Source organism: Lathyrus oleraceus, chromosome 7 (assembly GCF_024323335.1).
Source record: "Lathyrus oleraceus cultivar Zhongwan6 chromosome 7, CAAS_Psat_ZW6_1.0, whole genome shotgun sequence".
NCBI lineage: Eukaryota > Viridiplantae > Streptophyta > Magnoliopsida > Fabales > Fabaceae > Lathyrus > Lathyrus oleraceus.
Genome location: NC_066585.1, coordinates 207,016,793 through 207,088,881, shown reverse-complemented (window position 1 = coordinate 207,088,881; position 72,089 = coordinate 207,016,793). Strand labels below are relative to the sequence as shown.

Genomic DNA, 72,089 nt, shown 5'->3' with positions numbered 1-72,089 from the left:
CTAACCCTAGAACTTCTAGACAGCTGTCCAGAAGAAAATCAAAGGGCAAACGCTTAAGATCTCCTCGAGCAGTGTGCATACTGTTGGGATTAGACTTTCATTAATGAGCCTTAATCATTTCTCCCCCAAGCGTGCTAACTTGATTTATGTGCTAACGCTGAATTGTGTGTCGTTTTGCATGCGTTTTTGTTTAGGGTATTTAAACACTCCTCTCACATTTCACACACTTATCACTCTCACTCACTCTCAAACTTCTCTGAAGCAATTCTGCAAACAGTTCATCTTCAACTCATCTTCATCAACTATGGATGCTCAACAACAACAAGTTTTCAACTTTTCACAACAAATGGAATCCAGCACTACTGCCCAAAGTTCAAGCATTCCCACTCCAACAGTTACAGGCGTATCCATTACTCCAGTGTACAAGGAACCCCATGTTCTTGATCGTGAGCCTCATATCAACCTGGCAACTCCCTTTGAGGGACTGGAAGTTTTATGTGAATCACTGGTAGACTTCAACAACATGAAGAGAAATGAAGTTGATCTTACTGAAGAACTCCGTCAACAAGGTTGGGAAAACTACTTCCAAAGGCTCTATGGCCCTGTTTACCCAAATCTCATCAAGGAATTCTGGAGATTTGCTAACACTGATGATCACTTCATCGTCTCCTACGTATTGGGGGTCAAGATAGTGTTCACTGAAAAATCAATTGCTTCATTACTGAATATGGAGAAAACTGGAGGAAGAAGGATCTATGATGTCATACCCCAAAAATTACCCATCATTTTTCCTAAAAAAAAAAAAAAAAAAAAAAAAAAAAAACGAAAAAAAAAGAGAATTTTTTTTTTTTAATTAATTAATTAATTAATTAATTAATTAATTAATTAATTAAATAATTAAAATAAATAAATAAATAAAATATAACAAATTATTTTGGACTTGGGTCTCCCTCAGTCCAAGCCCATTACCCACGAAATTAGTCTATAAATACTGAAGTTTCAGTAGGGGGAGTTACACTTGGAGTTACACTGGGAGATTCACTGGAGAAAGAAGGAAGAGAAGCAAAACACTCTGAGGTTTCCTTGGAACAAAACCTTGAGGAAAAAGAAAGAGAGAGAACAGAGAAGGACGAATAGAAACTTTGGCATAGGAACCCTGCCTACCCGGAGAATTCAGAGTAAAGAAACCCTGAAGGCAGCCCATCTGCACCGAAGCCATCGCCGTCCAATTCCCGCTGCCTAACTTATTCCGATACTACAAGTGGTCAATCCCTTCAACCTTGAATTGGCAAACAGGTTTGCGTATCTCTATTGTTTATACTTTCAATTGGCCATATCTACATATATAATGTATCATGATTAAATGTTGATATATAATTTGCTTTCGTATGGGAATCTAAATACGCCTGAATACCCTGAATGTTTGACCATGTTATTCCTGTGATAAAATGCCATAAAATTCAAAGTTCCTAACATGGGGCTGTTTTCAAATTCAAAATCCGTGGTCTTCGCTAGGCGAGGCAGAGGCGGACGAGACAGTACCTGATTCTTCTAGTCTGTTTTTTTTATGTTTTTATCATAGCCATGCATTATTCATCCTATCCTATTTATTGTTGTGATATTTCTCCGGTGTAATCTTCGATTGCACCCTGATTTGGTGTTCTGACATGTTTCTTTTTTGAGTTTCGTAAAGGTTCACATATTATTGGCTAGGTATTCCACTTTATTTGTGGGATACCCTTGTGGAGTTTCACCCTAAATTAACTTTTAATGTATTAATTTCTAATGTATTAATTTTTTAATATATTATTTTTAATAATTTTAATGTGGAGTTTCATCCTAATTATATAATTAATTGTAAAACTTTGCCTTTGAATAAGTGATCTTGGACCTCTCTTTGTTGCCTTACGATTACGATATTACGGTCATGTCCCACGAACGTGGGGATACCCTTAGCAAAGACCCTTCGGTTAAATCATCATAAAATAAATTATAGTCCCTCGGATGTTGCCTTCGAATATACAACTTTGTCCCTCGATGACCCTCCGATGTTGCCTACGGTTAAAAGATGATAGTCCCTTCGAATGCTAAGGTATCCTCGTAACTGTTGCCTTCAATGACCAATCGATGACCCTACGATGACCCTTTTACATCCAAAGGATAAAACTACTTATTTCTCAATAATAAGGACAGTTTTACCCTCATAAGGATAGGAAATACTCATAAAGACCTTGGGTCGGTATAACTCTTAATTGCTGGCTCACAACCTAAAACATTTTTTCACACCTCACACCTTTCAAAATACCTTCAGAAAATCACCACTTGGTATACATTCATACTAGAATCATTACCGAGTTATATTTTTCTAAACAATTTTCAAAACTAAACGAGATAATCACTTTGTATACATTCATACAAGAATCATTACAAAGTTAAATTCTCTTTTCAAAACAATTTTTCTAAACAATTCACAAACACTTTTTTTTAGACAAAAATAATATAAGTGATCGAGCAATTAAGAGCCCATGGATAACCATGGATACAAAGGGTGCTAACACCTTCCCTTTGTATAATGTACCTCCCGAACCCAAAATCTAAATTAAGGTTTTTCCTGTTCTTTTCCACCTTTCCTTATTGGATAAAAGAAAAGTCGGTGACGACTCTTGCTAACCGCGACATTGCGATTAAAACCACAAAAAAGTCCAGTTCACCGTATGACAGAACTGGCGACTCTGCTGGGGAGCCTAAATATTTAAAAAGAGAGGTTACCTTAAAAACAAGATCACTTATTCAATTTGTCTGATTTAATTTTAAGGGATTGCTTGGGTATGTTATGCTTGAGTGAAAGATCCTACACCCGGATCTAGTGTACCTTAGGTAAGTAGCAAGAGATCATCGCGACTGTCCGGCGTATACTGGAATGGTCAAAATGATAGCTACGGTTAATGTGGCACTTTGGATGTCCTGATGTTCCTCGTGTTAGTTGAGGAAATATTTGGCATTCGCGTGGTGTCATAAAAGCATTAACCAGACCTTTAGAACCCTAATTGACTCATCCTGGCCATTAGAAAGTAGTGAGATAACTGGCTTCGGTTCCGACTGGAGTTGGTTGAGACTCGATACTACACTCTTTGAGATTGGACTTTAGGGAAGCTTCGGTCAACCACTTGGTGTTGCACTGAAGTGGACTTAAGGAAAGGTCAATGATTTGAGATCCTTCTAGAACCCGGTTACTATTCTAAGACAGGTTGAACCAACCAAACTTCAGTGGGGAGGGTATTTACCTATGGAACTCACGCAAGCCTTAAAACCTAGGAATGATTGTTGTGTGACTTGCTTGTGCTTGTTATTTATCTAACAACATGACATCATAACAACATAACATCATAACATCATGGCATTGTACTAACCATTTCAAGGATTTAGGGATTTAACTCTGCTAAAAAAAAAAAAAAACAAAAACAAAAGCAAAAACAAAAGAGAAAAGAAAAAAAAAAGCTCTTTTTGTTAGTTTATGCAAAGTTAAATCCCGAAAGTCCTTGAAAACATTTCATACATTGCATTGCATCGCATAACAGGTATTCTAAAGGATCAGTGTTCTCACGATTTTCCTATCAAACAGATTCCAGCAGATTCAAACAGATTGAACAATGGCTCTCGAACAAACTGTCAAAGATCTCCAGGCCCAGAATGCTCAATTCCAGGAAATGATGCTGAGCTTATCTAAGGGGCAGGAAGAACTGAAAGCTCTTTTGATGGAGAAGAAGAAGGACCAGAAACCTGTGGGTTACATCAACCCGGGGAGAAGGCTTAAGGGACAGGTTACAGGAGTCAAGATTAGAATTCCGAAGGATTCAGAAGAAGAGACCGAGAATGATTCGGAAGATGAGAATCCTAATCTCGTCAATTCTGAGGACGACGATGAAGATTATGAACATGAACAGTACTCTCCGAAGGATGATAAGTACAAGTTGCTGGAAGAACGTATGCTAGCTATGGAGGGGCAGAAAGTGCCCGGTCTGGATTTCGAAAACTTGGGTCTGGTCTCTGATGTGGTCATTCCCCGCAAATTCAAGGTTCCCATTTTCACTAAGTATGATGGTGCCTCTTGTCCTCAGATGCATCTAAGGGCTTATGTGAGAAAGATTCAGCCGCACACTACTGATAAGAAACTGTGGATCCATTTCTTCCAAGAGAGTCTGTCTGGCACACAGTTAGAGTGGTATTATCAGCTTGAGAGCTCTAACATCCGCACATGGACTGATTTAGCAACAGCTTTCTACAAGCACTACCAGTATAATTCTGAGTTAGCGCCTACTCGGCTACAGCTACAAAATATGACTATGGGCTCTAAAGAAAGTTTCAAAGAATATGCTCAAAAGTGGAGAGATTTGGCTGGCAAAGTCAAACCCCCTATGACTGATCGAGAGTTAGTGGACATGTTCATGGGTACACTGACTGGCCCATTCTACAGCCATCTACTGGGAAGTTCCTCGTCAGGTTTCACTGAACTTATCTTGACAGGTGAACGGGTTGAAAGCGGCATTCGAAGTGGAAAGATACAGGCAGCTACTTCTGCAAGCACCAAAAAGTCCTATCAGGGAAAGAGTGAATCAAATGCTGTGTACAGTGAGAGGAAGCATAACAAGAAGAATCGTGACCATACTGTTGGGGCAGTTACAATTGCCGCACCGCCATCTCAGAACTTCCAACACAGACAAGACAGGTCGAGAAGACAGTTTACCAAGATCAATATGACTTTAACCCAAGCACTGCAGAGTATGTTAAAGGCCAATTTGATTACCCTCAGAGGCCCTCCTGCAAATCCCAACACTACTTCTCCTCGTTATAATCCCAACGCCAGGTGTGCCTATCACTCCGATAGCCCCGGGCATGATACGAATGATTGCTGGTTGTTGAAGAACAAGATTCAGGATATGATCGACGCTGGAGAAATTGAATTTGATCCTCCGGCGACCCCCAATGTCATCACAGCACCTATGCCTAATCATGACCAGAATGTTAATGTTGTGGACGACAATTCTCACGTTACTGACGTTGCTGATTTAGCATCTCCTCTCCTGATCGTTAAGAAGAATTTATTGCAAGCTGGTTTATTTCCAGGTTGTGCTGAAGATTGCGATCTCTGTGTACTCCGACCCAATGATTGTTTGAAGTTGAAGAACGGCATTCAACGGCTGATGGATGATCGTACAATTCTATTTGAAAGGGTTCCTAAGGTGGACAACTCTATTGAAGAGGTATCTGTGATTGCTAGGTCCAAAGCTCCAGTGAAGATTACCGCTACTAGAGTGCCTGTGAAGATTACCGCTGAGCCCAAAGTGGCTCCCCTGATTATTACCGCACCTGGCCCCGTGCCATATTCCTCCAGCAAAGCTATTCCGTGGAACTATGGAGGCGACGTTTACATCCATGGCATAAAGCAGGTTGGTAGTTCTGCTAATCCTAATGATATTGTGGGGACTAGTAAAGTTACTCGAAGTGGAAGGATCTACTCCCCAGAAATCTCACCTCCCGCTCCCGAAATTCGAGGAAAAAGACCAGTCAATCCTCCTCAGTCAGAGACATCGGTCGAAGTTACTTCTGAAGATGTTGCCAAACAGGAAATGGAAGAGATGCTGAAAATCATCCGTAAGAGCGATTTTGATGTAGTGGAACAATTGGGGCATACTCCGTCTAAAATCTCAATGTTGTCCTTGTTATTATCCTCTGAATCCCATGCCAATGCATTGATGAAATTCTTGAAGACCGCTCATGTGCCTTAAGAAACATCCGTCGATCAATTCGAACATTATGTTGCTAATTTGACTGTTGACAATGGCCTAGGCTTTTCCGATGCTGACCTGACGCCAGCAGGAAAGAATCACAATAAAGCTCTGCATATCTCCATCGAGTGTGAGGGGATCACCCTGGCTCACGTGTTGATCGACAACGGCTCTTCCTTGAATGTGCTCCCGAAAGCTGTACTCGATAAATTTGACTACAAAGGCATTGAACTGAAACCTAGTGATGTTGTGGTGCGTGCTTACGATGGTGCGAAGAGTGTTGTCTATGGTGAAGTGGTTCTCCCTATCAAGATAGGACCTCAAGTCTTCAACACTACCTTTCACGTGATGGACATTCGTCCCGCCTACTCCTGCTTGTTGGGGCGCCCTTGGATCCATGGGGCAGGTGCGGTAGCTTCGTCGCTTCATCAAAAGCTGAAGTATCCAATAGCAGGCATGGTTGTCACTGTATGTGGAGAAGAAGAGTATATTGTCAGTAGTGTGCAAGCCTTCAAATACGTCGAGATGGATGGTGAATTCTTTGAGACTCCTTCTCAGTCATTTGAAGTGGTTCCTCCACCCAGTCCTGTCCTTAAGCCAACTCCCCTTGTGCCCAAGGTTGTTCGTGCTCCCCCTGTCATGATCTCTCTGAAAGATGCTCAAGCCGCGATTGAAAATGGTGATCGTGCTGGTTGGGGTCAACTGATCAATGTACCGTACAAGTCTGATAAAGCTGGCCTGGGGTTTAACTCTGGAAAGATAGTCAAAAATCAGATTAATGCTATGGAAGATGCTGATAGTGATTGCGACTTAGATAGCTGGATTTTCCCAACAATTGGTGACGGACTCAACAATTGGAAGACTGAAGACATTATCCCGATTTCCTTTAGTCAGGAGTAATTGTTATTGTTTATTCTAGAATTGCAAATTTTAATTTTCTTTTACAATCAAACTTCTTAAAGCATTGTGTCTATGCCCGAGGCACAATGGCTAATTTGTTAGGGGTTTGTCATTTTCATAAGCATATTCATATTCAATAGATCAATGGACTTTTTGCGTTCAAATATTGCGCTCTTTATCTTTCCTGTCATTTTTCAAACAAGCTATGTTTCTTGCACACACTCACGTAACAATTTGCCGATCCATATCCACTCTGGATCCTGTTGGTAATGACTCTGCTACTGTTCATTATGACTTTGAAAATCCGATCTACCAGGCCGAGGATGGAAGCGAGGAAGATTGTGAAGTCCCTGGAGAACTTGCCCGACTACTGCGAGAAGAAAAGACTATACAGCCGCATGAGGAATCAATTGAAATTGTAAATCTGGGTACTGAAATAAACAAGAAAGAAGTCAGAGGTTTCTTGGGGCACTCGAATTACATTGCCCGATTCATTCCACACTTGACTGCTACCTGCAAACCCATCTTCAAATTACTGAGACAAAATCAAGAGATGGTATGGAATGATGAATGCCAAGAAGCTTATGACAAAATCAGGAAATATCGCCAAGAACCTCCAGTTCCGATGCCACCAGTTGAAGGAAGACCTTTAATTACGTATTTGACCGTGTTAGAAAATTCAATGAGATGTGTTGGGGCAACATGACGAGTCTGGTCGAAAAGAGCATGCCATATACTGCCTTAGCAAAAGGTACCGACTGTGAAACAAGATACCCACAGCCCGAGAAAGCTTGCTGTGCTTTGGCCTGGGCTGCTCGCCGACTAAGACAGTATATGTTGAATCATACCACCTTATTGACTTCTAAGATGGATTCTATCAAATACCTATTTGAGAAACCTGTTGTCTCCTGAAAGAGTTATCACTGACAATGGTACTAATTTGAACAACAAGATGATTACTGAACTCTGCACGCAGTTCAAAATAAAACACCATAACTCTTCTCCGTACCGGCCAAAGATGAACGGCGCCGTGGGGACTGCTAACAATATCAAGAAGGTCATGCAAGAAATGACAGTAACATACAAAGACTGGCATGAGATGTTACCCTTTACTCTTTACGGTTATCGCACTTCAGTGCGCACTACGACAGGGGCAACTCCGTTCTCTTTAGTCTATGGAATGGAAGCCATCTTACTAGTGGAAGTTCAGATTCCCTCTCTAAGAATCATGAAAGAGGCGGGCTTAGATGAAGATGAATGGATTCAGACTCGACTCGATCAGATAAATCTGATTGATGAGAAGAGACTTGCGGTTGTTTGTCATGGGCAGATATATCAGAAATGCATGACCCAGGCATTTAACAAAAGAGTTAAGAGACAGGTGTACCAACTTGGCGACTTGGTGATCAAGCGTATCATTCTACCACAAGGTGATCCCAGAGGCAAATGGACTCCCACATACGAAGGGCCATTTGTGGTTAAGAAGGTATTCTCTGGTGAAGCCATGATACTCGCTACTATGGATGGTGAAGACTTCCCACATCCCGTGAACGCGGACATAGTTAAAAAATACTACGCATAAAAGAGACCCGCTAGATCGACGTATCTAGGCAAAAGTAAGGGCATCCCGGCGAACCAAAAGGGTTCGGGCAAAAATTAGGGATATATAAAAAAAAATGTACACCCGGCAAGTCGAAAACCTGAAAAGGCGGCTTGGGCAAAAAGGGGTATCCTGGTGGACTGAAAACCTGAAAAGGCGGTCCAGGCAAAAATTAGGGATTAAAGCGTATGACTATGTCCCGTTCTCAGTCAACTTTCATCCAAGTTCGAGGGACTGACCAAGCCAATCACTTCTATCCGACAGCAAGGGATGAGATGCTCGAAGACATAATGACAGTAGTAGGCTTAAAATCAATAGGACTTCTTCCACATAGCTTTCTCTTTGTTTTCGACAATTTCCTCTTACTAGGATTTCTGTCTCCTTGTACACAAATTGCCTGTTTATAGGCCTCCTTTCAAAATCAATACAACCCTCTTTCAAAAAAAAGATGCTTTTGTTTTTACTTTTCTGTTTTGGTTGCGTAAATGTCCATTGATTTAATTTGAATTAATATATGCATTTGAATATGACCAATGTTTACCAAAATACATGCATAGAATAGCAATAGCAATTACTACAAGACTTCAGGATCGAGGATAAGGTCTAACCATGCTTCCAATGAATCCGCTACCAATTCTCTTCCCCAGCAAGCCTATTTTTCCCAGAAGAAATTGGCAGTATTCCCCGGCACAGCCAGCTATTCCCCAACAGAGGTCGGCATCGCCAGACAGGCTGATCATCTCATCCATCTCCAGCCCGACTCTGCTGAATATTTCCACCATCAGACAGAAATCAAGCATCCCCAGCCGAGAAAGGGTCATCGACACAAATGTCTCAAATCAGTAGATGGGGATTTATTTTCCCCAGTAGAGTCCCCAAGCAGAACTTCTCATACGCATAACTCATTCATTACATCCTTTCACAGCATACGCATGCATACAACATTCACATTTATTTTAGCATAACACGAAACATCTCATGCATCATGACATAGCATGAAGCTAACTTTTTCTTTGCAGGTTAATTATCCTCCTGATATAGTCAAAGTAGAAGGTTCATTCAGACAGACACCTTTATCAATCACATTCAAGATTCAGATACATATTTCAAATACAGTTCATGGGAACATTCATTCTGACAACACTTCGATATCCTCCTAACGATGGCATCTCTAAGCCCATCCCAGACATTTATTGCAAGTACAACATATACAGGTTATCAGATACAGCCTAACGTACGGTTCATTCTGATTCAGCCCAACATATGACTTCTTCAGCAACTCCAATGCGGTCTAACGTACGACCCATTTGGACCTTCAAATCCTCGGATACTGCCTAGCGTACGGTACGTTCAGGGGTGTAGTCTAGCGTACGACTACTTTCTTCTTCGGATACAGCCTAACGTACGGCTCATTCTGCAACTCAGATACGATCTAGCGTACGATCCATTCTGAACTCCAACAACCCCAACGCGGTCTAACGTACGACCCGTTTGGATCTTACAACCCTCAGATGCTACCTAACGTACGGTACATTTCTGAAGTGTAGTCTGGCGTACGACTACCGCTTTCATCATCAGATGCGGCCTAACAGACGACTCATTCTGCGACGGTCTAACGTACGACCCGTTCGGATGTCCATCCCCACAGATGCTACCTAACATACGGTACATTTCTGAAGTGTAGTCTAACGTACGACTACCCCTTTCGTCATCAGATTCAGCCTAACGTACGGCTCATTCTGCAACTCAGATACGATCTAGCGTATGGTCCATTCTGATCCTTTATCCCCAACAGCATATGACACACTCCGACTCCCCAGCGAAGTCGGCAGCCTAATGGATGACTCATTATACGGTCTAACGTACGACCCAGTGTGGCACCCATGTCTTCAAATTGGCCTAATATACGGCGCGATCTGAAGCTTTCGTCATCAAACCTCCCGGATGGCATCTTTAAGCCCATCTCCATCAAGACCAACTGTCGATTCTCAAGTGCAAATTTTTGGGGCATTCTAGTGTTCAATAATCTTCCACCTCCAGACCACGAATGGCATACACGCCATCCTAACTCTCTCGGTTCAAGAATATTGAACAGGGGCAGCTGTCATACCCCAAAAATTACCCATCATTTTTCCTAAAAAAAAAAAAAAAAAAAAAAAAAAAAAAAGAGAATTTTTTTTTTAATTAATTAATTAATTAATTAATTAATTAATTAATTAATTAATTAATTAATTAATTAAATAATTAAAATAAATAAATAAATAAAATATAACAAATTATTTTGGACTTGGGTCTCCCTCAGTCCAAGCCCATTACCCACGAAATTAGTCTATAAATACTGAAGTTTCAGTAGGGGGAGTTACACTTGGAGTTACACTGGGAGATTCACTGGAGAAAGAAGGAAGAGAAGCAAAACACTCTGAGGTTTCCTTGGAACAAAACCTTGAGGAAAAAGAAAGAGAGAGAACAGAGAAGGACGGATAGAAACTTTGGCATAGGAACCCTGCCTACCCGGAGAATTCAGAGTAAAGAAACCCTGAAGGCAGCCCATCTGCACCGAAGCCATCGCCGTCCAATTCCCGCTGCCTAACTTATTCCGATACTACAAGTGGTCAATCCCTTCAACCTTGAATTGGCAAACAGGTTTGCGTATCTCTATTGTTTATACTTTCAATTGGCCATATCTACATATATAATGTATCATGATTAAATGTTGATATATAATTTGCTTTCGTATGGGAATCTAAATACGCCTGAATACCCTGAATGTTTGACCATGTTATTCCTGTGATAAAATACCATAAAATTCAAAGTTCCTAACATGGGGCTGTTTTCAAATTCAAAATCCGTGGCCTTCGCTAGGCGAGGCAGAGGCGGACGAGACAGTACCTGATTCTTCTAGTCTGTTTTTTTTATGTTTTTATCATAGCCATGCATTATTCATCCTATCCTATTTATTGTTGTGATATTTCTCCGGTGTAATCTTCGATTGCACCCTGATTTGGTGTTCTGACATGTTTCTTTTTTGAGTTTCGTAAAGGTTCACATATTATTGGCTAGGTATTCCACTTTATTTGTGGGATACCCTTGTGGAGTTTCACCCTAAATTAACTTTTAATGTATTAATTTCTAATGTATTAATTTTTTAATATATTATTTTTAATAATTTTAATGTGGAGTTTCATCCTAATTATATAATTAATTGTAAAACTTTGCCTTTGAATAAGTGATCTTGGACCTCTCTTTGTTGCCTTACGATTACGATATTACGGTCATGTCCCGCGAACGTGGGGATACCCTTAGCAAAGACCCTTCGGTTAAATCATCATAAAATAAATTATAGTCCCTCGGATGTTGCCTTCGAATATACAACTTTGTCCCTCGAGACCCTCCGATGTTGCCTACGGTTAAAAGATGATAGTCCCTTCGAATGCTAAGGTATCCTCGTAACTGTTGCCTTCAATGACCAATCGATGGCCCTACGATGACCCTTTTACATCCAAAGGATAAAACTACTTATTTCTCAATAATAAGGACAGTTTTACCCTCATAAGGATAGGAAATACTCATAAAGACCTTGGGTCGGTATAACTCTTAATTGCTGGCTCACAACCTAAAACATTTTTTCACACCTCACACCTTTCAAAATACCTTCAGAAAATCACCACTTGGTATACATTCATACTAGAATCATTACCGAGTTATATTTTTCTAAACAATTTTCAAAACTAAACGAGATAATCACTTTGTATACATTCATACAAGAATCATTACAAAGTTAAATTCTCTTTTCAAAACAATTTTTCTAAACAATTCACAAACACTTTTTTTTTAGACAAAAATAATATAAGTGATCGAGCAATTAAGAGCCCATGGATAACCATGGATACAAAGGGTGCTAACACCTTCCCTTTGTATAATGTACCTCCCGAACCCAAAATCTAAATTAAGGTTTTTCCTGTTCTTTTCCACCTTTCCTTATTGGATAAAAGAAAAGTCGGTGGCGACTCTTGCTAACCGCGACATTGCGATTAAAACCACAAAAAGTCCAGTTCACCGTATGACATATGACATCAACCCTAGATCAAGGTACATTGCCCAGGTAATTAATCCCACCATATTCAAACTCAACACTGAAGGCAATCCATCAAAGAACAAAGAACTTCATCAAAACCTCAGAGTATGGCTCAAGATCATTCTGGGAACCATTCATCACCGCCCAGCATCGAACTCCTCTGACTACATCAATACAGATCAGAAGTGTATTCTGTATTGCATTCACAAGGGTTTAAAGCTCTGTCTCCCAGCACTACTCTTCAGATATCTCAGAGACTCTGTACGGGAGACCAGAAACAACATGAAACCCAGAACCTACATCCCTCTGGGAAGGCTTCTGTTTGATGTTTTCATCGAAAATGGGCTTGTAGATCATCTGGAGAAGAACAAGCTTATGGAAGATCTGGCGATAGATACTGGAAGGCCTCTGAACTCCAGAAACCTGAAGAGTATGGGGATTCTGAAGAAGATTCAATTCAAACCCACGCTGGACACCTCCTGGGACGCCTTGAAAGATCAGAGGAAGCTGCCACATGGTCTTGCAAGGTTCTACAAGAATGAACCCAGAAAAGCAATCCTTCACTATATGCAGCGTCTGAAGGATGAAGGAGTTGACATATCTGACTTCAGATTGGACGATTGTCTAGATTCAGAAGAAGACTTCGTCAGGTTCAAAAGAGGTCCCTCTGAGAAGAAGTCTTCAAAGGCAAAGAAAGCAAGGCTAGGAGAAACTTCTGAAATAAGATCTCCAGCGCTTCTGCAAGTAACTACTGGTAAGTCTACTCCCTCTATTCCCTCTGGACCTCCTATGGCTTCCTCTAATCCTCTCCCAGCACCCATATACACCACCTCTGAAACCCCACCTTCTACAACCAGAACCTCACAACCTCTACCTAAATTTAATCTTGCCCATACATCACTACCTCTATCCGAAGTTGAAGAACTCAATCAAACCACCTCTTCATCTTCAAACCCAGATTCACCCCCTTACCTTATCCTCTCCTCTGACCCAGAACCCTCTGACCCCGCTTCTCCCACTTTAGCTCACCTTTACTCTCTAAACCAAAACTCACAACAACCACAACAACCTCCACCTGAACCTGAAGTCACTTCACCACCCCCAGAACAAACAACCAACGACCCTTCTGAAGCTCAACCCTCTGACATCACTCCCCAAAACACTTCCGCTGAACCTGAACCTCTAACATTAAACTTAAACCCTCCAAACTCCCCACCCCAAACATCTGAACCTGAACCTGAACATTCCATGCCTACCCTTGAGGAAGCCATAATGCTGTTCGCAGGGGCTTCAGTACAAAAGGTCAAGTCTCTGACCATTAACTCTGGCATCAGTGATGATCCTGACTCTGTAAGGACACACTGGAACAGAGTCATTGGCTGGATGACTTCTGAAGCCTTCAAACTGAAGCACATCTCTGAGCAAGTCAGAAACGACTTCATTAGAGATGCTGAGGCAAGACTACAGGAAAAACTTGCCAGAGAAGCTGAAGAAGAAGCAAGAAGACAAGAAGAAGAAAAAGCTCGACAAGCAGAAATCCAAAGGGCAAAGGAAGCTGAAGCCAGGGCTCTGGCCGATGCTGCTGCTGCCGCTGAAGCTGAAGCACAAGCTGCTGCTGAAGCTGAAGCGAAGGCCGCTGCTGAAGCACAGAGTACTCTGACTCAGGGGGAGTCCTCCACTGTTGTCCCTATGGTTCTCCAGACACTTGAAGAACTTAAGAAAGACCAGAAGGAACTCCGTGCCAGAATGGATAAACAGGATACCGTCAACGACAACATTCAGAACATGCTGGCTCAACTGCTTCAGAGGATGCCTCCCCCTCATAACCCTTAGGCACTTAGGATTCTGTTTGTTTGTTGCCTTGTTTTCATTGTTCTGATCTTTGCTTGTTTGCTTCTTGCCATTATCTCTGTTGCTCTTTTATCTGAATATAACATCCTTTTGATTTATTTGTTTAAGATTTTTTTGATTTTGACAAAAAGGGGGAGAAATCGAATATAGCTCTGATGAAATATATTGTCTAATACCTTAAGCACTCTGCAACATACTATTTCTTGAAAATAAATTCATCTAACATTGGACTTAAGAAATTGCAGATAGTAGATCAAAACTTCATTGCTTGGAAGCTCTGGTAAGAACTTCTGAACTCCCTAGCTCATCTCAGGGGGAGCATCTGGTCTGATATTTGTTATGTTTCATCTGCTATTTAAGTTTGTTTTGTCATCATCAAAAAGGGGGAGATTGTAAGAACAAAAATTGTTCTACAACAGATTCCATGATTTTGATGATAGCAAAGGATGAAACCAAAAATGGCACCCTAACGAAAAGTTTCTAAGTGTGCAGGGTTCTAAGGAAAGAAGGAAGAAATCTAATGATGTCATCAGATACAGAATCATATCAGATACAAAACAGCAGAACATCAGAAGCATCTGAAGTAGAAACACGCTCAAGAAGTTCTAACTCTGAGCAAAACAGCAGAACATCAGAAGCATCTGAAGTAGAAACACGCTCAAGAAGTTCCTACTCTGAGCAAAACAGCAGAACATTAGAAGCATCTGAAGAAGAAGCGCACTCTAGAAGTTCTGACTCTGAACAACGGTATATCATTCCAGAAGTTCTCAGTGTCATCTGAAGACATCATCAGAAGCCCCGAATCAACACAGGAAGATTCCAAGATTCCCAGAGTCACGCATACTTTGGTAATGGATTTCCTAATACAGAAAGAGTAACGTTAACTTCAAATTCAATGTGGTAATGGATTTCCTAATACAGAAAGAGTAACGTTAACTTCAAATTCAATGTGGTAATGGATTTCCTAATACAGAAAGAGTAACGTTAACTTCAAATTCAAATGGAAAGGAACTATATTTGGAAAGAAGTTTTTCGAGGAGAAAAAGTTGTTTTGGCAAGAAACAACAAATGTTATGGCATTAATTCCTATTCAACACAAATTATTTGCCATCAATTTCAACGGTCCTTTCACTCCTATATAAAGAACAGCAATCACATTAAGAAATGTGGATGAACAAGAGCAAGCATACACTGAAACATCATCTCTCTCTCAATATTTCACAAAGCTTTTGCTTAGAACGTGAAACACTTTTATTCTTACTGTTGTAATATTTGCTTATCCTAGAAGCACTCTAGATTACATAGTTCTTTATCTATTGTTTTTATTTCCTCAAGTGACTCTGCGCAGTCTGTATACTTGAGAGGACTAAGAGATCCTTCTCTTAGACGTTGGTTGTAAACAATCTTTCAAGATTAGTGGATTAAGTCCTTGTTGAAGGCGAAATCACCTTGGCCGGGTGGACTGGAGTAGCTTTGTGTTATAAGCGAACCAGTATAAATTCCTTGTGTGGTTTTTATTTTGAAAAAGCGCTTATTTTCCAAAACAATTCAAACCCCCCCTTTCTTGTTTTTCTCACCTTCATTACTTTCATGCTAATTGAAATGTTTTATGTATTAAAAATTATTTCGATTCTTAAACTTATGGGGGCTTGCAAACCTAACTCTGAAGTCTTAAGTTGAGAAATATTTTTAATAGTAGAAAATTCAGGGGGAGCTTACAAACGGGAGCTTGCAAAACTAACTCTGAATTTTTAAGTTGAGAAATATTTTTAATAGTATAAAACTCAAGGGGAGCTTACAAACCTCACTTTGATGTTTTTATGTGATTAAACCAAGTAAAAGTTGTTCATCAAAATATATGGTTTTGTCATCATAAAAAAGGGAGATTGTAACAACAATATTTAGTTTTGCATCTGACCTTATGTTTTGATGATAACAGTACATAGATTCATATAGAACAATTTTGTACCCTAATGGTTTTGTTTAATTTGCATATACTATATATAAGTTTTGACTCTGAAGAAATGATGTGTGACATCAGCAAACTCTTAACCTAGTGCACTCTGACTCAGAGATGTGTGTTCTACAAGATAATCAACACTTCTGAAAATTTCTCATCCAAAAATTTATAACTTTGAAGCCTCTGATGTTGTCAAGCTCTGAAGTCTTACGCTTAAACAACTCTGATGGACTGTGTCACTAGGCTTTGAAGACTAGGTTCTGATGAACTGGATCAAGACTCTGAAGACCATATTTCTGAAGACCAGGTTCTGATGAACTGTGTCACCAGACTCTAAATACCAGGTTCTGATGAATTGGATCAAGACTCTATGAGAAAATAGTACACAGTACATAATCAAATATTCTTTCCACTACATTGATTTTATGGAGAAATGATTGTACTATTGTACCATTGTGTCTCCCATTTTTACATACCGTTATGCAATTATATGACGACATTTGTGTATTCCAATTCTACCCTCAAATGGATCTTTTCATTGCCTATATAAAGAAGTCTTGGAAGAATGGAATAGTGTCAAACCCTAAGAGAATATCATTTACGTGAACATTGCATACAGTGAAATATTTGAGAGAAAAGAAATATACACACAATGAACTTTTATTCATACTCTTCATAGAAAATATTTTGGGTAAAATACTTTGTAATTCATTTGTGTATTATGCTTTCTTAGAAGAATTTTGTAACACACTTTGTATCTCAATCTTTGTGATTGTATTTCCTTGGGTGACTGAGGTTTAGTCATAATTACTCAAGAAGACATTGACGATTAGTCTTTGTGGTTGTAATCAAGTTTAGTTATAGTGGATTAAGTCCTTGTGATAAGGTGAAATCACCTTGGCGAATGGACTGGAGGTAGCTTAGTTAACAACAAACCAGGATAAAAATAATTGTGTTCATTATTTTTGTTCTATGTTTTCTCATTGTCATTTTGGGTTGCAAAAGTTCTCATTCTTGAAACCCAATTCACCCCCCTCCCTTTATTGTGTTTCCATTACCGTCATATACATATGAAATATTGGCAATCACATGTAATAACAACCCAAGCCCATAGAGAACACAGATCGGGCGAGCATTCTTCGCCAACGGGGAATGATCTTCCTCATCGGTCCTCTGTATGGAACGATCCCACATTTGACCCCATAAAATTCACCGGTGCCTGCCTCCCATTTATTGAAGATTTCTCGAAAGACTGTAAGGCCATTTGCAACAACGCGCCTCAGAATTTGTCTAACTTAAAGAATAATCACTTGCTAAGGGTCTCGTTGATGGAACGAGTTGAACGTGAGACACACCAAGATTGTGAATGAGCTGAAGTCTAAGTTATCCACTTCCTAAGGAAATCTCGCCAAAGGGTGGACAATAGTGAATACCTTAATCAAAGAGAATGAGGACCTGAAGACCAAACTTGAAGTTGTGGAGTCAAAGGCCTAGGACCTCGTCATTTTAGAGAGGAACCTAAAAGAATCCATAGAGGGCGCCCTTTTCTCTAATAAGAAAAAGAAGGAGGATTTATCTACACTTAAAGATGAACTAGTGGACACTTCTTATTTGTATTTTGAGCGGGTGAATGAGCTGGTAGAATTCCTTTACCCTAAGCTAGACATAAGTCAAATTGACATATTTAAAATGGTCGATGACATCCAATTGTTGGGAAAAAAAGATGTCCCTCCTCCTGAGAGGCCAATCACGTCTCTTGATGAGGGCACTTAGATTGAGCCCGAGGGTGATAAGGTTGTGACAGAGGAAACTCCCAAGGAAAATGTTTCTCACCATGAGATCACTTCAGAGGAAATACGGTCCTAAGAGGATGGTTACTAAGCCTGTGGCTTTGACATTTTCCCCCTTTGTGGCCTTTTGCAATTCTTTTCCTTATGGGTTTTTATGCAATGATTAACGATACCTCTAAAGGTTTTTTGTACTTTCTTACCCTTAGAGGGTTAATGAAATAATGGCCCCAAATTTCTTTTCCTTATTTTTATCATGCAAATGTCTTTTTTATAATGTTTTCAACGGGTTTTCTAACTACTGTATAACTTAGTAAGGAGGAAAAGATACCTTTTTGGGTGGCTGCCTTTATAGGTGGTAGGACTCCTCCATGAGGATCCAACACAAGTTGTTGCCTCTATGGGTGGGAAGGATTCCTCCACGAGGATCCAACATAGATGATTGCCTATATGGACAAACTAAATAATGTTATAAATATTCAACCATACACGTGGCAGAGATGGTACCTCACATTAATCAGTCCAAACAAATCAATTAAACTAAACTAATCATGGTTTAACGCCCAAAGTAATTAGTGATTCATGGATTGCCTCTTCCTCTGCCACCCTCAAGCTCCTCTAGAATAGGACGGCCAAATCTTTGTCTTTGGGATATATCTCTTGTGGTTCACCTCCCAACTTTAAATTTTCAACGTTCAGTTCTTGTGTATCTGACTGTTAGGTGTGGACCACGACCATAATCACATTCTTCAACTCCAGACTTCACCTTCTCCACTCTCTTAAATCCTCTAAAATAGAAAATAAAATATGTCAAGTGTTTATCTTTTTGGAAGAAAAAAATCATATTTTTATTATTCTTATTTATTTTTCTCTGTGTAATTTTGATTTTTTTCAATTTTAGTTTGATTTCTCTTTGATAAAAATGAATATGTATTAAATTATAGGGGTACATAGGTGATAATCAAGTTTTTATAGATATATAGATTTTGATGTCTCTAACTCTTTTTATTTTGAATCGATGAAATTCATTTTATCCATTAAAATTGCTCATGATAAAAATTGGTACAACATTTGACTATAATGTGACTCTATACTTCCAGAAAATTTTATCCAAATAACCCATTTTTTCAAATAAATACCCAAAATAACCCATTTTCCAACTATTTTCCAAAGTAATCCACTTTTAAACAAAAAAATTATCTCAAAACAATGAGGCGTCAATTCAATTGGCGTCTGTGTACAACGCATAAGAGGAGACGTCAATCCAATTGGCGACAGTGTATAAACACATAGGAGAGAGAATGTATTCTCTCCTATATATTTGTACACTGACTCCAATTGGATTGACGTCTCCTCTTATGTGTTGTACACAGACGTCAATTGAATTGGCGTCTCCTTTGTTTTGAATTTTTTTTATTTAAAAATAAATTACTTTAGGCAATAATTAAAAAGGTGAATTATTTTGGATATTTATTTAAAAAAATGAATTATTTATATAAAAATTTCATACTTCCCTCGTTCAACTTTAAATTAAATGGTGTAGTTACATTTACTTAATTAGGAGATAGAGATCAAAATATTTTTGATGTCATTGCTAACTCTATTTTTGGTGGAATACTTTACTAAATTGTATTGATTGAGCCTATACTCTTTCTACTAAAAATTTATTATTAATAATAATAATAATAATAATAATAATAATAATAATAATAATAATAATAATAATAATAATAATAATAATAATAATATAATAATAATAATAATAATAATAATAATAATAATATAATAATAATAATAATAATAATAATAATAATAATAATAAAATAATAATAATAATAATATAATAATAATAATAATAATAATAATAATAATAAAATAATAATAATAATAATAATATAATAATAATAATAATAATAATAATAATAATAATAATAATAATAATAATAATAATAATAATAATAATAATAATAATAATAATAATAATAATAATAATAATAATAATAATAATAATAATAATAATAATAATAATAATAATAATAATAATAATAATAATAATAATAATAATAATAATATAATAATAATAATAATAATAATAATAATAATAATAATAATAATAATAATAATAATAATAATAATAATAATAATAATAATAATAATAATAATAATAATAATAATAATAATAATAATAATAATAATAATAATAATAATAATAATAATAATAATAATAATAATAATATATAATAATAATATAATAATAATAATAATAATAATAATAATAATAATAATAATAATAATAATAATAATAATAATAATAATAATAATAATAATAATAATATAATAATAATAATAATAATAATAATAATAATAATAATAATAATAATAATAATAATAATAATAATAATAATAATAATAATAATAATAATATAATAATAATAATAATAATAATAATAATAATAATAATAATAATATAATAATAATAATAATAATAATAATAATAATAATAATAATAATAATAATAATAATAATAATAATAATAATAATAATAATAATAATAATAATAATAATAATAATAATATATAATAATAATAATAATATAATAATAATATAATATAATAATAATAATAATAATAATAATAATAATAATAATAATAATAATAATAATAATAATAATAATAATAATAATAATAATAATAATAATAATAATAATAATAATAATAATAATAATAATAATAATAATAATAATAATAATAATAATAATAATAATAATAATAATAATAATAATAATAATAATAATAATAATAATAATAATAATAATAATAATAATAATAATAATAATAATAATAATAATAATAATAATAATAAGTGAGGTACTAGTGTGGATGTCATAAGTATTTGTCCTCTGGTGAAAAGATAGGGATTCCTGACGTAGACAAATAACATAATTTCTCAAACAATGTTTCTTAATTAATGGAGTGATAAACCTTTTTCCATTACCCGACATAATCTATTTTTAAAGATAAAAATTATCTTATCCTAGATTTCTGTTGATTATAATACCAATATCCATTTATTCAACGTCCCATTACTTTTCTATATTTAGTAAACTTTATTTGTAGAAATCTGTATCCAAACAATTTTCATTTTTAAAATTAAACAAATGTTGTTCTCAAAATAATAATTTCACTCTTATCTTTTCATAAGAGAAGGAAAAAAATATTTAAAATGAAATTTAGACTAAAAAAAGTACTCATTAAGTTTTTTTTTAAATAAATAAATTACAGACAAATCACCAATTTAATCATAAAAAAACAGAATAAATAAATTAAATCTTGGTTGGATATTAGCTGTCAAGTTTATTTATGACAATATACAACTAAAAAAAATCTTACCTAAGGAATTTTGTTATTATATTATTTTTGACAAAAATTATTATTATTTTATTCATTCATTTTTAGTTTATAAAATCACATTTTCACCTTAACCTGCACCCCCTCCTCCTTCTTCTTCTTCACAACTCTGTTTCTTTCTCCTTTTCCTCCATTGATAAGAGCTTCCACTACTTTTTCCTTGAAGAACCAGTTCATCACTTTCTCTATCAATCTTTGAGCTAGTAGTGGTGTCTGTGACTTTGATCAAGTTTTTTAATTTTTCATGCAAAAGTCTTGGAATGAAATTGTGAACACAGACACTGCGTAAAGTTACAAACTTTCAAGCTTTTGGAACATACCCACAAAGGTTTTTTGCTTCAAAGTTTTAGATGATAGCTAGTTCCTTCTGCAATGCTGATTCTATGTTTTTAGTAAGTTCTTAAAACCCTTTTCCTTTTTTTACCTTTCAAGTAAATGGGGTTTGTTATTTTTTCATATGAAAGATTGTTGTAAGAAAAAGTTTGGTTTTTGAAGTCCAAATCCTATGCTTTATCTCTAGATTGTATATGATCAAAAAATTTCTTCTACACAAACCCAAAAGCAAAGTCTATGATTCTCTCTTGAATAGTCATTGTCTTCTTTTTAAAAACTAATTAATTATTCATATGTCCTTATGCATTTTGTCAATAAAGATATCCTTTATTATTCAACTGAAGTGGTTGGGGAGATTTTGTAAGCAAGTTAGATTCATTCATGCAAGGTGTATGTATATGTGGATATGTGAATTCATTTGTGTATGTATATGTGTGCATGTCTTTGTCAAAGCTAAAAAAGAAAAACAAATTGTGTGGGACCACCTAACATTTTTTTGAGGCTCTTGGTAACATCAAAAATTGATAATTAAATAATAATTTTGATATGGTAGATAGATAGAATCACAATCTAGAAAGGATTTTTGTTCTTGTATATTTTTGGAGTGTTGAATATGTGGATTATTGTTTGTGATAGTGATGACCTTTGGCCATTTGGAAAGAGAAGCTTATGTGTTTTGAAATTGCAATGCATGGCTGGCTTGTTCTTTTTCCTTAGCATCAAGACTTTGGGACCACTTTTGGTTTTGTTATAATATATTCATAACATACCAATCAATCTTACTAGTTATGGGTTATGGCTTTTAATTTTTGCATGCTGCGACACTTATGTCAGGACTTGAGACCTATTTCGGAGCTGTTAAGTTTTTGGAGGCTCTGTGTAGGTTAATTATGGTTATATCGTGTGATGAATCAAGTAGGGTCCTATTTTGCCACGGAGGTATAGTTTGCCTTGTACGTCTTCAGAGACGGTCCTGAGCAAATATGGATTTGAATTGTTTGTATTCTTAATTCACACAATCGTGCAATTAGAGTGATTTATATCTTTATATTGAATCAGACGATTCACATCATATATTTGTCAAATTGTTGGTCTGCGTCAGAGGTGATTGGAGGCGACCCATACTATCCATTGGAAGAGATACGGATAGATGGTTTTTCTAATACTTTTTTTGTTGTTGTTGTTGCTACTAGAGTGAAGAGGGGATAGATGTTAGAAAGATGATGGAACATAAAAGGAGCATTTGCTCTGTTGATCAAAGCAATTATAATTCAATTGCATCTAAAAAGCAAAAGCCTGATTTATCGATCACCACTAAGGTTTCTTTACTTTTTCTTTCTCCTTTATTAACTTTTCTTGTTTAATAATACTACTGTTTCCTTTTTTTTTTACCTTTTCTTTCTGTATGCATTCAAAGTCAAACTATTTTCTGTATCCAACTAACCTGTTGCAATGAACTCTCCTTGATGAGCAAAGATATCAGAAATAGAATTTTTGTGTTGTGTTTTTCTCCCATTTTTGTATGACCTTTCTAATGTTTCTGCCAATAGGATAGAAAGGAAAAGATTGGCGAACGAATTGTTGCTCTTCAACAGCTTGTTTCACCTTATGGAAAGGTACGCAACAACTGATTCCTTGAGCGATGCATTATTTGACGAATCACAGTCAGTTGTTCTATAACTAGTGATGTTCTAAGTTTCTGTGAGCCTAAAAGACTGCTTAATTTCTATCTGCAGACAGATACGTCTTCTGTTCTAAAGGAGGCAATGGAATACATAGGGTTCCTTCATAAACAAGTTAAGGTTTGTCCATTCATGCTGCTTCGTGCTCATGTATCGTTATTAATATCATAGTAACAATGCCAAAAACATGCTTATTTTCTTGGACCAAATTTAAAAGGACGTTGCACATTCCAGATTATGTTGACACAATTTGACTTTGATCTTGTGTAAATGTTTTCTTTTAATGTTTTAACAGCTGCTTAGTGCTCCTTACCTTGAAACTACACCAGCAATCCAGATGCAGGTGAGAATAACATGAATACTACTACAAAACTGGAATAAGATCTGTGTTAAACACGAGGTCGAACTTTCTTTTTTTGTGGATTTTTCAAGATGACATTGATGATCTATTATTTATGCGAATGAGAACCCTTGGACAAGGATTTTGTCAACTTAGATGATATGGCCTTAAAAATATTCTTAATATTATGAATTGTAATAGGATTCTTACCTTTGCAGGATACAGAGTCATGCAGCCTTAGGAGTAGAGGGTTATGTCTTGTTCCTGTCTCATTTACTACTGGAGTTGCTGAGGGCAATGGTGCAGACATTTGGGCTCCGATCAAGACCACTTCGCCCGGTTCTGAGAAAGATGTTTCTCAAATTCAGTGATTAACTTTGTCAACTGAGCAACCTTAAGGTTGACAAGTTGCTAAACAAGTCTATTAGCATTAAAATTTATTGTCTATTATAGATGGAATCATAGTACCTAAATTAGTCATAAGCTTTAAGAACTCTTCTATGAAGAAGTTATCCCATACCTTAATAATTTTAAACTGGTGATGGGAGTAACGTTTCTAGTATATATGGATTCAGTTCTATGTGCTGATTTTTAAGTGTATATTTAAAAATTCTAGTTGTATGATGAATGGTTCCATGTACTGATTAGCTTAATGAAATTCAGTTTCTATGACATGCATTTTCATCTCAAGTTGATTAGCTTAATGAAATTCAGTTTCTATGACATTTTCATCTCAAGTGTAGATGTAATATTTGACCCTAGATTTATTCATATCCACTCAATGATGAGAATAGTCAAAGTACAGATCTTATAGAAATGCCAAAACCAGTAGTTGATATTGAAACAGTAGGTGCACATTATTCTACAGTTGCCATAAAAGAAACAATTTATGGGTTACAATACGTTGTCTCTACAGTTACCATAACTGGAAAAAAGTAAACTGCCCTATCAGAATCAATTATCACAAAAACTCAGAATAATTTGAATTATTCTGTCCCTAGTATGCAGTGACAAGGGCGAGTCTATCTGGTTTGTTTAAGTTACAGTATATACTCCTTTCACTTTTTTTGAGCTTATGACAAGAACAAGAGTGCAAAGCATGGAGAGATCGAATAGAAGCTTCTCAAGCAGCTCCCACCGAAGGTTTTACCTTCTCTCGCAAATACTGCAGTATATGCTCGCGTTTCCAATTATCAATTCTGCAACAGACAAACAATAAAAAAGATATGATAAAAGACAACTTACACCTCCTTTTTTTTTCAAAAGAAATCAACAAGAGTACACAGAAAAACATAGTTTTCACAAGTCACAACTGCTTTTCTGTGAAGAGAATGCAGGTAAATAATAGATATTAAATCAATTCAAGAATGATTTTACAAGCTGTTGTGGCTATTCTAGTTCATACTTCTGCTGCTTTAGAGCCCATGCAACCATAAAAAATAAAAAAATAAAAAAGTTTCTACATTTTGCAAAATAATTCAGATAACTGGTTAGAAGATTTCTTATTTCAGTGTAAAAATCATTTTCATCACAAGTAAACTACAAAAATCCATAAGCATAGTGATACTGAACAATTGCATAATGAGTGCTGTTTTACCAACTCCAACACACCTCGTAACTAAATGGGACAAAACAAACACAATAATCACAGCATTAAACTTCTATATAAATTTTATCAGAATTATGTTAATAATTATTCTACCACTCACATCAGCTCCCAATAGCAAATAAGTAACACATTTGAAAAGTCATAGCATTCCAATAGTTTACTTGGGGATATTGAGTAACAGGGTGCAAGCAGGGTATTTATTTGTAGATAATCAAGAAGTCTCACCTGATTGTTTCCTTATGCTGGCCCACATCATCAAGCATAATTAACTTTGGTGGAGAATTAAAAACATATTGAACTTTAACTGATGGAAACTGGTCTTTTTCATCTTCAATAAAGCCAACAATTTCAGGATAGAAAACAAGTTTCCTCATGCAAACTTCCAATAATGCTCCAGAGTATGTAATCTACAATTACATAAATATAAATTACTATAACTATAATTCCAAAATGGGATTAGAGGTAATATATGGTGGACAGGTGAAATGACACAAAATATATGCAGTAATTGCACACATTCACGCTCGATCCTGATATTTAGTTACTTCCAAACTTTGATATTGGGCAAGCTAGTCAAACATTGAGATGATAGTCTTGCTTAGGGGATATTTTCATTGCTTCTGTCTTAAAAAATACTCGGTTGATATGCTTTGTTTTTGTACTTAAATGCTACTACCTTACTTTCAAGTGATTTCTAATCTCCAATATGTAATGAAGGAAATGGTAAAAGCAAGATGATGTTGTTTTCATCACTTACTTTGAAAATTCTTGAAAGCATGTCATCGAGTTGCGAAGCCCGGATACTCCAAAAATGACAAAGCATCGGTGTCTGGCATGTATTTGACTCCCATACGTGTCGGATACATGTCAGATAAGTATCTGGCAATTAATTTTATTTTTTAAAATGTGGAGCTGATAAGTTTGGGATACACATATATGTGCATGAGATACAGCTGGCTTGTCCATATACACGCGATATGTGTTTATATTTAATACTTTTTAAAATCCTTTACTAAATAGAATTGAAAATCGTTTCATTTTATGCAAACCTTCCCCTCCAAACTGTTCACATTCATCCCTTCATTTCCCTCCCGCTCTGCTTCATTTTCTATGATTCACACATGTTTTGTTTTTGTACGCCACAACGTCCTTCCTTCACCTTCACATGAACAGGTTTGTTTACTCATCCTTCTATTTCTCAATTCCGTCTCATAACCTCCATTCATCCTTTTAGTTTTTCATCTCTTTTGGTATTCTCCATTTCATCTCTACTGCGATTCATTTCTGCATGTCCCTGTTTTTCTTACTTCCTTTTTTCCATCTCTCCTGCTTCGCAGTTATTATGATTATTTTCAATAATGTGAATGTTTCTTAATTATCATTTTTTGTTTTGTATATATATTGTGCGTTTATATACAACAACAACAACCAAGCCTTATCCCTTATCCCACTATGTGAGGTCGGCTACATGGATCAACTTCCACTATAATGTGCTATCCAAAACCATGCTTCTATCCAAATCATTAATCTCAAGATCTTTCTTAATAACTTCTCTTATAGTTTCTCTTATAGTTTCTCTTGTAGTTTTTCATTACGTATCTGTATTTTAATATCCATGTCAATGTTCTCGATGGCAGAGAGTCAAAATCCTGCCATACCAGCCGCTTTGTGGCACTGTTATAGCGGATTATGACGGAAAAACCTGCAATATCGGCCGATATTTGCCATTGCGGGGAGCCTAAAAACCGCCGCGTATATCCGTCATAGCGCCCATGGCGCCGCTATTTGATAACATTGATCCATGATCCATGTCGTATTCGTATTGTATCAAGTATCCATACTTCTTAGTTAGCGTGTTTCTCCAACAAGCACGGTTGGAAAAGAATAACAATGGAAGCAACTTACAAGGACTATTATTTGTCCTAAACAATGTGTTGGGTTAGTTGTGAGGGTCATCATAGATTCTTACAAGTTGCACAATTAGAGCAAAATATTAGCAGGTTGTTTCGAAGTAATGTACACAGATGAGAACATTTAAGCCATCCATGATGGGTTGCATTACTAGAGGTTCTTGTATTTTACATTATCCCTTAAAAATTTTAAACAATTCACTACACATAAAGTTAAGGTTGAAGTTAGGCTAATTTAAACTCTAGATTAGAATTTGCACAAATAAGGAAACTCTAGTAATGGCCTAAGCATCATCAACAATTCCTGTGGAATCGAAATGGATCGTACCTTGGTAGTGGCATCATTGGAGTCTTCCGCGCAACACTTGAGACAATCCGATACCAACTCTGCAACCAAATTACGAGCTTAGTATAATCCTCACTTACTTTATTGAAACAAGCAAACAAAATCCGTTCGAAACAAAACTAAACCCTAGCCAATATGCAATTCGATCCGTGCTTCAGTGAAATTGATTATGAATCACAATTGAATGTGCGAGAGAGAGAGAGAGAGATCTGGAATGTATTTAACCTTTGTCTTTGACATACTCGGATAGAGTATTGCAGTCGGAGCACAAAGCGAGTCCGGTGAAACCGAGATTCTCGCATTCTCTTGAGCTCAGTTGTTCCGATGAAGCGCCGCAACTCAGAGCCAACATCACAATCACGGTAACGACGAACCCGTACTGATACATACCGATAGAGCGTTCCTTCATCTCTCTCTCTCTCAGGTCAACAACACCTGAACCAGCCACCTTGTGAAAGTTCAATGATCATTCTCATTCCAGGCTCGTCTCTGCTATTTGGGCCTCATTTCAGCTGTTTGTGGACATTGGGCTTGGGCAAGAACATTCCAATTAAAGTTATATTAAAACATCTTAATCATACCCCTTCCCTTGAGATTGCACCATAACGAGGTATTAGAGATAGGCAGGTCAATCCCATCTCAAATTTAACGGGAAAATCCGATTTAACTGGGGCAATACGGGCAAAATTCAAATTTTAATTACGGAAGCGGGGGTTGGGGGATGTTAGTACCACTTTGTTTGTGACTCTGCAACTCAACAATTCTTTCACAATACTACCTTTTTATTATTTTCGGTAAAGAATATGTTAAAAAATTTGGAATGGTGTAGCTTCAAGTGACTATACTCTTTATAATGGAATATGATGGTTCTTTTTTAACTATGGTTATCAATGAAGACAATGTGAAAAATCTTGAAGTGTTGTAGTTTCAAGTGATTATACTTTTTATGATGGAGTATAGTAGTTATATTTGAACTATGATTGTCGATGAAGATAATGAAAGTTGATGTATTATTTTAATTCAATATGAAGATCGTAAGCGTTGATTGAAAAGATACATGTTAAAGAAGTCTTACATCACTTATTTCGCAAGGAAGAGTGAGCCCAAGACTATATAATGGATTCAATTTCTTCATTACAAGATGCACCAGTCGAAAAGATTTTAAGTCTGTATTTGACTTTTTTTTATACTCTTGTGCTAAAGTGTTTTGAGATGTAGTTAAATATTTGTTTTAGAGGTGTAAGAACTGAGAGTGATTTAATGTAAATTAAGTGTTGTAATAATTTTTACATAGTATTTTTTCTTCGATTTTGAAATTTTCACATTATATCTTTATATTTAGTTTTTCTATGTCGATTTTTCCTAACAACGCCCACCAAATATATCTCTAATTTTTCAAAGATCTAAACATGATGGAAGACTATATCGGATGAAGTACAACATTGACTTACTTATAATATTATAACAAAGATGGGGACAAAGGAGCTAACAAGATATACGATACTACTATACATAACATTTTTCATGTAATTATATAATTAAATATCAAAATCAATTAACATATAGTATTATTTATTTATTAGTATATGTTATGTAAGTATGAATCTATTACCGTTTTTAAGATATTAGTGGACGAGAGTTTAACCAAGAATTCAAGGAGATCGAACCTCGTTCCAACGTCTTCATTCTAATAAATGAACATCCTACTATTAAGTCATATATAGAGAGCACCCAGAACACCTAGTACTGCATGATATGGTGTTCGAGAGCTACACATCTCACTTAAGCACATGTTCACCGAATGAATTTTATTTCTTTTTAAATATTTTAGAATGTTATCATGCATTCAACTTGACAGTTTACATTATACTAGTGGGATACCCGTGCTATCGCACGGGTTCCGTCGGGATTTATATTATATGATTGTCACTATTACTTTTCAAATTTATATATATTTATTAAGTTCATTAATATTTATATAATTAAAAATATATTGCATAAACAATTTTTTTATAAAATATGCGAGCGAACATTATTTTGTTGTCAAATTAATGAATCATTTAATATGTGAGAAACATTTGTGTGAAAATGTTGGATAAAATAAAAGGGCAGATTTATATAGCTATTCTGGACAAATAGCATAGTAAACTTTAGTTCGAAAAGTATTCTGGATCTTAAAACTAAAATGAATTTAAAACTAAAATAAATTGAAATTTGAAACATTCTTAAATAAAAAAAACAATAGAAATTTCAACCATAGTCCAATTATTCAAAGTAAAAAAATTGCTATCAAAAGTTAACAAACAACTGTGTCTTTGGCCGAATGAGGATCAAGTAGTCTCATTCAATTGAATTGTGTGTGACCACATGATGGCTAGCATGCCTGCATGACAAACAAATACAATTCATGAGTTTAAGTGAATGTCTCATAAGATGAAAAGTAAAATAATAGTAGCATAAAGCATTAGAAGGATGTTCATACAAAAGAACCATTTGACTCATATACAGTAAGCATGATAATTTATTTAATTTCATATAGTCGAGGTAAGCAAAAAAGTTATTGAATAAAGTAGAAAGTAATTAAATTGTTGTCAAAATATAATAAGATAAAAAGCTTACCGGTTAACCAAGTGCTTCGAAGACCTCCTTGTACACAACATTTGTAGTAGTCGAACACAGTGAATTGTCCTTGTCATGGATTAGGATTTTTAGCCCACTTTTGCTCTTAACTCGTGAAATAGCAACATACAACTGACCATGACTAAATACTGGAGTAGGCAGGTACAATCCAACACTATCAAGTGATTGACCTTGGGATTTATTAATTGTCATTGCATAGGAGACAATTATTGGAAATTGTCTCCGAATCAACTTAAATGGCCAAGGTGAATCAGACGGTGACATAGACATTCTTGGAATGTAAAAAATGTTACCTATGTTCTTTCCAGACATGATCTTTGCCTCTATGACATGATTTGCTAACCTTGTAACAATTAATCTTGTTCCATTGCACAGTCCATCAACCTGGTCCAAATTTCTCATTAGCATAATAGGTGTACCGACCTTCAATTTGATCTTATGATTTAGAATTCCTGATGTTCTTAATTTACTAAGAAATTCAGGAGTTAAAACTTCATAAGATTCATTATAAGTTGTGTTTGTTTTATCAATTGAATCGAAACTCAAATACTCTTTCTCTTCCCCTGAAATATCCGTTCATAAAACAAAACATAAAACATTATTAAAAATAATTGCTATAGTGTATTGTTTTATGTTTAGAAAAGATAAAAGCTAACTAACATTTACCTGGTATCAGATCCAATATGTAATGATTGATTTTATCCACAACTTCAATGATTGAGGCAAGAATGGCTTTTCCTTGTAAGAACGTAACATCTTGAAATTTTTCCAACAAATTCGGATATGTGTAATCAACGATAGCCCTTATTGGATCTTCAAAATTTGAAATTAATAATTCTTTTGGAATTTCTATCTCAACCAATCCATCATTTGGTTCAGAAATCTTACCATCACCAACTTGCAATATCCATTTTGAGAATTTTGCTAGTTCATCAGAACTTGTATTATCCCTTCCATGTCGAAGTCTCATATTCTTTGTGAGCTTTAGAACCTGACAATATTCCCAAACATAGGATGAGCTAATAGATGCATGGACAATATCAGAACGACTTCCATGATGAGAATCAGGATTTAATCCAAACAACTATAACATTATTTCTGATATATTTGTTTGAAGAACCAAAAACATCATAATTGAAACGCATAAGATAGACAAAAAATCAACTTCCAAATAGTTTGGATTATCTTGAAACATTTTTCGATTTAAAACTAAAATATAACAAAATCAAAACTATGAAATTCCATGAAATATTACAAATAACTCAATCATCATCTATCGACCATCTTCCTTTTTTATAGGTTTCATCGTCTTCGTAGAGGAAAGTTGAACACTTTCAACATCTTCTGACGCTTCAGGATTTATACGTTTACAGGGGGTCATCACAGAATTCGCAGCATTGGGGTCGAAATCAACAGATACAGATAAAGGTTCCTGAAAATCATGTGTGTCTTCAATTAGATATTGAAAGCAGGAATATATGACAACTAATTCGATATAAGATATAAAATATAAAATATAACTTACCGATAAACTCTTCATATCATCTTGTGAGGAAGACAATGAAATTGGAATTTTCGATACATCCTGCAGAGAGATAATGGAATTATTAGGGTATTTTTGTTAACTCAAATCAGAATTAAGATACAAATCAATGAGATTGAAACATTTGCCAATAATATGTTAATACATACCTCATGAGACTTGAAGGTGTCCTTAACTTTCTTACGTGAATCTTCATCGTCTTTAAAGCTAATAACCGAAAGACGATTAAATTTCGGTTGAAAAACAACTCTAATTGCCAACTCCTTCTTCAACATAGCATCAAGACCAAAAGGGAATTCTAACGGATTGTCTTCACCGGCCTAAATTTCAGCAAAAAATATACATATTAACAAAATATATTATTAGCAATTTCTTGTACAACATTTGAAGACACTCATATTACCTCCACTAATTCATTTTTCATCTGTAGAGCAGATTTTCCAATTAACTTGAAATAGTCACTATCCCAAAAGACGAAACGGGACTTGAATTTACCATCAACTCCCAACACTTCAAGCTTGTACCTATATATAAATCCCATTTAAATAGATTGAACCCAATTTATAACTCCCATTGAAACAGTTTCATAACACAACGATGAATGAATACCTTGGCACGGGTTCAGAACTTATGTGATTTGCATAGCACTTACGTTTGCCATCTTTTACAGCGACGCTCTTGGTACATTCGGCACAACCATCGTAATACCAACCGGAATTACCAACTTCAAACTTCTCCAACTTCGCTATGGTGACACATGTTGTTTCTTGTAAAATGAATTTTCACTTATATTATATAAATAACATAAAGATTAAGAGCAGATTAAAGTTTCATGTGCAGCCTGCATACTTGTTTAAGCATCGCGATCTCAGCCAAACTAATGACTTCGGCCTTCCATATAAATTTATCAAAATCGGAATACTGTGAGGTTTGAGTTATTTCAACTTACAAACTTGATGAAGAAAGCTTTGGCAGTTCAGCATTTAGGCTGCGAGTCATTATATAAAAGAATCAATATAGAGTAAAATTCTATCACCATGTACGACATTGTACGAAAAAATCATAAGGGAAATCTGATACGCCAAGATGTTTGTGAAATACCTATCCTTCAGCTTCTTAATTTCAACATTACTAATATCATTAATGATCAGCTTTGTGCCACTCCAAGCATTGGATACATTTAAAGGAAAACCTCCTTCAACACCAACTAAATATCAGCATAATGAAGCAAATACATTGGGTATTTAAATTATCAACAGAACACAATAACGTTTACCTTGCGCAGCCTTTATCCTTGCGTTTTGTAATAGAACAACAATGTTCACATCTTCCACATGGTTCTTGTAGTATTCATAAAATTGCAATGCAAAATTACCCCATAGTGTACACTGCATGACAATTTTGCTACCAATAAAAAAAGCAAAGATGTTGTGGTTCAATTACACCACAACAAACAAAAGCAAAACACTTTATGATTTTTAACAGAATGGAAACCAACAAAAAGGAAACGAATACAATGTAAATAGTTTTTTGAGTATACGAACTCAAATGTTTTCATACCTCATGTCAGTGATCATAAACACAAACTTGTTTTTGTTGTTATCTGAGTTTATCTGAGTCTGCAGAATTTCAGTAACTCCTCCAACTACGTCTTCAAAAGTTTGATTAACAATGTAAGCATACATACAAGATAATCCAAATAAAATAGGTGAATAATATATATAAATATCAACGTACCAACCAATACATTAGGCTGGAATTTTCCATCAGCAATGGACGCCAAACCAAGAATGTTGAAATAATCTATAGGAATCTCCGGGAGCTCCGTTTTCTTAACATAAGTTGAACCACAAAATACCAACTTGTATCCACGAGTAGTAGACTTAAAGGAGAAATCGTTGTTTGAGACTTTAAAGTTCTGCATGATATATGAAGCTCCTACGGCAAGATCGCCCACATATTTCGACACCAGATGGGATGGTACAATTGCTTGTATCATATCCAGCTTTTAATCATAAAAAATAAAAATGTGCCAAATTTGTTTCAGATAATCATTAACTATATAGAAATAAGTACGAAAATTAAAACATAAACAACTAACAGTGAAAATAATACCTTAGAATCAACCAAAATTAGTTCAAGGTGTTCTTTGTTTGACGAACTTCTCACAGTCCAGAGATGTCTACAACGAACAACAATCTTCCACAAATCTTTAGAATCGTTAATGTCCATCACGGATTCAATCGGTCGCGCCATCGTTGATGTAAAATCTGAAAAAATCTGAAACCTAATTAGTAGGTTACAATACGTTCAAAAAATAGAAGAAACATGATTATCAATGAAATTGTGGAAAGGTTATGGAGTTTACCGAATGGAAAAGTTGAAAGAGGAAGAAGAAAGAATTTGTGAATGAGTGACGAAAATAGGTTTTCAATTTGTGAATGAATTGAAAGGGGAAACAGAAAGATATCATGAATGAGTTGAAAGGGGAAGAAGAATGAATTTGTAAAGCCATGGTGTAGATAGGGTTTTCTAATTCCCAAAACAATTATAAATGAAACTCAATTTTCCAAATTGAATTATAAATGAAACTCAATTTTCCAAATTGAATTGGAATTCAAAGAGGCATAAAATGAATTGGTGTCTGCGTATCCAAAGCGTTCCTCGTGTATCCCATTTTGTATTTTGTATAAACCATATATGTGAGAATAAACTAAGAAATGACACCTCAGCAAAATTAATTGTCAAATCTCTAATAGTTCAGGAATTTTGAAAAAGTCAGTAATGCCCTTTTGTTTTAGTTAAAAATAGATTTGATCAAAAGGGTAAATTAGAGAGTAATTAGGGATTGTTTTTATTAGTTAGATATTAGATATGATTTTGTTTGGTTGAACTATTATGTTTTTTACCTTTTTAGATTGTTATTTATATTGTGTAATTTAAACGTGTCATTATCAATAAAATAAAACTTGATATTATAACATATAATACAATAATCTCTAATTAAAACTCATGTTAAGATTTGTTTTGACATAGTTCATATTCTATAATCAGAAACATGTCATTTAATTTTTTTTGTATGGTTTAGTTTGCATCGACACTTCAGGTGAAATTAAAGGCATGTGAACTTGTATAAAATAATGTGTTTGACTTATTTGAAATTCACATCAGAAAGATAATACTCTTCTTGTCCCAAATTATAAGACATTTTAAATATTTCACACGAATTTAAAAAATATGGAAAAGAGAAATTATATATGACTTTATAATATTGTCCTTTATTTATTATGGAAGAGAGAGAAATTTAAAAATTGGATGATGATATAATAATAATTGATAGAGGGTATATTGAAAAATATGTCATTAATGTTGTATTGAAATTGTAAGGTGACTTATAATTTGTGATAAAAAAAATTTCAAAGTGATTTATAATTTGGAACACAGAGAGTAAACTATTTGTACCTATATCGGATTAAAATGAACTATAATTCAACTGTAATTTACCAAAACAAAGAGACTCATTTCCATTTTTTCATGATCAATATCAATGTTAAACTATCTAATCTGAAACACCAAATAGACCAAATGAATCTTTGTCTCAACCACTGCGATTCAAAAAGAGTGATCAATGTTAAGTAATGTCGTCCATCAATCAATGATGATAGACGTGTTCAGTTGACCAAGCGATATTCTCAATATTTAACAAATATTGTATTAAGGATTCGATCAAGTTAGATTTTATCTTTGTAAGATTGGTTGGTTTTACATGTTCAAGCCTAATTTGCCTGAAGAAATAATTAATTTGTCTGATTTATAATCTTGTTTATTAAATTATATTTTTAATTATTTACAATTTCATTATTGTTGTTTTGCATATAATAGGTTGAATTTCATCTTGTTCAATGGAGTGCTTCGGATCATTGTATTTATTTATGAATTTAATAATTTTAAACTCTAAAATTTTCAAGTCTCAACACGCTTGCGAGTTTTAAAATTCAAAAAGCCTTTTTCAATTTCAAAATTTTCTACAAGGTTTCTAAGAGTGAAAAAAAGAAAGAAAATAAAATAAAAGTTAAACATTCAACACCTTCTCAATATGTAAAGGGTAACAAGGTCTTTTATCCATCTATTATGATTGTCATTATAGCGCTATGTTTTAAAAAAAAATAGATGTATAAATTTCAATGATTTAATTAATATTATTTCTTATAATATTTTTATTAATTAGGGTTAAATATGTTTAAGGTCTCTATAAAGTTATCTATTTTCACTTTCGTCCCTCTAAAAAATTTCGTTAAAGAATCATCCTTCAAAGATTTGTCGTCAACACTTTTAGTTTCTGACGTTATATATGAGTAATAGAAGGCAACATGGCAGGAAACGTAAAAAAAAATTCTTCTGTTTTGTCATTTATTGAAGTTTTCAGGTGAATTTAGTTGATGAAATCTTTATTATTTATTCGTTTGGAATGGTCAATAAAAACCCAACAGGTATCGTGTGTGTTCCCTAATTCTTTCACATAGTCGTTCTTCTTTTTCCCCGTTCTTTTCAGCTGAAAAAAACAATGTCACATAAGCAATGTTATCTTCAAAGAAAAACTCAACCAATGTACCACCCATTACATCCTCATCTGTAAAAAGTCAAGGTGGAAATTTGTGTGGTTGTTAAGGTTGAATGATATTGTATCAGTGCAAGAAGGGGTCCAGCAAAGGTAAGCATTTTTGGAGATGTCCATTTTGGATGGGTGGTGACACTTGTGGTTTGTTCATATTGGATGAAGATATGGATGCAAAAACTGGAAACGAGGATGGGAGCAACATGAATGATGTTGTGGGTTATTTGAAGGAGTTATATGAAGATTCAAAGAAGAAGAACAAGAGTTTAAAGAATAAACTGAAATCAGAAAAATATATTGGAAAAATAAAAATGTTATTTAGTGTAATGTCTTTTGTGTTTAATGTGTTCTTCATGTTCAAATGTAATTGTTGAAGGATTGACTTAAGAAGCATTACTTTATTGTTCAATGTGTATTTTCTATGCATTGGCAATGTTTTGGTAATAAAGTTGAATTAAGGTTGGCACAAACTTTTTATATTGTAATGAAATGTTAATGTTTGCACAAATTTTGCATAGTAACAGTTAAATTATCTGACTGTAATTGGTTAATATTGGGTTAATGTTAGCTTAATGTTAACTGAAATTAACCATTAAGAAACCTGTTATGCTCATGTCAAGAAATCAGTTAAATATTAGCTTAATACTGGCTTAATGTTTAGTAGTTATATTTGGTCCAATATTGTCTTAATGTTTAGCTCATTGATCGTTACGAAACCTTCTAATTACAAAACAAATATACAAGCACTTATTTAATAAGAACTGAATATAACATTATTGGCTTAATATTCATACATTGATCATAGTACACAAAAGAGTTATAGAATGCTTATAGCACCAAAACAGATACAACCAAATTATAGCATAAGCAATATAATGTTTATAATACACATTACTTATACATAATTTAGAGTATATAAAATGCCATCAAAAGTACATAACCAAAGTACATAAGTCGTGTTATCAAAACTATTGATACATAATTCATGACATAGAACTACAAAACTTCATATTCTTCTGCATCATTGAGTCAGGGCCTTTTGAATTTTCTTCCAAGTTTTCATTCTCTTAGTAGTGACACCAACAGGTTCAAGTTCTTCTTCTTCATGGATCACAAGTGGACCATCATAATTCTTTTCAAGTCCCACAAAGTTCTGTGTCTTGAGTGTCGTAAGTCTATCTTTATTTCTTTTCACAACTGGAACTTGATTGACCTTTTTCCTCTTTGATGGCATGCTTTTGATCTATAATGATAGAACAGTTTTAGCCTAAATGAGACATGAAGGAAACTAAGTATAACACAGTAATGACCATAACATAACTTACAGGATCACTGATATTTGGATTGTAAGTAGTTTCCTTAGCAAGAGTTAATTGTTTGGTTGGAGACTTAGTTGACTTAGATATTTTGGGTCTTATGTAGCACCTCGAATTTGCACCCTCCCATTTGTACATTCATTTCATTTTTAGGTCATTAACATTGCATTCACATTGCATAGTCCATTGCATTGCATCAGTCAGGACTGGCATCAGGAGAAGTCAACTGTGCAAGAGATCAAGTTTTTCCATGAGACAAAGGCCCTATGGGTGTTCCAATGAGCTTATGTGAACCCAAGGTTCATTTTGATGCAATTTGGCCAAGTGTTGAAAGCTCAAAATCCACAATGCGTAACCAAGTCGGCTGAGGCCCATAAAAGTCAACCGTCTAACCAAATATCCATATACCATCCTTGTCCATATCACCAACCCATATCCGCATTTTAAAACCAAATGTCCATAACCTTTTTTTTAATCCATTTTTCACAATAAAAATCCACTAGTAATCCAAATCCTCTTTCCAAATCAATATTTCATTTTACTAATTCCTAATTTCTAAAACAATCCATGTGACCATTTAATTCTTTTTTTCAAACCATTTATCCATTTTTAAACCATATCCAATTCCAAAATCAATTAAACCATTTTCCAAATAAGTCCTTAACATGATCCAAAACCATATGCATGTAGTTTGTTCATAAAAATAAATATAATAATACAAAAAAAAAAGAGCAAATGAAATGATACAGCAGTACAATGCAAACAGCAAGCTTCATCAAGCTACACACTCCAAGTGAAGCCAGCGTCAAAGCATAAGCGGCAAATGAAGCGCATGGGCAACTAGTGTACAAACCAAGCTCCACGCCAAGGTAATGTAAAAGCTGCCACAAAAGCAACGCAGCAATGCTACTTCAAAGCAGAATTTACTGAAGACGGAGCTTTATTCTGCAACTTGGCAGAGAACTTTGAAGCAAGTGATATTTGTGCCGATGCCAAAGAAACTTGCTATAACTGATTCCGCAAAATTGGTGCTATGCAAGATCTTCTTCCACGCATTTACTTAGAGCTGGCAATATTGCCTTGCCGGCATTTTCTTCTTGACCTGCCATTTCACAATGACACCAAGTTAAAGCTAGATCATAACTGGAATAACGGAAAAGGGACCGAAACGGAAAATAGGAAATACAAAGCAGGATTTCTCACTAACCTCCAACTTATAACCGAAAGATACCTAACTACACAACGGCATCTTCCTTTCAGCTTGCACAAACCGTGTTCACAATACATAAATGACTTCACTTAACAGATTTTGTCATTAACCACTCTTCCAAAAGCTACTATCAGCATTAACACTAACCGTCAACATTCATCACAAGGCTATGTGTCACTAACTTCTAAACAAACCTGGTGGCATCGTCACTCAATGTTCCTTGGCCCGAAAATAGCTTCAAGTTTCCATAGTGAATCCAGGAAGCGACCCACAAATCAACACATTGGAAAACAAGAAGGAGTCTACAGGAGAAGCCTTGCTGCAGATTCAGCTTTGACCACTTGGAGAAACTCTATGATTGCACTTGGTAATCAACCATGTCCTGCAAAAAACAAATTCAAACTGGTGATTATTCAAGCCACAGTCTAAATCAATTTGGTTCAATAATAGTTATCCACAGTTGAGATTGAAGGAAAATGCAATTAGAAAATGGGGACTTGTGGTAAATCTCACGTGAACTTAATTCATGATTTAAGACTCACCTTCACTTAATGCCAGCTGGATGGTGCAGATTGAATCATTTCAGATTTAATTCTCCAATTTGCCCCTTAGATCCTGCTATATAAGCTGCAATCATTGCCAATCATTGGTTTCAGAAAATTTTCCCTCTCATTCCAAAATTGTTTTCGCCCTCAATCCTTCAACCTCTAACAAACTTTTCCAGCTCCTTCTTCAACCTTCATCTTCAATCTTCACTTCTCAGTTTTCTAGATTCGTCTTCTTCTTCCTCCATCACCTAATCCTCTTCAACATCACCCTTCACCTTCCAATCCACACCTTCACTAAACTCCAAACTCCATAGCCAAATCTTCAACCACCACACCAATTCTTTTTCTCTAACGCAACCTGCAAAATTCAGAAAAGGAACTTCTACAACTCCTTCATATTCAACCGGACAACACCTTCAATCCTCCTCTCAACCAAGAATTCATGACCGTTTCTTCCACAGAATTCCGATAAAGAACCATTCGACCCCTTCCAAAAAGCCTGTAACGGAAAAACAGTGAACCGGCATCAAGATTCCAATCTCCATCTATCAAGAACCGCGACAACAGCGACATAAAGGAAAGGAAAACTTAGAAGCAATTCGCAACAGAACAGGAGAGGAGGATCGGAGAATCAGAGTTTCGTGATACCTGAGTTCCGAATACGGCTTCACCGACGGATCCTCTTTCGCCATTGCCGGTAAGATCTCTTGTCCTTTCGTAGCGATTTTTCTTTCGCCATTGCCGATGTTCGCTTCGCTTCGTGAGAGAACCATCGCGGTAGCTCCGGTCGATTAGGCGGAGCTTCGTTCCTCTTGTCGGTCAAGAGGCGCGTGGCGGTGTGAGGTATGATTTTGCGGTCGCCGCCGTTGGTTTAGGCCGGCGCATCTAGGGAGGTCTTGGAGATGTGGTTCTCCCTGTGTCTGTTGAAATTGACCGAGGAAGGTGAAGGAGATGGAGTCTCCGCTACTTGTCCAATCTGCTTGGGCCTTGCCTTCACATTTCAGGCCCGAAGGCTTGTTTGCTTTGCACACACCCTCCAGTCCGGGCCTGCACCCCAGTCCATATAAGGCCCCTTTCATTTTATGTTAATTGCATGATATTTAGTATTAGAAATAATTTTATTAAATTTCAGAATTAGGTATTATTAGACTTTAGTTAGAATATGAATAATCTTAGGAATATTAAACCTTGATTAACTTTTAGGATTTTAGGATATTGATTAGATTAGTCTAATAGAATTTTAGATAATTAGCCTTTTTTAGAATTTTAATTAGGTATTAAAATTTGCTTAGGATTCTAGAAACCATTAGAAATATTATTAGAAGTAGTTTAGAATATTAAATCTAGTTTAGATTTTAGTTGACTTTTAATTAGAATGTTGTAAATAGATTTTAATCCAATATTAATCCATTAACTGTGAAATGACCATTCTACCCCTAGGCTTAGAGATAATTCGATCTTGCATGCTCCCTTAATTTTAGGACATGTCATCTCTTGATTAAATGAGTTTCATGTGGAGTATCAGCTTCTGTTCTGGATTTTTTCCCTCTGTTGACCCTAGGCTTCGACCTAGTGGTTTGGACTTATCATTTGAATTGTGATTTCAGGTTCAAGAATGCATCTACATGAGTGATGATGCTCCTCCATTTGAGCTTAACCATTTGTTGTTGTTGGCTAACAATTGTGTGTTTTGTATGCCTTAATGGGGGATTCCCTTGTGTTCATGGATCGCTCATTGTTGTCTGATTGGATTTGTCTGTTTGTGTGATATTGACTGTTGATTGTTTGTTTGAATTGTGTACTGACTGGTTAGCTATTTACACAGGTACCCTTAGTTGCTCAGTTCTCTTAAGAACTTGCATTGCTTTGCTTATAAGCAATTGGCATTGAGGTATAGAGCCTTCTTCTTCATGTAGTCTGGAGACCCGGCTGTTACCGGGCCGGGCAAATTGTCTGAAGTCCTCCTTAAGAGGCAATGCTTGTGTATGTTTATATTTGTCCCAAGCAGGAAAAGTCCTCATTTGAGGCAATTGGTGGAAGGTAGGGATAAGCAATCTATCCCCCACTATTCTGTGAGTCTTCTCCTTGCTCCCATTACATGGTTGTAGCATTGAGATCCAAGCCCAAGATCTTGTACATTGTACAGTCGAGTCTATGTCCTGAGCGTAGAAGGGTCCCCCCATTTTGGACCCACGCTCCCTTGTCTGATGCTCTCTCTGACTTGAGATAGAAGCAATGAGGCACACCCCTCATCACCTTTCATCTAGCTTCACCTTAGCCCCTCAATGGCAAGGTTAAGAGCTAACCTGACCCCGATACAGAGGCTTGTTTGTTGAGGTTGATATGACCCCTCGACTAAAGCCTAACCCTGATGTTTGAGCCCCCTTGTTGGTGTGTTTATTTCATGCTGTATATGTTTGTGTGGTGTGATTGTATCCCCTAGGTTTGCTAGACTCCGCGTAGTCTCGTTGGCATGACAATTAAGGTAGCACGGTTCCTTCGTATAGGACTTCCTTTCTTGCTTGAGCTTTCCTAAAACACAAACAAACATTATCCCCTCTTAAGGATACGTCCACACCTTCTACTACAGGTGAGTAAGTCTCCAAAGGTCGAGCATCCGGTAGATTGCGTAGTGACGTTGTCCACCTAAAAAACACAAACCAACAGGAATAGTTTAGCCGAACTACGGCAACTCTGATTCTCATATTCAGATGAGATACGTAGGCACGAGATGCGATGTCTTGTCGAGTTTGACTAACAACTAACACTAATGCTTTTCTCTCGCCCTCGTTGCGATTGAGACCTTCCCCTTCTCTTGCCCTAGTTGCAATCGAGATCCTTCTTCTTGTTGCATGTTGTTGTGTGTTTTGGGTTCGGATGCTGACATAATCCCATCAATTGGTTGTCGGGCTCCATGTTTGCCCTTTTGAGTGTGTTTTGGGTTCGGATGCTGACATAATTCCATCAATTGGTTGTCGGGCTCCATGTTTGCCCTCTTGCGTGTGTTTGGTTCGGATGCTGATGTAAGCCCATTGATTGGCATTCAGGCTCCACGTTTGCCTTTGCCTGTGTTTGTTTGTGTGCGTGTTAGCCGAGCTACGAATGCTCTGATTCTCCTTCGTCCAAAGGAGATACGTATGCATAGGATGCGATATCCTAGCGAGCATGTGTCGTTTCCCCAGTCCGAACTACTTTGACTCTGATGTCTATGCCTGATAGACTAAGTAGGCCCAGGATACGATATCCTGCCGAGTCAGTCTTGTCTGTTTTCTTGTGTCTCTTTCAGCCAGTGTGTGTGTGTGTGAGCAGTGTTTTTAGCAACCATTTTCCTTCCTATTGTGCGTGGATCCCGTCGAGTACGACGGATGCGTAGGGGTGCTAATACCTTCCCTTCGCATAACCGACTCCCGATCCCATTCTCTTTGGTCGCGAGACCATGCTTTTTCCAGGTTTACTTCGAGCGTTTCCTTTCCCTCTTTTGGGATAAATAACGCACGGTGGCGGCTCTGTTGTTCTTGTTTCCCGCCGGTTTTTCGCGTAATGCGAAAGCTGGCGACTTTGCTGGGGATAGTAGAGAAGTTGACCTGTGCTGGTCCTTCTCCCCTAAGCGAGTCTCTCCTAGCGCTCTCTAGGTTAGGGCTTTGGTTGCTTTTTGCTGTGTTATTTATCGCATTCATTGTTTATTGTTTGCATGTATTGTTTGCATTAATGTTTGCATTCATTCATATTCATCTGCTGTGCTGGTTGTGTTTTCTCTGATTGGGGGTGGGATTTACTCGAGGTAAAAGGCCCAATACCCAGGCTATGAGTGCAATCTAGGAAACTTAGGAATAGAGTGATTCATGGGAAGCGGGTGGTATGGCGCCACTTAGCGGAACATTGATATCACGAGCAGTTCAGACCCTGGTGGGATATTATCGGTGCATACATCGGGTGTGCACAGGATGATATTCTGCGAAAGGTTATTTATGCTGCGTTTCTCTTGACCTTACCCTGACCTAGATGACACCCGTGAGTGGGGAGGGAATGATCATTACAGGTACAGTTGCTGACTGGTTGGTGACTTGTTGGTGACTCTTGGTACTGATGGTGACTGTGAATTGTGGACACTTATTTCTGGGACGCCAGAGTTCTGTCCGTGGTTTATCAGCGGGTTCCGTTTATTTCGGATCCCCGGGTTGAATTTGAAAGTACCGGTTCAGAGGATCTGGCTGTCATCCGTTCAATGGATGTTCCTGTGATAGTAATGTAATCTCCGGTTCCGTTTATTTCGGAACTCCCCAAGTCGGATTTATGGTGACTTAGTCCCGATGACTGTGACTGGTCCAGAGATTTGATGGGTCCTCAGATGACTTGGTGGCACAGTAACTTGCATTCATGCATTTGCATCGCATTCATCTGCATTCAACTCATGTCTGTCCGTACTCAGGGTCCATTATTTTTAACAGAGACTCAGGTTGAGAGACATCCAGATGTCATTGTTGATAAAATTTTATCTGTCTCGATGAAACCGGAATCCAAGGACAGAATTTTCCTAGTACGGACAGACATTGCATGTGTGAGTCATACTAACCCATTTGCTGTTTTGTAGGTGTCAACCGGTGCGCATAGCTTGTTTGCTCAAATATCCTGCTAGGGGCCACAAATCCAAACTGATGGATCCACTTAACACCGGTAAAGGCAGACATGTTTGGGATCGGTTATCGGCCAGATCAAGAGTCGTCTAGACCAAACAGAGGACGTCGTCCATCGTACACCTTTGTCAGTGCAGGAATGTTGAATTCTGATCATGCTTGTTCAGTAAGTGAAGAGATCGACCGCGACCGCGAGCTCGAGCTGTGGATAAAGTCGTGCGTACCAGGCGATTGGAAGGCCTCCCAAAGCATCATTGCCGCTCATCCGGAAGTGTAGTATTTCTGTGTTAATTTTGTTTGCATGAAAGCCATACGTTTTGCCCGAAACGTACTGGTCCATTGTAAGGGCCATCTCATGTGTTTCATTTTGCAACATTTTGCATCAGTAATAAATGGATGTTTTTGTGATCAAAAGCGGTGTTCCCTGTTTTTCATTTTTTGCAGTTTTAAAAAATAAAAATGGCAATGTTTTTCGTTTTCTTTTGAACTTGTCTCGTTCCAACCACAAGAGTGATTATCCTCCTGATCTCATCGATAACAATTTGGTTACACCTCTATATGACTTCGACAATCCAAGCTATCATGCCGAAGAAGAAGGCGAAGAAGATTGTGATCTGCTGGAATTAGCCAGGTTGTTGAAACAAGAGGAGAAAGTGATTCAACCACACGAGGAGCAAGTCAAGACTGTAATCCCAAGTACCGTCGAGGTCAGAAGGGAAATGAAAGTTGAGGCCGCTTTAGAGGCAAGTCGAGAGCAGAATGGTGGCCCTGTTGAAAGAGCAGGTTGATATCTTCACCTGGTTGCATCAAGGTACACCAGGGTGGAATACCCATGTTGTGGGGCACGAGCTACCATCGAGAGAAGACTATCCTCTAATGAAGAAGAAGGCCGGTGCCACGAATCGAAGGGCTACGGTGACTTTGTTTCATGATATGACTCATCGTGAAAGCGAATGCCATGTTGATGACATGATGACAAAGTCCCAAGCAGAAGAGGGGCATCCGGTGGATCTGGGGCAAATTGTTTGACCAGATCGAAACTACTCCGACTGAGGTTGAGTCTAAATCAGTGCACTTATGGAGTGCTGTCCGGTGAGCTGCCGAGGCTTGTTGGGGGCAAATCAGAGGAATCGAGGACGATCCTGTGAACAAAAAAAAAGAAGGAAAAAAAACAAGAAAAAAGAACAGTGCAATAGACGCCTGAACCAAAAACAAATAAAAGAGAAAGAAATCAATGGTCAGGTGGAATGATGACTGCCAAGGGGCATGGAAAAATGAAAAAAGAATAAGTTGCAGGAACCTCCGATTCTAATGCCTCCCGTGGAAGGAATAAATGTTGATTTGGTACTTGACAGCCCTCAAGGGGTCTAGGAGGTGTGTGGTGGGTCAGCATGACTAGTCTTGTCGAAAAGAGCATGCAATTTACCTAAGCAAAAAGTTTATCGACTGTGAAACAATACACTCACTGCTCGAGAAAACTTGATGTACTTTGGCATAGGCTGTTCGCCGACTGAGACAGTATGCTGGTTCATACCACCTTGTGGATGTCCAAAATGGATCTGATCAAGTATGTGCTTGAGGAGATAGCATTGAACAGACGGGTTGCGAGAGGGCAAATGATGTCGACTAAATACGATATTCGGTATACCTCCCAGAAAGCAATCAAGAGGAGGTATTGTATGGTTATCTTGCCTAGCAACCCATTGATGATTCTCAACCAAGGAAATTTAAAGTCCCTGATGAGGACATCTCGAGGTACTCAAATCGAAAGATTGAGAGTGACCGATCCCGGAGGAGGGGCCTGACCCTGAATCCGAACGGATTCTGATGTCTGATGGGGAAAGTTTAAAGTGAATGAGCTGGTGCTTCCCCGACAACATTTGAATGCACCAACGATGGTGGCTGAGTACGAAGTTGGTCCTGAGTGTTGTACTTCGGTACGTGCATCTACTGGGGCAGCGCCTTCCTCATTCAATATGGGATGGAAGTGATATTGCCTGCTGGAGGCCAGATCTCATTGTGGAGAGTCCGGATGGATGAGAAGTTTGAAAAAGGGCGAGTGGATGAGGACTCGGTATAGCGTGTTGAGCCTGATTGAGAAAAGAGGCTGACAGTTACTTGTCATGGGGCAGTTGTACCCAGTAAATGAAGTGTTGTTAACCGAGAAGTGCGACCTCGTGGGTATCATGAGAGATATGGTGTTGAAAAGGATCCTTCCTCCTCAACGATCGTGGGGCAAGCGGACACACAGTTATGAATGTCCATTCGTGGTCAAAAGGGTCTTCTCTGACAGAGCCTTATGGTTGACGACCACGGATGATGAGGATTTTCCATCCCCTGCGGATGCGGACGCAGTTAAAAGATACTTCGTGAAAAATTGACCCGCTGGACAAAAAAGAAAGAGTCCAGGCAAAAAAGGGGCATCCCGGCGAACCAAGAAAAAAAAACAGAAAAGGTTCGGGCAAAAGTTAGGGATAATGAAAAAACTGTACACCCGGCAAGTCGAAAACCCCACAAGGGCGGCTTGGGCAAAAATGGGTATCCCGGTGGACTGAAACCCGAAAAGGCGGTCCAGCCAAAAGAGGGATTGAGACGAACAACTACGTCCAGCATGATCGTTTGTGCTTTGGTTAAGACATCTCAGCTAATCTCCGACAGAGACCGATTGGAAGCGTCCTGTTCAGAAGGCCGAAAGTGCGGAAAGTCTTGAGGACATATGAGGTGTAACCGAGTTGGAACCCGATGAAATCACGGTTTCACATTGCCATTAGGATAGAGTTTTTCCTTTTGTGCGCAATCACCTCTTTCCAGGGATTGCTTCCTGTGTGTTGCTCGGTTTTGAGCTATCTTTTTTCAGTCAATAAAATGCGTATTCAGTCAAATAGTTTTGTTTTTGTTTTCATTACCGCTTTGATTACGAAAACATCTGTTTATTTTGATAAAGAATATTTGCATTTTGAAACATAGAGGTCCCTTCCGATGCATGCTTATGAGATTGAAATCTGGAAATCTTATTCGGAAGTTTGAGTGACCAAGATGTTGAAGTGTTGGCACGCCTGGGGCACGCTTTTATCTAACAATCTCTTGTGCAGGTGCTGTTAGATATCTTCATTCGCTGGCAAGTAGTGATATGGAGCCTTTTGACAAAAGATCCCCACAGAGTCCAACCAGGGGCAAGGGATAGACGAACGGTGAAAGGACGACGAAAGAAGGACGACGATCCTGGAAAGTTAACCAAGAGGACTCTTCAAAGTCTAAGGACTGGAAAGTTTGTATGAATCCCAGGAATTTGATCTTCGTGGGATGAATCAGAAAAGTCCAGGCAAGTCTGGGAGTTCTCAAAAGTGGAAAGCTGACACTGTGGGTGGACGATGGATGACGTTGTTCGACGACTTGACAGGCGTTCCGTACCCAATAGGTTGTATCCCCAGTGGGTGTGAGAGTGTTAGTTCCCTAACAAATTTGAGATCAGTGCCTCCTCAGCAAGCATGAAGGTTACCGTGTCCCCATCGGAGTTGTGGTTGTTTTCCAAGTCTGAAGCTGTCTTCCCAGCAGAGTTTGTGTTGATGGTTTTCCCTCAGCGAGGTCCCCCAAGCGGATCGGGTTCGGAGAAAATCATCCCCAGTAGAGATAAGCGTGGGTTGCCTCCCCTAGCAGGGTAATCTCCAAGCAGTATGGGTTCGATGGAGTTCACCCCCAGCAAAGGTTTGTCTTTCCCCAGCAGGGCGGAAATTGACGTGGTAATGAGATCCTCAGCACAGTTCCTGGAGTTCCCCGGTGTTGTCTCCGAAGGGGACGTGTTTTTATGCATTCATCATTTAGACAAGCATAGCATATTGCATCATTAGCGCATAGCCTTTCCATGTTCATGGGGCATTGTGTAAAAAAAAAAAAAACTCATGCATCAACATTGCAAACATGTCCATTAGCCCTAGGCAGTGGTGACCAGCCGAGATTGGGTTGTTGGAAAGAGTTTAGCATTGCTTGGATCGACTTCAGAATTGGGTTCCCCAGCAGGGTTGAGAGAAGTGACCCCGCAAGTGAGTGGGTATCCCCAGCATTGTTACTCCCCAATTGGTAGCATCTTGCCAGCTTAGATCTTTTTCCTTAGCAGATGTGGGGGTGTCTGATCTCTCCATGTAGATTTGACCCTTTAAGCAGAAAATGTCTGTCATTTCCTTCTGCACTCCCCACGAGTTGTGTCCTCGTGGATGACGGTTGGTTCCGTTCCCTCCCACACATAATGGGACGGGTTTTCCCTAGTGAGTTCTTTCCTCATTAGGATGTCTTGGGTCAGTTTGCCTTTTTGGATCGATCCTGAATTGGCTTCCTTGTGGCTGTCTCCTGTTTTTCCCTGGGGCATAAATGAATAGTTGCTCACTAACCGGCACTCATTCATCTTACCCTCAGCGGAATTTGTGGGCCTCTACCTGCAACCCGGTAGTTGTAAGTCCTATCTTTGTGGTTTTCTACCTACAATCCGGTAGTTGTAAAATCCCACTTTCATCCCCTAGCAGAGGTAACCTTTGTGGTTCATGCTGTTTGTTGGCCTCTACCTGTAACCCGGTAGTTGTAAGTCCTATCTTTGTGGTTTTCTACCTACAATCCGGTAGTTGTAAAATCCCACTTTCCTCCCCTAGCAGAGGTAACCTTTGTGGTTCATTCTGTCGGTTGGCTTCTACCTACAACCCGGTAGTTGTAAGTCCTATCTTTGTGGTTTTCTACCTACTAGCTGGTAGTTGTAAAATCCCACGTTCTCTCCTTGTTGTGGAGTTAACCCTCTGTGCTCATCCTATTGATGACTGGTTGCTTTTCCGTGGTTTTCTGCCTACTAACCGGTAGATGTAATCCCCTCTTTGCAGTTATCAGTATCCAGTGCGGTATTGATATTCTTGTCCCATCTGGATACTCGCCTTGATCAAGCAGTATTGTCCCCAGTGGGTCTCCCCCTTTCTTTTGGGTATTTGCTCTGAGTTAGCAACTTTATCCTCTTTTGATTGGTCATCTTTGCGTACCTAGTCCTGGTACCCCGATGCCTTTCTTTTCGGTCGATTCATCCATCTAACAACCTGCAACCCGGTTATGGATAATCTTCCATGCGAGTGTGTTATCTACGTTTTGACGACTATAGATAATATGTCTCATGCGCTCTCTGGTCAGTCGTTTGATTGTTTTCTCCAGCAGAGTAAGATTCGTATTCCTCGTGGAAACGGATGTCCATCCTCTAACAAGTTTGCTTTCGCTCTCTTCAGGATGATGTCGGTCGCTTATCCATTTAACAACCTGCAACCCGGTTATGGATAATCTTCCATGCGAGTCTATTATCTACGTTTTGACGGCTATAGATAATATGTCTCATGCGCTCTTGGGTCGAAGTCGTCCTCCCCAGTCGAGTAAGATTCGTATTCCCTATGGAATCGAATGTCCATCCTTTAACAGGACCGCTTTTCTAGCCCTCTTCAGGATGTTGAGTGTTTTGGGAACGCCAAGCCAATTCACGCTTTGGTCGGTCACCCGTTTCATACCTACAATCCGGTATCCTTGGTGTTCCTCCCTGTTTGCTCGCTGTAGTGACTTTGTTCCCCAGTGAGATCCCCTGCAAGTGTTTAGCCTTGCCTTGACATATGTAGATGTCGTCCTGTCAACACCCGCGTGTGTTGTTTCTTTGGTGACGGTAAACATCATCTTTCGATGTTCGTAACGTCGTCCCTTCCCTAGTGAAGTTACTCCTCTCCGTTGGTGTCGATAAACGTCGAGTTTTTCCCAATTATCCGCTGATAATTTGGTTGTGTTCTCACTCTTCCCTAGTGAAGTTTACTCCTCTCCGTTGGTGTCGATAAACGTCGAGTTTTTCCCAATTATCCGCTGATAATTTGGTTGTGTTCTCACTCTTCCCTAATGAAGTTTACTCCTCTCCGTTGGTGTCGATAAACGTCGAGTTTTTCCTATGCGTCCGTTGGCGTATAATTGATATCTTTCCCCACAGGGTCGTCCCCAGAAAAATCCTCCTCTCCGTTGGTTTCGATAAACGTTGTGTTTTTCTCATTCGTCCGATGACGTCTGATTGTATACCCTATTCCCAGTCATTCATTAATGTCTGGTTGATTCCCAACCAGAATTCCCAGTAGACGTCCTATTCGGTTTCCGGTTGTGGTGCCTTTCCCTCGTGAAGTGGCCTTCTCCTTCTCCCTTTCGTCCTATGACGTCTGGTCGAGTCTTCCCATTCATCCGATGATGTCTAGTTACCTCTCCGTTGGTCTTGGTAAACGTTGAGTTTTTCCCCATTACGTCCGCTGACGTATGGTTGTATCTCTCTTTCCATTCATTCATTAATGATTGGTTACCTCTCCGTTGGTCTTGGTAAACGTTGAGTTTTTCCCCATTCCGTCCGCTGACGTATGGTTGTATCTCTCTTCCCATTCATTCATTAATGATTGGTTACCTCTCCGTTGGTTTTGGTAAACGCTGAGTTTTTCCCATTGCGTCCGCTGACGTATGGTTGTATCCTTTCCTGGTTATCCCCGGTAGAGTTGATTTACCTCTCCGTTGGTCTTGGTAAACGTTGAGTTTTTCCTAGTTGTCCGTTGGCATCTAGTTGAGATGATTTCTGTTCCCATTCATCGTGTGTCGATGTCTGGATGTGGTTGTACCCTGAAAACAGAAAAAGAAGAAAACAAGACAAATCCCAGCAGTGTGCAAATTTATACGGTTCTTTGTATTCAATCCCTGTTTACCCTGAAAGTCTGACAGCCGTTGCTCTCATCCATTCGGGTTCCCAGTTGATTGAATAGGGGCAGCTGTAGCACCTCGAATTTGCACCCTCCCATTTGTACATTCATTTCATTTTTAGGTCATTAACATTGCATTCACATTGCATAGTCCATTGCATTGCATCAGTCAGGACTGGCATCAGGAGAAGTCAACTGTGCAAGAGATCAAGTTTTTCCATGAGACAAAGGCCCTATGGGTGTTCCAATGAGCTTATGTGAACCCAAGGTTCATTTTGATGCAATTTGGCCAAGTGTTGAAAGCTCAAAATCCACAATGCGTAACCAAGTCGGCTGAGGCCCATAAAAGTCAACCGTCTAACCAAATATCCATATACCATCCTTGTCCATATCACCAACCCATATCCGCATTTTAAAACCAAATGTCCATAACCTTTTTTTTAATCCATTTTTCACAATAAAAATCCACTAGTAATCCAAATCCTCTTTCCAAATCAATATTTCATTTTACTAATTCCTAATTTCTAAAACAATCCATGTGACCATTTAATTCTTTTTTTCAAACCATTTATCCATTTTTAAACCATATCCAATTCCAAAATCAATTAAACCATTTTCCAAATAAGTCCTTAACATGATCCAAAACCATATGCATGTAGTTTGTTCATAAAAATAAATATAATAATACAAAAAAAAAAGAGCAAATGAAATGATACAGCAGTACAATGCAAACAGCAAGCTTCATCAAGCTACACACTCCAAGTGAAGCCAGCGTCAAAGCATAAGCGGCAAATGAAGCGCATGGGCAACTAGTGTACAAACCAAGCTCCACGCCAAGGTAATGTAAAAGCTGCCACAAAAGCAACGCAGCAATGCTACTTCAAAGCAGAATTTACTGAAGACGGAGCTTTATTCTGCAACTTGGCAGAGAACTTTGAAGCAAGTGATATTTGTGCCGATGCCAAAGAAACTTGCTATAACTGATTCCGCAAAATTGGTGCTATGCAAGATCTTCTTCCACGCATTTACTTAGAGCTGGCAATATTGCCTTGCCGGCATTTTCTTCTTGACCTGCCATTTCACAATGACACCAAGTTAAAGCTAGATCATAACTGGAATAACGGAAAAGGGACCGAAACGGAAAATAGGAAATACAAAGCAGGATTTCTCACTAACCTCCAGCTTATAACCGAAAGATACCTAACTACACAACGGCATCTTCCTTTCAGCTTGCACAAACCGTGTTCACAATACATAAATGACTTCACTTAACAGATTTTGTCATTAACCACTCTTCCAAAAGCTACTATCAGCATTAACACTAACCGTCAACATTCATCACAAGGCTATGTGTCACTAACTTCTAAACAAACCTGGTGGCATCGTCACTCAATGTTCCTTGGCCCGAAAATAGCTTCAAGTTTCCATAGTGAATCCAGGAAGCGACCCACAAATCAACACATTGGAAAACAAGAAGGAGTCTACAGGAGAAGCCTTGCTGCAGATTCAGCTTTGACCACTTGGAGAAACTCTGTGATTGCACTTGGTAATCAACCATGTCCTGCAAAAAACAAATTCAAACTGGTGATTATTCAAGCCACAGTCTAAATCAATTTGGTTCAATAATAGTTATCCACAGTTGAGATTGAAGGAAAATGCAATTAGAAAATGGGGACTTGTGGTAAATCTCACGTGAACTTAATTCATGATTTAAGACTCACCTTCACTTAATGCCAGCTGGATGGTGCAGATTGAATCATTTCAGATTTAATTCTCCAATTTGCCCCTTAGATCCTGCTATATAAGCTGCAATCATTGCCAATCATTGGTTTCAGAAAATTTTCCCTCTCATTCCAAAATCGTTTTCGCCCTCAATCCTTCAACCTCTAACAAACTTTTCCAGCTCCTTCTTCAACCTTCATCTTCAATCTCCACTTCTCAGTTTTCTAGATTCGTCTTCTTCTTCCTCCATCACCTAATCCTCTTCAACATCACCCTTCACCTTCCAATCCACACCTTCACTAAACTCCAAACTCCATAGCCAAATCTTCAACCACCACACCAATTCTTTTTCTCTAACGCAACCTGCAAAATTCAGAAAAGGAACTTCTACAACTCCTTCATATTCAACCGGACAACACCTTCAATCCTCCTCTCAACCAAGAATTCATGACCGTTTCTTCCACAGAATTCCGATAAAGAACCATTCGACCCCTTCCAAAAAGCCTGTAACGGAAAAACAGTGAACCGGCATCAAGATTCCAATCTCCATCTATCAAGAACCGCGACAACAGCGACATAAAGGAAAGGAAAACTTAGAAGCAATTCGCAACAGAACAGGAGAGGAGGATCGGAGAATCAGAGTTTCGTGATACCTGAGTTCCGAATACGGCTTCACCGACGGATCCTCTTTCGCCATTGCCGGTAAGATCTCTTGTCCTTTCGTAGCGATTTTTCTTTCGCCATTGCCGATGTTCGCTTCGCTTCGTGAGAGAACCATCGCGGTAGCTCCGGTCGATTAGGCGGAGCTTCGTTCCTCTTGTCGGTCAAGAGGCGCGTGGCGGTGTGAGGTATGATTTTGCGGTCGCCGCCGTTGGTTTAGGCCGGCGCATCTAGGGAGGTCTTGGAGATGTGGTTCTCCCTGTGTCTGTTGAAATTGACCGAGGAAGGTGAAGGAGATGGAGTCTCCGCTACTTGTCCAATCTGCTTGGGCCTTGCCTTCACATTTCAGGCCCGAAGGCTTGTTTGCTTTGCACACACCCTCCAGTCCGGGCCTGCACCCCAGTCCATATAAGGCCCCTTTCATTTTATGTTAATTGCATGATATTTAGTATTAGAAATAATTTTATTAAATTTCAGAATTAGGTATTATTAGACTTTAGTTAGAATATGAATAATCTTAGGAATATTAAACCTTGATTAACTTTTAGGATTTTAGGATATTGATTAGATTAGTCTAATAGAATTTTAGATAATTAGCCTTTTTTAGAATTTTAATTAGGTATTAAAATTTGCTTAGGATTCTAGAAACCATTAGAAATATTATTAGAAGTAGTTTAGAATATTAAATCTAGTTTAGATTTTAGTTGACTTTTAATTAGAATGTTGTAAATAGATTTTAATCCAATATTAATCCATTAACTGTGAAATGACCATTCTACCCCTAGGCTTAGAGATAATTCGATCTTGCATGCTCCCTTAATTTTAGGACATGTCATCTCTTGATTAAATGAGTTTCATGTGGAGTATCAGCTTCTGTTCTGGATTTTTTCCCTCTGTTGACCCTAGGCTTCGACCTAGTGGTTTGGACTTATCATTTGAATTGTGATTTCAGGTTCAAGAATGCATCTACATGAGTGATGATGCTCCTCCATTTGAGCTTAACCATTTGTTGTTGTTGGCTAACAATTGTGTGTTTTGTATGCCTTAATGGGGGATTCCCTTGTGTTCATGGATCGCTCATTGTTGTCTGATTGGATTTGTCTGTTTGTGTGATATTGACTGTTGATTGTTTGTTTGAATTGTGTACTGACTGGTTAGCTATTTACACAGGTACCCTTAGTTGCTCAGTTCTCTTAAGAACTTGCATTGCTTTGCTTATAAGCAATTGGCATTGAGGTATAGAGCCTTCTTCTTCATGTAGTCTGGAGACCCGGCTGTTACCGGGCCGGGCAAATTGTCTGAAGTCCTCCTTAAGAGGCAATGCTTGTGTATGTTTATATTTGTCCCAAGCAGGAAAAGTCCTCATTTGAGGCAATTGGTGGAAGGTAGGGATAAGCAATCTATCCCCCACTATTCTGTGAGTCTTCTCCTTGCTCCCATTACATGGTTGTAGCATTGAGATCCAAGCCCAAGATCTTGTACATTGTACAGTCGAGTCTATGTCCTGAGCGTAGAAGGGTCCCCCCATTCTGGACCCACGCTCCCTTGTCTGATGCTCTCTCTGACTTGAGATAGAAGCAATGAGGCACACCCCTCATCACCTTTCATCTAGCTTCACCTTAGCCCCTCAATGGCAAGGTTAAGAGCTAACCTGACCCCGATACAGAGGCTTGTTTGTTGAGGTTGATATGACCCCTCGACTAAAGCCTAACCCTGATGTTTGAGCCCCCTTGTTGGTGTGTTTATTTCATGCTGTATATGTTTGTGTGGTGTGATTGTATCCCCTAGGTTTGCTAGACTCCGCGTAGTCTCGTTGGCATGACAATTAAGGTAGCACGGTTCCTTCGTATAGGACTTCCTTTCTTGCTTGAGCTTTCCTAAAACACAAACAAACATTATCCCCTCTTAAGGATACGTCCACACCTTCTACTACAGGTGAGTAAGTCTCCAAAGGTCGAGCATCCGGTAGATTGCGTAGTGACGTTGTCCACCTAAAAAACACAAACCAACAGGAATAGTTTAGCCGAACTACGGCAACTCTGATTCTCATATTCAGATGAGATACGTAGGCACGAGATGCGATGTCTTGTCGAGTTTGACTAACAACTAACACTAATGCTTTTCTCTCGCCCTCGTTGCGATTGAGACCTTCCCCTTCTCTTGCCCTAGTTGCAATCGAGATCCTTCTTCTTGTTGCATGTTGTTGTGTGTTTTGGGTTCGGATGCTGACATAATCCCATCAATTGGTTGTCGGGCTCCATGTTTGCCCTTTTGAGTGTGTTTTGGGTTCGGATGCTGACATAATTCCATCAATTGGTTGTCGGGCTCCATGTTTGCCCTCTTGCGTGTGTTTGGTTCGGATGCTGATGTAAGCCCATTGATTGGCATTCAGGCTCCACGTTTGCCTTTGCCTGTGTTTGTTTGTGTGCGTGTTAGCCGAGCTACGAATGCTCTGATTCTCCTTCGTCCAAAGGAGATACGTATGCATAGGATGCGATATCCTAGCGAGCATGTGTCGTTTCCCCAGTCCGAACTACTTTGACTCTGATGTCTATGCCTGATAGACTAAGTAGGCCCAGGATACGATATCCTGCCGAGTCAGTCTTGTCTGTTTTCTTGTGTCTCTTTCAGCCAGTGTGTGTGTGTGTGAGCAGTGTTTTTAGCAACCATTTTCCTTCCTATTGTGCGTGGATCCCGTCGAGTACGACGGATGCGTAGGGGTGCTAATACCTTCCCTTCGCATAACCGACTCCCGATCCCATTCTCTTTGGTCGCGAGACCATGCTTTTTCCAGGTTTACTTCGAGCGTTTCCTTTCCCTCTTTTGGGATAAATAACGCACGGTGGCGGCTCTGTTGTTCTTGTTTCCCGCCGGTTTTTCGCGTAATGCTACTGATATTTGGATTGTAAGTAGTTTCCTTAGCAAGAGTTAATTGTTTGGTTGGAGACTTAGTTGACTTAGATATTTTGGGTCTTACACCGATGAAAATTATGACACCACTTGATGTTGGCTTGGCAGGAGTAAGTTGTTTGACTAGACTTGTGTCAATACTAAGTGGTTAGATATATAGAATCACATAATTTCCAAAGTCTTCATCATTTAGCAACCCATTCAGTCTTGACACTCTTGTTGAAGAACTCTTGGCCATATTTATGTTTGTGAAACAAAGTCGTAATCTTGAATGTTGTGCTCTTATAACTCCGATGCATAAAACAATGTAGTTATAAAGTTTATTATGCTTACATACAACCTTACACCTCATGGAATCATTTTTGGCAAATATATCATCCCTACCATTCAAAACATTGTACTCTAGTATAACCTTCTTGAATTGCTTCAGAGAGGAAAACTTCATTCCAACCTTGAATGTGAAATCCTTTGTCATTTTCTTCTTCATTACACTTAATCAATACAGGTCTTCTATTGCAACTATCTTCATCTGTTCCACTATCAAGCTCATCAGTCATGCAATTTTCTTTTATGACATGTTCCTTTTCCATCTCTGTTGTTGCAAAATTAAGGATGAGTGGTTCACTGGGTGCATCACCATCTATATCATCCCTCCCATTTTCACCTTCATCCAACCCTTTATTAAACCCTTCATCAAAGTCTTCATAAAAATCATGCATTCTTTCTTCTTCACAGTCTTCAAAGCGTATGCCATTGATAGTTTCATCACTTGATTCACTGCACTGGCCATCATTCTCGTCATCCTCAAGACTTTCTAGCCCTTTATTTTTCTCTCTTAACTTCCCCATATATGTCAACTCACATGTAGATGATTTGGCCTCAGTATAAATTTCAACTTCACACTCATTCTTCTCAGCAAGCAAAGATAACAATGACGCAACCTCATCATTTCTAAAGGATTTTAGATCTTTTTCCAAATTACCACCTTGTTTTCACCAAATTTTCACACAATCAACATTAAACTCTGAATTCATAGGGTAAATTTGGTAATAATTTCACATAACTTCAACAATTCAGTCAAGAAATATCAAGTGGACATTAAATATTCAGTCAATGTGTGACTACCATAAAGCAATTACAATCAATGTTAGCTTATTATATTCCCTTATTTTAACATGACAATTTAGAAACCCTAAGAACTGTGGGACATAGGAAAACAAAACAATGCTAAGAACAAAAAAGAGGAAGAGACATCTGGAATAAACCTTAATGTAATACGAAACACCAAGGACCACAACTTTCAAGGACCGACCCACTTCAAGGACCACACCTTCATACATAACTTTCAACCTTCGTACACAATGAGTTAAGTTCGTAAACCTCCATACTTAGTGAATCGCATCAATGGTGAGGAGCATTGCGTTAAGAGGATGAAACACGATTTTAGGATTTTAGAGTTTCTACTTTAATTTAAAAGAAAGTCAATGAAGAGACACCATTGTAAATTATTGTAACCACCAGTAAAATCCTAAGAGATGTTCTTCTTAACTCTTAACTTTCAAGTTTTGGCCACCTGTACTGCCACGTTAAGTTTCTTTACTCAAATTTAACATCAGAGACCAATAGTGTGGACAACAAATCTTTGGAGGATGATTCTTTAATAAAAAAATTTAAAGAGACCAAAAGTGAACAAACTAAAAACATATTAACCTTATTAGTTGTGTTGTTAGTAGAAGAGTTAAATACAATATTACCGAAATAATTAAATAAAGAGAGTTAATAAATAAATGTATAATTATATAAAAAAATAATAAATATTACATTAATATGATAAATAGACATTTATTTTAAGACATAAAAAGTTCGAATGAAATATTTCCTGAGACATAAATTATCTATTATAATTTACTATCTATTATAATTGTCCTTCCAAGTTCATTATTTATTTAGGCTATGGTTGAATTAATAAAACATAATAAGCGAATGAAAGATAACATAATCGAATTGAAAATAATAAAATGGAATATAAATCTCACTTTATTATTTAATTATTTTATTAAAAATAGTGCATTTCAATACATACACCTCAAATTAAATGGAATAGAAATGGATGATGAATGGAATGAAATGGATTTTATTTTGTTCCATTCCATTTCGTCAATTATTTATAAATCCAAATAACAGAATCTCATTATTCAACATTCTATTTCGTTCTCTTCCATCAATTTAAAAATGTCTAAATAATAAATTACTTAGGTTCTTCATATACAAATAGCTTACAGCTATACACAACACCAAAGTGTCCATCCCAATATTAAATAATACAAACATTATAAAAAAAAAACTTAAATGTAATTTTGGTTCCCTAGTTTTGGCGTTTTAAATAATTGGTCACTCTATTACAAAATCAATTATTATGGTCCCTTAATTTTGATGGTCTTTAAAAAAAAAATTAACCCCCCTCCACTTTTGCATTCGTGGCAATGATGATTAAGATAAAAAAAATATTTTTAATTAATTGGCAAGGGTGACCAGGATATTTTAATATTTATTAATGTCTTTAACATATGTTTAGTTCTCAAAGACCCCCTTTCATGTCAACCCACTTATGCAATATCTTATACATGTTCAAGCTTTATAAACCCTTCTATAATCCTAGGAAAACCCGATATGGAACTATTAAAAAAGACACAAATGCAAAACACTCATCATCAAAATGTAGCTTTAGTATATCAACTTGCATCACTTTTATGTTTGATAATCACAAATGCAAAATTAATGAAAAATTAAAAACCAACATCAAAACATAATCAAAATTTTATGTTTATGCTATATAAATATCTCAGGTTTTCATTTCTTTCATACCTATATAACATCAATACATCAAAACATAATCACAAAAAACATTAAAACAGACGAAGAAATCAAATTCCATAAGAAAATGGATGAGACTTAGAATATCAAAGATAAAGAAACTATCTTGGTCAAACTGTCAACCTTAAAACATGTGTCTTGTTTAATTGTGCAAATTATGCCGCAACATATTCAAATACAACTTTTATTAACATTAATTGAAAGTCAACAAAAGGATACCGATAATATTACAATACTAAATTTCATTTGTCATAACCTATTCAAATTCAACTATTTCACAATATTAAATATCAAATCAATATTACTAGATTATCAAACAAAGATTTGTTTCAGCTAACATGGTCATTGAGCTTAAATAGATATGTTCAACTTATTGTAATTGTAAGTGTACAAGAATTCTTGTCACCCCCTCTCACACACGCCTCAATTAAACTATGCATTCTCCCAAAATTTCAATATTTCCAAAATACCCTTACTAATATTTACACTTTAAATTTTACTTTTCTTCTATAATTTTTACCTTTTCAAACTTACTAAAACAAAATTTTTGGTAGTTAATTTGAAATTTCCGGTATTTTGAGTATATCTGTAATTTCCAGGAACATAGCAGAAATTTTAATAAATGTTTTATTTGTGTGTTCAAGAGCCGACAGGGTCATCTACATATTCATGTAGCGTTTGTACGCAATTCTTCACCACAAACAAAATATGTTTTGCTATGTAATAAGTTTAAATTAAATATTTTCTCGCCCTTATATAATATTAATAGTATACTTTTTTGATGATGTAAATGACAAATATTTGCGTCCCGGTCTGAAGTATTAGTTTGGACACAAAATATTGACAAACAATATGGTATTATAGTTGTGATTGTTCATTTTGATACTGCAAATGGCCAACGAGGTAGAAAAGATAAATTGGTTTTGGATTGTGAAAGAGGATGTAATTATAAAAGGAAGAATACATCTGAAAGCAGTAAATTCTCATATGGCACTTAGTATGAAAGTGAAATGCCCTTTTAGGCTGAGATCTACACCGAGTGATATTGGTTGGAAGGTGATGGTTAAGTGTGGGTTTCACAATCATAAAACATCTGATGATTTATATGGCCGTTACATATTGGGTCGTCTAAAAGTTCATGAGACACAGTTTATGAATGACATGACGAAATACAACTTGACTTTACGGTACATTATTTATGCCTTGAATGATTGAGTTTGTCGCACACTTTGAGCACTTTGAGATTGTTTGTGTTGATATTCTATTGTTTGTTAAGTATGTGATTGAAACATGGTTGACACCTTATAAAGAAAGGTTTGTTGCAGCTTGGACTAACAAAGTCACTCATTTAGGTAACGCAACAACGAACAGGGTAGAGTCTTCTCATTAGAGACTAAAAAACATGTTGACTACAAGTCAGGGAGATTTATTCCGAAGTTGGGATGTTGTGAACACGATGTTGAAGTTGCGGATTAGTTCAATCAAGGTCTCGTTTCAAAAAAATATTGTCAATATTGAGCATCGGTATAACACTTCATTATATACGAACTTGCACATTTTTGTTTCAAGGTCGTTAGTTCGGACGCAGTTATATACTCAAGTTCATCAACACCCTAAACTATTTTCCAAATTGTTCCATGACATGGTCTCTGAAGTTAGAAATGTCTTATAAGTAGAACACTTGGGTGTGTAGAGTCGAGAAAAATGGATGATCATTCTTGATATAAGTTATCTTATTGTTAGTAGGTACAATGTCGTATTTGTCTCCCTGTCAAAGAGACTTAACATTACTTTTTTCCCCTTACATTGTCTTCACTTATGTATATGAGCAGGCATAAAATCATTGTTGTTATTTTTGTCAATGACAATCATTGGATTCATGTAAAATTGAAATCTGATAGTCCATTGTCACCCATCACTGACCGTTGGAGACAGAAATGTACTGAAGATGCAAAAGCATGAGAATCAACATATGCATGACGAATTAGGCACTGGAAAGATGAAGTTACAAAATCATCCTAAATAGTGTTGTAATCTTATACGTAGAATACCTTTTGTGGTAAATATGTATCTATTATATGTGATGACTTTTTAATCGAACCATTTATACATGTCGTTTGCATCCAAAAAATTGAAATTTCATGTTTTTTAGAATTTGGGAAGTATACCGGAAATTTGACATAATTTGAAATTTCCGATATATATCAGAAATTTTGAATTTCCGGTATACCAGAAATTCAAAATTTATGGGATTTTTAACCATTTTACACAAAAGTCATGATTTTCGGTATAACTCTTTCGAAAAATTTAAATTTTCTTATACATGTCTTCCAAAATTTTGAAATTTTCGATACTTGTCTTACAACAGCGGTAAAAACATGTACATTCACAAAATTTTTGATATCCGTTTAAAAATTTTGATACGAAACTGAAAGTTTTAAAAATTTCGAAAATTTTTACAAAGATATCATAGTCATTTCGCTACGAAGGGGGTGCATGGTTTAACCGGGAGTTTTTTTAAGTTAAATGCTTTAATTGTATGTATCTTTAGGCTTTAATAAGGCACAAAAGACCAAAAGAAACTTGCCAACTAAAGCAACAAGAAAACGGTACACACGAAGACACAAAATAGAGTATAGATATAACATAGAATTCTTAAATGACACAAAACAAGGGGCTATATAACATCTAGAAGTCAATTATTATAAAGAGAAATGATATAACATCTAGAATTCTTAAATTAAATGATGTTGATATAAAATTGTGTGATTAACCAATTTTATAATTTTATTAACCAACTTTTTACATTGTATTAACCAATTTTGATGACTGCTCAAAATTTATTTGGACAACTGAACGTATATTAACCAACTTCATAATTTTATTAACCAATCTTTTACTTTTTATTAATCAACTTTGGTGTAGTAGTAAAAATTATTTTTAATATTTGGACGTGTATTAACCAATTTCGTCATTTTATTAACCAATTTTTTACATTTCATTAACCAACTTTATTTTATTACTTTAAAGACACTGTTCACGATTACTGTTTATGGATATTGTTCATGCACTGTTCATAGGTACTGTTCATGTACTCTTCATAATTATTATTTTTTAATTTAAAAAACACTGTTCACCGTATAAATACGGTGAACAGTGTATACGGTGTATGGATTTGGTGTAAAATATGGTGTATGAATAGCATAGCTGTTATTATAAATTTGTATATACATTTAAAATATATACTTTATAACCTTTACTAATTGAAACCAATGGGTCATAAAACACCACACATTAAACATTAAAAAACTAAGAGAATGACATTCTTCTCCTTAGTGTATATGACCAGCTGCAACAAGCCATAGAAGATTACATATCTATGAGATTACATTTAAAAATTCATAGCAGCAAGAAGTGAACATTAATTGAATTTGTTTATATATTGTTTTCTCATATCGATTTTCTTTTATTAATTATGCAAGTGTTTATATAATTCATATATACATGATAAGTTGTCGAGATTTTAACTTGTCACTCATCAATTATACCTAACACCTCCATACTTTCAAAATGCCAAAATTTCCCCTGACTGCGAATTGAATAAAAAATTTGGTAGGCAAAAATAAAATTTTCAATACAAATAAAATTTTCGGTAGTGTAATTTTCAGTATACCAAAAATTTCAAAAGTTTTGGATAAGTTTCAAATAATTCCGAAAATTTTGAAATTTATCACTTGATATCGAAAATTTCAACCAAAGTGAAATTTTCAGTAATGTTATTTGTTTAAAATTTTAAACTCTCAGGATTTTGCCATCAGTTTTAGATGGTTGTGATTGCAGCGACAGTTATATGTGATCCAGAGTAAATGCAAAGTTGTATAAATAGGAGATCAGCTATAGTTTGATAAAAACATCTCAAACAATGTCTCTTCCTAATTTTTTATTAAGACAAAAGTGTACTTTAACGGAGTTTCACCTCCCGTAGAGTTCCAGCTTTCGGATGACACCACATCTCTCGCCGGTCGGACGTCCAAGTTGAATGAATTGTTGTATGATACTGAAAACATAAAGGTGAAAAAGATCGAATTTCGTAAAGATTTTGTTGATATTGATGGGAATGTGAATTAAAACCTTATTGAGTTGAAGACCGATGAATATGTGAAAGATATATGGAGATCATTTCGCCATAGGATAAAAAATGGGTCGATCGAGTTAGATGCTAAGATTTCAAGGTCTATCGGCGACATAATGATAATGATGAAACGTCAAGAATCATCTGGTAGCGTCTCCTTATGCCATCTCTCGTACTATTCGTATGACCTGATTAAGCATCAGAATCTTCGGAAAATCCTTCATCTTCGACATGTGTGATGTCACCTTCAGTGGGATACGATCCTGTAACAACCAAATTTTAAAAAATTAACAATTAATTTTTATGACACAATAATAAACAAATTAAAGTTAAACATAAAAGACATATACCTCTCGTTGTCATAATCGTAACGCCGCATGGTTCGCATACTTAGTAAGCACCGACCGGTCAATGGGTCCTCTAGGGAATCCTCCATCAGTGTGTACAAAAGGTTCGGTCGAAAGAGTTGTAACCTCTATGTCAGCAGTAACATATGGGACCGAATCAACAACAACAACATCTGACTGGACCACCGTAGCAACCACCTCATCAACAACCACCTCACTAGCAATCATATCAACATCAACCTCCTCAACAACCTCCCCAACAACAACCTAATCTACAACAACATCTGGTACTCCAATCTCATCTTTGTATTGCTCAGCTTATCGTACCTGTCGACGTCGAGTACTACGAGGTGCGCGGAACTGACCATGTTCAACCAACTATTTTTGGTGTGAATCGTTTGGAACCACTCGTTCAGCATGTATCTGAAAAGACTCAGCTCCAACAGTCCTAACCTGATATGTCGCTCTATCAATAGCTCTGTCTGCAGTAGTCTCGTCTCTGCCTCTATATTTCACTGCAAAAGAAGGGGGAAAATTATTAAGTATTGAAAATTTCAGAATCTACAGTGAAAAAAAAATTTAGAACTACTGCAAAGTCTGAAATTTCCATGGTATTTTGTACCGGAAATTCTGAAATTTCCAATACGAAATTCCGGACATCATGACATTTGCAATAACAAATGTACTACTTTTCTAAATTTATGATAATGTTTTCGAAATTTCCGGTACCACCCCAAATTTTTGAGATTAGCGCCTGTGAATTTCAAAAATGAGTGAAATAATTTTACAATGACAATATTAACTTTTCATACTTTTCATACGCAATGGATTCCATATTCCTCCAAGTTATCAATTTGGTGTTAGACTGATACTCTAAATGAATGGACTTAGGCCCAAAAATATCACTAATATTTTAATTAATTAATTAAAAATATTAATTAAAAATATTAAATATTAATTTTATTAAAATTAAATTAATTAAAAATATTATTAAATATTAAATTAATTAAAAACATTATTAAATATTAAAATATCCTAATATTAATTAAAAATATTTTTTTACCATAATTATCATTACCATATATGTAAAAAACATTAAATAATACAACATGCTTATTGTTCAAATAAATATTTTGTGAACCAAACGTCTCTTTTCTACTACCTCTGTTTTCTATTATAAGTCATTTAAAAATAATATTTTGATCACAACACAATTCATTTTATAATATCAATAAATTATTAATTAATAAATTATTAATATTATTTTTTCTATTATATCCTTAAATATTTATTATTCTCTCTCCTTTCAATTATATCAATTTATCTTTTCAATATCATTAATGAAGTCATAATTTATCTTTAGTAAAAAACAATTTATAATAAAAAATGAAATAAAGTGTATTGGTTTCAAACACCTCTATTCTAATACTCCCTCCGTTTTTAATTATATGTCGTTTTGGAAAAAAAAAGTGACAAAATATAAGTCGTTTTGTAATTTCTATGTAGAATTAATTTTTCTCTTCCTAAAATACCCCTAATCCCTCTCTTTTTTCTATAATTTTTATAATTCAGTAAACCGTTGTATTTCAACGCAGAGTGACATTATGAATATTGTTTTTCAATGCATTAGTCCAACTTTTTATAAAAAAAGTCGGTTTTTTTACCGAGATAACCCAGTTTTTCGAAAAAATTCCCAAAATAACCCAGTTTTCAGCAAAATTCCCAATCTACCCCACTTTTAGGAGGTGTCTCCAATTGAATTGGCGACTCCTCTTAAAAATTGCAAGGAGGCGCCAATTGGATTGGCTAGGGCAGGTGCCCTAGCCAATCCAATTGGCGCCTATGTGTAATTTTTAAGAGGAGTCGCCAATTCAATTGGCGACACCCTTAAAAAAGGCTCAAATGGAAAAACCTCCAACATGAAAGTTGTAGATCTTTTCAAGACAATGAATTTGGACATAAATTTTACATCATTTGGATTTTTTATGAGAAAGTTATGGGCAGTTGAAGTTGGACTTCTGATTTTTTCAACTATTATCTGACCTATAATGTTTTGCATTATCGCATGTGTTTCTGTTAGAGTTATGAAATTTTGTTCAACATAACAACTGAAGTAGACATCTTAAAGTTTCCAATGCACTTGGTCTCACCTCAAAATAATTAAAAATGAGTGAGTTAGGTCCTTGCGAACTTGACCCAAAATTAGGGTTTCTGTCAAAACATGTGTATGTGAATTTTGCCAAAAGGGACCAACTTCAAGCCCTTCTGTTTGAATGATAAAAACCTCAAATGACAAAACCTTCAGCATAAAAGTTGTAGATATTTTCAAGATAAAGAATTTGGACTAAAATTTTGCATCATTTGCATTTTTTTTTAGAAAGGTATGGGCACCTGAACTTGGACTCTTTGACATTTCAACTGTTATCTGACGTATAATGTTTTGCATTATCCCATGTGTTTCTTTTAGAATTATGAAATTTTGTTCAACATAACATTTGAATTAGACATCTCAAATTTTGCAATGCACTTGGTCCCACCTCAAAATAATTAAAAATGAGTGAGTTAGGTCCTTGCGAACTTGACCCAAAATTAGGGTTTCTGTCAAAACATGTGTATGTGAATTTTGCCAAAAGGGACCAACTTCAAGCCCTTCTGTTTGAATGATAAAATCCTCAAATGACAAAACCTTCAACATAAAAGTTGTACATCTTTTCAAGACAATGAATTTGGACTAAAATTTTGCATCATTTGCAATTTTTTTGAGAATTTTAGTACCTTTCTCAAAAAAATTGCAAATGATGCAAAATTTTAGTCCAAATTCATTGTCTTGAAAAGATGTACAACTTTTATGTTGAAGGTTTTGTCATTTGAAGGTTTTATCATTCAAACAGAAGGGCTTGAAGTTGGTCCCTTTTGGCAAAATTCACATACACATGTTTTGACAGAAACCCTAATTTTGGGTCAAGTTCGCAAGGACCTAACTCACTCATTTTTAATTATTTTGAGGTGGGACCAAGTGCATTGCAAAATTTGAGATGTCTACTTCAAATGTTATGTTTAACAAAATTTCATAATTCTAAAAGAAACACATGGGATAATGCAAAACATTATACGTCAGATAACAGTTGAAATGTCAAAGAGTCCAAGTTCAGGTGCCCATACCTTTCTCAAAAAAAATGCAAATGATGCAAAATTTTAGTCCAAATTCTTTATCTTGAAAATATCTACAACTTTTATGCTGAAGGTTTTGTCATTTGAGGTTTTTATCATTCAAACAGAAGGGCTTGAAGTTGGTCCCTTTTGGCAAAATTCACATACACATGTTTTGACAGAAACCCTAATTTTGGGTCAAGTTCGCAAGGACCTAACTCACTCATTTTTAATTATTTTGAGGTGAGACCAAGTGCATTGGAAACTTTAAGATGTCTACTTCAGTTGTTATGTTGAACAAAATTTCATAACTCTAACAGAAACACATGCGATAATGCAAAACATTATAGGTCAGATAATAGTTGAAAAAATCAGAAGTCCAACTTCAACTGCCCATAACTTTCTCATAAAAAATCCAAATGATGTAAAATTTATATCCAAATTCATTGTCTTGAAAAGATCTACAACTTTCATATTGGAGGTGTTTCCATTTGAGCCTTTTTTAAGGGTGTCGCCAATTGAATTGGCGACTCCTCTTAAAAATTACACATAGGCGCCAATTGGATTGGCTAGGGCACCTGCCCTAGCCAATCCAATTGGCGCCTCCTTGCAATTTTTAAGAGGAGTCGCCAATTCAATTGGAGACACCTCCTAAAAGTGGGGTAGATTGGGAATTTTGCTGAAAACTGGGTTATTTTGGGATTTTTTTTGAAAAACTGGGTTATCTCGGTAAAAAATCCAAAAAAGTCTTCCTCTCATAAAACTATATATTAATTTATGATTTTTTTCAAAATTTCTCTCTCTTAAAAATATAACTGCCAATTAAAACTCAGAAATATCTCTCCTCAACGTGAATTCTCAAGTTTTATATATTGTGCATTTTTTAATCCTTCTTCCTATCATAACAAAAAAAAACCTTTAAAAAAATTGGCAATGGAATATCCCAAAAACCCATAGATGGAAATAGTAGAAGATTCTGATAAGGTTACCGATAATGAAAATGATGAAGATTCAATTTTTCAAGAAATCATACAAGACTCTGAGGATGAACAAGACCATGAAGATCCCATTGATTTAAATATCCTTCCGGATAATGGATTGATAGATTTAAACAAATTTACAGACGAGGAAGATGAAACTTCAGATGAAGCATAACGCAAAGAAGAATGAAAGAAGTTGCGCAAGATTTTTCTTTCAAAACTTTATTAAAATTTAATATTGTTATAATTATCTTTGATTTGAAATGATTATTTTCATTTGAAGAGATTTTTAAAATCCTTATTTACTATAGTTACATTTCTGTAAGTCTTTATTCCATTATTTTAGTTAATCAAGTGAATTAGAAGTACGTAATAATTTATTGTTTGGTTTAAAATATCCCATTATAGAGAAATTTTATAAGGAATTTACTTACTTTTTTTTTTCTGAATAACCCATTACAAATAGAGATATTTTAAAATGGTTAATCATCAGCAACAATATCTAAATATCTCATAACATCTCGCACCAATTGGATATCACATTTTAACCGTGTTGGCAATTGATTTCTAGCTTCCAACATTTTTTTCTTCATATGTGGAGTTTTATAGTTGTGGGAACCTCTTGCTTTCATAATTTCAATCATACATGATTGAAGTGTTAAAAATATATGATTTGATTTGGTAACTTCAAATTCTTGAAAAGACTTATCATCTGCACTCACAAGTTCATCAATAGAATTAGGAGACTCTCTATGTTGTAAGGCTTGTATTGAACTGAAGAAACCAAGATCTAAAACATTTAAATCAGGTGAATTTGGAGGTTGACACATTAATCGAATGTCAAATCCATCTTGTGTGGTTGCTAGACAAAATTCTTCATCTTCACAATGAAGGTGTGTTCTTGCGTTATCTTGCTGAATGAATATCGAATGACCGATTTCTTCTCTTGGCCATTTTTCTTTAATAGCGGGATTTTTTCTGTTGGCCATTTTTCTTTAATAGCGGGTAACACTTTCTGAATCAAAAATATTCTCATAACATCTTTAGTAATTGACGTCATTGCTTTGGTCTCAAGTGTACCTGCAGGTCTATTTACATAGATCTTCTAGCGGGCTCTTGTATGACAAAAGGATACACACCAATTAATCCGCTGAATGTTGCATTTTGTTGCAAATTAAATCTTGGTCTAGCTATGGCAACTAGAAACATAATTTTTGGTACAAATTTTTTACTTTTACAAGTACGAATGGGATCTTCTTCATCTTGTACCAAATAAAAATTTCTTTGACTTTTCTTTCATATAAAACCATTTTTCGTCAATGTGAACAATGTTATACATTCCTTTAAAACAGGATCATTATAATGTATGCTATCACTATCTAGCATATCAATGCAAAACTGTAATCTAGTTCTCTTATTTTCTTCTGTTAAATAAGGTTTGATAGCATTTGAATGTCTTCTTATTTCTCTCAACTTTAAAGATCTTACCAATGTGCTTATACTTACTTCTAATGCGTGAGAAAGAGACCGAATAGAGGTTCTTTGCTTTAAAGGAATGTCACGCACTAGATTAAGGTCTATATGAACTCTTTTGCGTCCACAATTTCCTACCTTTTTATGAGTCACATCAGCATGCACTCCTCTATCTCAGCAAATTCCCAAATACGTTGTATTGTGCGCATATTAACTAAAAAATAGAGAAGACACTAATTTGATCACCCTTTTTTTAATTTTCCATCAACATTTTCTCTAATAAAGCCCCGTATATAATTCTTCTCTCAGAATTCGACAACATCTTTCTCTTTGTGATTACTTCTGAAGTTGTACATATGATAAAACTAACATATTAATTACATTGATTAAAAAGAATAAATTTAAAAATATTAAAAGAGAAATTATGATACCAAATTCAGATTCAATGTTGACATGCATGTTATTTTCCACATCATTTTCTTCATTTTGTATGTTGTTGTTTTCCACATCATCGGCATTTTGTATGTTATTGTTTTCTATAATAACACAGAGAAAATAGAAAAAAAAACTCAAATGCAAGAAGAAAGAAAGAAATCTCAAAGACAGGGTGAAAAAACACACAAAATTCATCTGATAAGTAAGAAAAAAATAAACCAATTAAATTCTAGAGATTTTTTTTAAGGGTCACGAAGAAACAAACAAATAAGGCATAAAAGCGTAATAATTTTGTTACTTTTCAATGGGGTGCATATTTGGAATGGTGTTAAGATCAATACTTTCTACAATGTTGATATTTAAATCGGGTAGATTAGACATTATATTTGCATTTTGTTGATGAACATATTCTTTCTCTTCCATCAAAATAATATTGAGATCAATGTGATTTAAAAGCATTTTAATATCATAATACATGGTGATTTAGTCTAAATTTATAAAAAATGAATAATAAAAAATGAAGTACAACGAAATATTTGTAGGAAAATTTGAAAAAAAAATTAATGAAGAGGCAGAAGAATTTGGAGGGAAAATTTAAAAAAAAAAATCTCAATTTTTTTTCTCAAAGAGTTTTTTAAGGTATCCTAAATACAATCCAGATATTCCATCAACAAATCATAATAATTAATCTGGTATATTTTGAAAGCAGAGATTTTGAGTATTTTTAAAAAAGATAATATTAGAACATCCTATAATATGTTTATAAAATTAGCAAAAGTTAATAACTTCTTTGGTACATGTAAAAAGTCTAAAAAGTCTAAAACTACTAAAGTAACTAGTAAATCTCACACAAGTATCAATTAATAATGTATATAATAAAACTCAGCTTGGTGAACTAATACCCACTATTAAAACTCATAAGTTTCATTTAATAATACTGCTGACATTCTTCAGTAAATTATCGCATTAATAAGACCAGAAATTTATGGAATATTCTGCCTATTATTTTACCACGATAGTGGCAGCAAAAAAACTTAGTATTCGAGATAAAAGCTCCACGTCGCTCAACAAGACAACCTAGTTCTTGCAGTACAATACAACAGAAGTATCGAGTAGCCAATATGAGGGCTTATTTTGAACGGGAAATCTATAGTAAGAATAAAACAAATGACAAAATAAATAAATTTACATTACCACGTAAGCCTTTCAAGAGCAATCATGTAAACTTCCACACAAAAAATGATGGAAAAACCTTTTTGAGCAAGCAAGTTATCGACAGAGATACACAAGACAAAAACCAAATGTGCATCAAAATATACATGACTTTCTCTGCCATGTGTACAGCTCACAAAAATAAATAACAAAAGGAAAAGGAAAATTACAACATTGCACATATCAACAAAATTATAATCTAAGGTTGCCCAAATATGTTAATTTTCCAAAGGCATCACAGGGGACGATGAGACCTTATCATTATCGTCATCAGAAGTATATGACTTTATATATGAACGAGCAACATCTAACATCACATCGACTTCTTTTTTGTACTACATTGACAAAACAAAAATTGAATTATTTAAAGCTGATAATAACACTATGAAGGATAGTAACTATGCAATAAGTTTGCAAACGATTAAAGATCTACCAACCTCATTGACTGCCCCTGACTTTATTTTGGATTGCATCACACACCATTTCTTGAAATGTGCACCTGCAGAAACAATTCACCTGTAAGATCATTACTTATTCCTAAATAAAAATACAATGAAAAGAAAGAAGGGATTTAACCCAGCTATTAATTTTACTTCAATGTTTGGTTGCCCATGATTCAATAATTTAACAAGGTAATCATAGAGTAGACTATAGGTAAAATCTCTAGGAGGCAAAAGGATCCCCTTGGCATTTGGATGGTTCTAGTAGGAGAGTGAGCTACATTTTTATCCTTTAAAAGGTGTTATGTTCTCGTTTAAAGTCTGTGTATCTTTCTACTGGAATCATGTAATCCTACAGAGGACCCTTTCTCATAGAGAAGATATTACCAAAGAGTCAAGAATCAGGATATAACTGGTGTCAATGACTCGTATTTTTTGAAAGCTTTAGAATGGGGACTCCATCATACAAAGGAACAATAAACCCCAAACATACTCAACTGCAGAAAAAGAAAAATAGGCCATTCTTTATATCTGGTCCATGTTCCAGAGCTGAAATTTCCAAAATTACTGAACAGGATGTCCGGATAAATAACAATCTGATATGACACCAATCTTGTTTTATGCATAAACCAAGATCTGTGAAAGTCTGAAAAAATATTAATCCATTTCAATCAAGAAGGCTAGTCAGTTGGTTCAACCCTTATTCATCACATCGTAGGTGTTGAATTTGAGTAAGTGGTAGGGCCAAATAATCGGAAACCAGGATAAAAAAGCTCACTATTCAGTGAGTTTGCCTTTTTCAGTTTTCTCATTTTGAATTTCATTTTCTCCAACATTAGCCTGCTTAATCTTTTAGCCTTGTCACTAGTATGTTATTTCTCTATGGCTGCAACCAAGATGCAAAATGATATTCAAACCTAAGTACACTGTACAA

The 72,089-nt window shown here is 36.1% G+C and overlaps 3 protein-coding genes and 2 long non-coding RNA genes across 11 annotated transcripts in view; 1 reads left to right on the top strand and 4 right to left on the bottom strand.

Moving 5' to 3' along the window:
* Positions 1-21,403: 21,403 nt before the first annotated feature.
* LOC127108151 (transcription factor bHLH153) lies at positions 21,404-24,393 on the top strand. Of its 4 annotated transcripts, none has more exons than XM_051045576.1 (6): positions 21,404-21,758; positions 22,893-23,018; positions 23,250-23,315; positions 23,436-23,495; positions 23,677-23,724; positions 23,940-24,393. In XM_051045576.1, exons 1-6 carry the CDS (start codon positions 21,717-21,719, stop codon positions 24,090-24,092), a joined length of 495 nt encoding a protein of 164 aa, XP_050901533.1. In that variant the 5' UTR covers positions 21,404-21,716; the 3' UTR covers positions 24,093-24,393. The 4 variants fall into 4 exon arrangements, with proteins under 4 accessions (XP_050901533.1, XP_050901532.1, XP_050901534.1 ...); XM_051045575.1 differs by having other exon boundaries at positions 23,436-23,501; XM_051045578.1 differs by lacking the exon at positions 21,404-21,758 and adding an exon at positions 21,768-22,803 and having other exon boundaries at positions 23,436-23,501.
* Positions 24,394-24,529: 136 nt separating this feature from the next.
* On the bottom strand, positions 24,530-28,118 carry LOC127108150 (uncharacterized). Its single transcript, XM_051045574.1, has 4 exons — positions 27,812-28,118; positions 27,569-27,627; positions 25,556-25,737; positions 24,530-24,920 (listed from the first exon to the last, which is right to left on the bottom strand). Exons 1-4 carry the CDS (start codon positions 27,993-27,995, stop codon positions 24,845-24,847), a joined length of 501 nt encoding a protein of 166 aa, XP_050901531.1. The 5' UTR covers positions 27,996-28,118; the 3' UTR covers positions 24,530-24,844.
* Positions 28,119-38,366: 10,248 nt separating this feature from the next.
* Positions 38,367-53,509, bottom strand: LOC127108148 (uncharacterized). 2 transcript variants are annotated; one of them, XR_007795966.1, is made up of 4 exons: positions 53,196-53,509; positions 52,542-53,046; positions 51,997-52,381; positions 38,367-38,802 (listed from the first exon to the last, which is right to left on the bottom strand). It is a non-coding gene; the product is annotated as an uncharacterized LOC127108148 (long non-coding RNA). The 2 variants fall into 2 exon arrangements; XR_007795965.1 differs by lacking the exon at positions 38,367-38,802 and adding an exon at positions 51,456-51,891 and having other exon boundaries at positions 53,196-53,508.
* On the bottom strand, positions 38,920-40,503 carry LOC127108149 (uncharacterized). The gene is made up of 3 exons (XR_007795967.1): positions 40,107-40,503; positions 39,453-39,957; positions 38,920-39,292 (listed from the first exon to the last, which is right to left on the bottom strand). It is a non-coding gene; the product is annotated as an uncharacterized LOC127108149 (long non-coding RNA).
* Positions 53,510-70,671: 17,162 nt separating the features above from the next.
* The window catches only part of LOC127108147 (BAG-associated GRAM protein 1), an 11,161-nt gene continuing 9,743 nt past the window's right edge, over positions 70,672-72,089 (bottom strand). For 2 of the 3 annotated variants that reach the window (XM_051045573.1, XM_051045571.1), the window contains exons 17-18: positions 71,153-71,214; positions 70,672-71,050 (exon numbers count right to left, since the gene is read on the bottom strand). In XM_051045573.1, the coding sequence (XP_050901530.1) occupies positions 70,934-71,050; positions 71,153-71,214 (179 nt within the window). In that variant the 3' untranslated portion in view covers positions 70,672-70,933. Of the gene's footprint in view, positions 71,051-71,152; positions 71,232-72,089 lie in introns of those variants that run through there. The other variant, XM_051045572.1, reaches the window with a different exon arrangement.

Excerpts from the sequence above, each read along its gene's own strand:
- LOC127108151 (XM_051045575.1), top strand. The coding sequence starts at position 21,717 with ATGATAGCTAGTTCCTTCTGCAATGCTGATTCTATGTTTTTA. Across the intron at positions 23,019-23,249 it reads ATTTATCGATCACCACTAAG|GATAGAAAGGAAAAGATTGG; the intron begins GTTTCTTTACTT and ends TTCTGCCAATAG. Across the intron at positions 23,725-23,939 it reads CACCAGCAATCCAGATGCAG|GATACAGAGTCATGCAGCCT; the intron begins GTGAGAATAACA and ends TTACCTTTGCAG.
- LOC127108150 (XM_051045574.1), bottom strand. The coding sequence starts at position 27,995 with ATGAAGGAACGCTCTATCGGTATGTATCAGTACGGGTTCGTCGTTACC. Across the intron at positions 27,628-27,811 it reads CGAGTATGTCAAAGACAAAG|AGTTGGTATCGGATTGTCTC; the intron begins GTTAAATACATT and ends ATTTGGTTGCAG. Across the intron at positions 25,738-27,568 it reads CCAATGATGCCACTACCAAG|ATTACATACTCTGGAGCATT; the intron begins GTACGATCCATT and ends ATGTAATTGTAG.